Here is a 71059-nt window from a genome sequence, read left to right as displayed (position 1 = left end):
TGAATTGTTGGTAAAGATGGTATTCAGCGAGAGAGATCCTTCTGATGAACTGAAACAGTATCAATTGTGTTTATTGTATTTCTAATTTCTCTGAATTCCTGGTGGTCCTCCTGGTATTTTAAAATAGCTGTTATTGTTATTGTTACTTTATATTTTTTGTGAGCTACTGTAAAGATGGTTCATTGGAAACATTGGCCCTATGTTAAGGGTGCTTTTGGAGAATTGCAATGAGATTTTTCACCAAGTGAGCTGATTGATGACTGGGCCTTGGATGAAGGACTGGGCCTTGGATGGGTTACTGGGCCCTGAATGGCTTACTGGGCTTTGGATGTGGCCTGGTCTCACCTGTGTCTCCCATATGTCCCTGTGCTAGTCTTAAACCCAAAGATCAGTGCAGTGAGGTCCTAGTGTCCAGTCTCCTGTTACACCTACCAGAGCCTCTGGGCTCCTCTGAGGAGCAGCTGTGTTTACCAGCCCCTGGGCGGATCTGTGGGGAAAGAGAAGTAGTTGCCTCCTGCATTGGCCTCCTCCCTCCCTCTCTCCCTCCCTTTCCTCTTTCACTCGCTCTCTCCCGATCGTGGACAGGGATCAGCTTACACACCACTTGCGCCTGCTATCCCTTAGACTACACTCCTGCCGGCCAGCGAATTCTTTAGATACCTTCCTAAACTAAAAAAAGGAACCAGCCCCCCCCCCCCTTCCCACCCAGCAGAGAGCAGACCATGGAGAGAGAGGGGGCTGAACTCTGAGTAGAAGGGGCCCAAGCCATCTGTGTCATGCGTCACTTCAGACTACCGTGTTTGCTGATGTTGTCATAGGCTTAGGCAACTTCTTGCTCTTTGTTTTTGTTTTTGATTTGTTTTGTTTCATTGAATTTGCCTGTGCTGCTATGCTGCGGGACTGAGGGGGCCTCCAAGATGCCCCCTGGAAGGACCTGTGATGTCTAACTGTTACCGCACTCTATCGCAGCACCTCAATGACCTGAAGAAGGAGAACTTCAGCCTCAAGCTCCGCATCTACTTCCTGGAGGAGAGGATCCAGCAGAAGCACGAGCACGCCAGAGATGATGTGTACAAGAGGGTGAGTCACGGAGCATGGAGGAGCCGGCTGTGTCCTGAGGCTCTGCGTGAGTGCAGAGGTGGGAAGCATAGGGGTCAGAAAGTAGAAGTCCTGCCATGTTTATCTTCCTCCCATGCACGTATCAAGATGATTTCACTAATTATTTCCACCTCCTGGCTGAGGATTTTTGCTAATTTGGAACAATATACTGTGGAGGACTTTTACTCTCTTAACATGGATTTTTCACCTGTGTGTGTGTTTGTGTGTGTGTGTGTGTATGCATGAGTGTGCTTGTGTGTATGCGTGTATGCATGTGTGTGTGTTTGTGTGTGTGTGCTGATCCCTGACATGCTGATTGAGAGATGCTTATCATGGACATCTTATCTGACAACCTGACAATATGAAGATTGGGCTGCACTGATTAGTTTTTTTTATTTTATTCCATATCATTTTTAGGAAGCATTTCTTCTGCACAGCTTTTATTTTTTTCTTGTGTGTTGATAGACCACGCTTATGTCACAGTCTGTGCTACAGTAGGTTGGATCAGTTTCTCTTTGTAGGTGATATTAGCTCATGTGGATGGCTGATTTCCGATGTGTCTGCATATTAAACTTAGCTGTCTTTTATAAGAAACTTTGTCCAAAGCGTCCAGTAATGCCGTGAGGTTTTCTGATATTGTTAACTGATTATTTATTTAATGCTACATTTCCTACATTTATCAAATTGGATGTAAACTGTTTTGCACAACACTTTTTTCTATGTGCGAGAATTTTCCTCATTATTCTTTCCGAGTTTGTGCGTATGTTCCTCCTGTAATAAACAGAATCTCATGGACTTACCAATGCACGACACATGAAATCCAGAGGTGTGTTTGCACACAATATTTGTAAAAATCTGCTAAGTGAGCACTGCAGGTTTTCTGAGATGCCTCAAAAGAAATGAGCACTCTGTGAAGTGATTTTTTATTATCAGAAGAGAGTCTGCAGACACGTGGATTGCACACATCTCCTTTTTTTCCAGAGCAACTGAAAACATTTGCATTTCAAGAGAGTCTTTGATTTCGTTTCATCAAAGTACATAGGAGATCACTTTTGCATGTTTTGCCAGTATCGTTGTGGAGCCTGTCAAATGTAAATCCAGCTCCAAATTTATTTGCAAACCACAATGAATTGTGGGGAAACTGTATGTCTATGCTAAAGCGATGAAGGTGGCTTATATGCAGCTGCTGTCCATGGATGCCATCCATTTTTAGCGTTGGAAAATTCCAACTAACACAGTGGATCAGAGACACTTAATTCATACTCGTTTCATATAGTTAGTGCCGTTAAACCCATTAACCGTATTAAGATATTTGATTCAATGACCTTTACGTTCATAACTCAAGGACCTTCTGATAGGACCATGCCCAGACCCCTCCCACATGTCTTCCTTAGGTTGCCTTAGGTTATGCACCTTTTACCTGTTGAAAGAATACAATCATGGACATAGACAGTGAGTTCTTGATATGTCCAACACCTTGGGGAATACACAGAGTGCAGAAAACACAGAGAGCATGCTTCTTTTCCCCTTTCTGTTTAGAGTAGATAAAAATACATGAACAAATGACTGCCTATATTGACACTGTGGGGGAAGGGGGTGAGGGTCAGCATTAATATGCATGTGTGTGCATAACGTAATTACAACCTTTTTTTCTTGTAATTCTCAGTGAGGCTTAAACCTTTTGTTGTCCTGTGATTGGAAATAAAGAAAAATATTTTAAACATGTTAAAGCTAATGTAGATGAAATACAACACGATGCTATGAAATGAGACTCAAAAATTGTAAAGCTTGACATCTCAACACTTTATTATCCAATGATAGAACCTTATAATTGCTAGTTCTCAATTTAACAAGTAATGTTTTTCTGAAATGCATAATGTAGTATTTTTTACTTTTTCACATCTGGCATCATGAAATAGAATTACACAATGCAGACAATGCGGGTTAACTGAATAATGTTAATGAAAATAATACTGCCCCATCTCACTGGCAAGCAAACTATTTTTATGGTTGACCTTGTGAGTATCTTTGTCTGGGCTATAAAAAAATGCCATGCCCGCTAATTTGACTGGAATGGGGGAGAGGAGGGGGTTGCACATTGACCTTAATTTGCGATTATTGTCATTGATCAAACCCCCTCTGGCTGGGTCAGTGTGGATCTCAGTGCCTGTGGGTCTTTGTGTGTATGTGCAGTGTGCAGTACAGTATCACTGACACCTCTCTGTAGTGGAGTGGTTACACCCAGGCATCTGTGAAGATCCAGCCAATCAGGCTTAGTTTCCATCGTGGGCAAGTTAAAAGTGTCTCAGTTGCTGTGGGCGAAGGGGTATATACGACAGGTGGCCAGATCTTGTCCTTTTTTAGGCTCCAGGAATTTAGAGTGGTGCCAAATGTTCTTTTTATTTAAATGTTAGGTGTGTACTTTTAATTTTTTGTAATGTGGTATTTGAAGGTTGGATCTAGATATTTCTGGTCTTTAAATGTCCTGCTCTCTTAATGAAAATAAATATTGGCAGTCATCTCCATAATGTGGCCAAATATCTTGATTTATTACACTATTTTATGTGTTGTTCTCAACTCCCGAACATTCATTTGTTTTGGCATTGGTATTTGGCATGTTTCACAATAAATCTTTTTGGGTCATTTATTTTGCACTAAATGTGAAAATTATATTAAATTTATGTTTATGATATTTCCCAAAAGTTTTTTTTTTATTTCAAATGACATTATTTCTCAGTGTGCAGCTTTGTACAGCTCAGATATGAGAAGTGAGCTATACCTCAATTTATATATATATTTCCCAACTGTGATTCATTTGATTGTACGTGCATGCTGGCACTGCAAGTCAATGTTTCATGTTTATTAAATTTTCCCTGAGTAAATTCGATCAAATAGCTCTATCATGTTAAATGTAGCAACACAGAATATTGCACAGACAGCCGTTTGCATGAAGAGTGCACAAACAGGAATGAATGATATTTATGGAAGGAAGTGTTTGCATTGGGAAAAAGTAACACATTTATTTAAGTCAAAGTTAAGAACAAATGTTGATTGAATTCTGGCTGCAGAACAGTCAGGTTGAAAGAATGTGAATTAGGGTCAGGTAATGTGCTGGACGAAGGGACACTGGAGTGGCCGGGTTTGACGTAAAGAGCAGCTGTTTGCGCGAGTGAGCTGTGTACACGTGTACACAAAACAGCCATGGCAACACAGATTTGGCGGAAAGTTCAGTGGAATCTCAGTGTCACAGGAAAACACAGCTCAGTCTCACCATGTCCTCTGATGTGTTGTACTGGGACATAAATGTTCGCACAGCTCCCTCAGTTGTGGAAGCAGCCCACCGAGGCTGAGCTGTGTTTGGACCACTACGGTCAAAAGATCAATTTGAAATCGGTCACTGACGCAGATGTCTGTTGGCGCAGGTAAACAAGGTGAAATTACAGGCCTCAGCTGCCATGGTCTGCAGCCCTGGGAGCCCTGGCCTACATTCCAGCCGGCTAAATATAAAAGTGATGACACGAGTGAAAGATGTTCCGCTCCGGTGTAGAGTGACACCCTGCAGTGCAGAACCCCCATCCCTTATTAACGAATAAAGCTACAGGCACATGCGTCCTCCCTGCAGGGTGCGGAGAAAGGCTCCGGGGTCTTTAAAAAGGGAGGACAAGGCACCTGAGCAAATTTTATGTACTAATGGTGCACACACTCTGTGGTAGATCAAAAAAAGAATGAGTATTGGTGGCCTTGTGTTAGTATTTGTAATATAAAACATCTGTTTTCCCTATGAAGAAAATGAAATGTTTTTAATGAAATTTAGGTGTATGGTGCAGGTTTCACAGTGATTTATTTCTTAAGTGCCTTTTGAGATTTTTTTTCCCCAATGTTAAAATCTATCTATCTGTAATCAATTCCTGTCTTGAAGCATGTTCTTGGTACATATAATCACAAGCAGTCTCTACAAATTGTTTATGCAGGTATTTGATTTTCTTTCTTTTCTGTATTTTTCCACCAAGAATGACATATTCTCTCCCTCTGTAAATTGTAATATTGAGGGCATAATTCAAAATCTCACAAGTTAAAGAACAGACCAAATAACCTGTAAGAGGACAGAAATGGAAATTGATATTGGGATATCTTGTTATATCAGAAAGGGCAAGGGGTTTATGCATGCTCAGGGTTTGAGGTGTGGACAAAATCCTGTCAACCAAACCCTGAGAAACAGAATACTGTGGGGTTGTTGTTAGTGTATTTTTTAAAACTGTTTGCGCAGTTGCCAGTTCATGCATTCTGCAAGAATTGCTTCAAAGTATGTCCTTAAAATGTTTTTAATGAAATTCATGATGAAATGATTTAATTTCCTCTTTGATTTCAGAACATTGAGTTGAAAGTGGAAGTGGAAAGCTTGAAGCAGGAACTACAGGAGAAACAGCAGTTTCTTGACAAGGCTCTGTAAGTCACTCATATCTATGTGTGTCCATGTGGAATTCATGCTGAGATTTGGGCCTCTAGACGTTCGGAGGGAGGAATTTCTGCTTTAATATTAACAGGTTTCGCTAGCACAACAGCATTCATAACAGTTGGGTAGTGATTAAATCGCACCTTCTCACACCTTTTAATCGCACCTCTGTATTTTAATATCTTTTATGGCCCTGCCGCTGGGTAATGAAGTGGGATGTCCCTGAATCCACATTCAAAGACTAGTAATAATCAGTGTATTGACTCCTACAAAAAAGATCCTGAGATTCCTTGTGCTCACATTCCAAAGAGCAGCTGCAGGGAGACTCACTGGCGGTGTTCATTCCAGTGTTTGGACATGCCAAATACAAAAGGGTAGAGTTAATATCTTTACATGGCTGTCCTGGATTAAATATCATCACCTCTCTCAACCAAATGTAAGCTCCATGGGGTCTGATGCCTGTGTGGTACAGGACAGGGTGAAGGAGGGGGTTCATGTGGTGTGTGTGGTTTACTTGCTGACTGAGGGACTATAGAAGCCTCATCTTTGTCAGAAGTACAGCTGCTCCTTTTTGATATGACATGTTGATCCCCCTGCTTCTCGAGACTGCCTGGTCTCGGAGCCAGAAAGAGCCAGAATGGAAGAATCACCCATTAATTTCCAAAGAGCTATAATGGGGGAACCACCCACTAATTTCCAAAGAATATTGATTAAATCCAGGAAATTACTCATACACCTGCTATGTAAATGAGCAAATTGTTCATAGCAACATTTAGTATGTTTTACTCCGTACTGAAACCTGAAAACCACTTCAAAACGCTACACTTGAATCTGTGTGCCATGGTGATTCCCTATTAAAAAGGTCAAAAGATTACTTTTGGGTCTGCTTAAAAATACCAGCTTCCTTTCTGATCTGCTATCTGATGTCAGTGACCTCACGATGTCATATGTGTCTCCCCCTCATGGGCAGATAGGTGACTGGTTTTATATTTGGATTATGTCCTGTCTGGCTAGCCTCACTCACACACTTACTGGGCTGCTGTGCGTCCATTGAGCCCCTGTGCTGCAGTTCTGCATGTGTGAGCTGGAGTTGTGAGCAACGGCATCAAGATGAGTTTAGTCCCATGCTCTGGTGTCTCTCATCATCCAAAGACATGTCCCTCACCAGGCACTGTTCCCAATCAGCCTCTGTCAGGCCATTTGAAAGGGCTTCCCCATCATGCCTCTGTGCCTTGGCTCTGCAGATGGACACAATGTCGGGGCGTCAGTGGTCCATCTAAGCTCAGCTGTCACTGGTCCAAAATAAACAAGACATCTGAGCCCCAGTCATGGTCGAAACATGGGCCACGTAGAGACGTGGGGGCCCAGGGCAGGTGGACAGAGATTTGGAATCCCCAGGGCCCAGTCTGAACGATTATTGGATGCTGTTGAGTGAACTCACTGACAGACGTGCAGACACTAAAAAGGTTACAGCAACAAAGGACGGAGGTCCATTACATTAACCCACAGGAAATGAGAAGCATGTCCTATTGGCTATTCCCCGGGTAGCCTTATTCCTGTCTCCGTGCAAATAGTGGATAACTTATTCCAGCCATATCCTATTACAGGGAAGAAAGAGAAGTCCTGTAACTTGGCTAGAGTGTGTGATCTATGTGTGATCTGCTGTGTTTATTTGTCTACAATAGAATTTAGTAAAGGTCACTGCTCGATCACTGCTTCGATGAGGTGTCAATAAGATATCTCATCATTTTCGCTCTTACAGCTATGAGCTGGGTAGCTTTACACTTCCCCCTTAGACCTGACCCCAGGATGACCTGAGCCAGTGCTGGACAGACCTCACCTATTATCTCAGAATAAACAGTGCAGGAAAGAATTACGACAGTTAAGCCATGTGGTGTTTAATTGACTTGCCTTGCATTAATTATGTAACTAATTAGTGGAATGAGGACCCGTATCTGTAACAGAGAGCAGTTATTAATTATAGTTGTGGATTATTCAGTTGCTGAAGAGGTCCTCTTATCCAAGGCATCTGTAACATATTTTATTCACTTTCATAAGTTCATTCATTTTCAGTGTTCCTGTTCTTGTGTATGACCATGAACTCAATTCAGCCCAGGGCTTTCATGGCCGAAGTACAGAACCATATGCTTTAAAAAAAACTTGTTTTCATTCACACACAATGGGTGCAGTGTTCACATCTCTGCTATAAGATCTCCCCTGAGTCCCACTGCCCCTTCTGTGCTTTGATAGGACGACGTCAGATAACCTGACCAATCACAATGAGGGGGAGCTACACCGACAAAGCAAGGAGAGGCAGCAGGAGATCGACCACATGCAGGAGATTCTGGAGACCAAGATCCAGCTCCTGCAGGAGGTAAATATAGTGTAGCAGAATTCTGAGAACACCACCAGGTACCCGTTGCTCACTTCAGTTTACTTAGGGAGCACTGATACTTACACACTGCTTATTTACTGAGTTACGCTGAAACTACAGACTCACAGTCTTCAGTAAAAGGAAATTGTCAGCATTGTCCAGAGAAGAACATTGTGAGCGTTGTAAGTTACTGTAGAGCATACTTATCGAGAATGTGCTGGGGACACTGATGTTCGCATGCCTACTGTAATTTACATTTGAAACTCTGACACGACACCAGTGTTCACTGTATTTACACTGAAAAGCTTCACTCGCTGAGATACTGTGAATGCAGACATTAACACGCTGCTCTGTCCCTGTGTATATGCTATGCATACTAACACATTTCACAATGAATTTGCACACTGAGTACTGACATTAGTACACTCTGCTGCCAGCACCATCTTTACTCTCCTCTCAGTCCGCATGGCTCCAGAGATTACATGCATTATTTAACTTAGAAGATGTCAATGGTGTGTGGCGACCTCAATAACGTAAGAGGTCGCGTTATGATACACTCGCACCAGTGGCTGCACTCTACACAACCTCTCAGCGACCCCAGAGGGAGCGTATATCTACGTAGAAGCACTCTGACGCCCGTTTCCGTGCGTCACCAGGAAGCAAAGCTAGCCCGGGACGAGGCAGAGAGGATGGCCTGCTTGGCAGAATCGCAGTCCCAGCGCTGTGCGACTCTGGAGAAGAGGATCCAAGAGACCGCCGAGACGGAACCCTGTGGACCACTCCAGCAGAAGGCCCTGGCTGATAAGGACAGGTAAGGACACCTGGCACAGCGCATGTGCAGGAGAAATGCGTGCTTGCATGAGCTCCTCAGGTGCTAGCAAAGAGCACTACCATTTACTCAGAGTGTCAGAGCAGGACCTCACTCGGTGCTTGGAGACCTCAACACCAGCTGAATGCGTCTGAATGTGGGGTGATGGTATGAAAACAGTGGATCTTGGCTCCAGTCAATCAGAGTCTCCTCTCAGTACTTCTCACTCACTATAATGTCACACAGGGGTGTCTTGAAATGTAGAACTGAATCACGTTTGGCCAGTCACCCCCTCCATACACTGAAAAAGATGTTTAATTGGATAAGCCAAAGATTTTAGCTAAAGGTCGCTGAAACCAAGACCAAAACATTTTTGTTTTTAGATTTTTTCAGTGGAATCATTTTAGGAGAAACATTTTACTGAGAAAACCTAAAAATATAGGTGTAATAAATTGATGTAAAAAAATGTGTCTTATCCAATTGAACATTGTTTGTTTCATCTGTTCCACATCAGAACTGATTGAGGTCTATGAACTATCCCCCCTGGATCAAAATGTGTTTCATTTAATTCTTCAACTGCAGGTCAGGCTTTTAGCATGCCTCCCCAGTAATGGGTTTGGACAGGAACAGGTATGACCGTAAACCAATGTTGAGCATGCTTTCCTCTGTTCTGCAGAGTCATCGAGGAGCTCACCCAGGCTCTGCACTCCAAAGAGGCCCTGATCACCACGCTGACGGGCGAGAAGGCTCACCTCCATGACAGAGTGGGCGAGCTAAAGGACCAGGTGCAGGACCTGTCCGCCTCTCTCCAGCAGAAGCAGAGGGACTCCGAGGTACAGCAGGCCTGAGCCTCCAGTGTTCTTAGTGTGTCACTCAAGTCCTTCATTTCAGAGCTTCCTTCTCTCATGGCAAAGTCACTGCAATACAGCTTACAAGTAGCCATCTCTGTCCCCACAACACAAGCATATGCCTCAGGCACAATGTTCCCCAACTGTAGATTAGTCCACTCTTTTTCACACTTCTCCCTTTTTACTCTTCTCAAGGTGTTTCACATTCAGCGCGATACGTTTCCTAATATCCACAGTGGTTCATTTCCTTCAGAGGCAGAGAATTTATTGCAACCCAATCAATGTGTATGATTTGGTATATACTGTACATACAGTATGAGTGAAAAGGGTGAATGTTAAGTGCTGAGCAAGAGGATGCACACCTTATCCCACTGACCTGAATTCTCATCGGTCCTCACAACAGCACCAGTGAGTGACAGCTATGTGAGAGGCCCTCACGCTGTGTGTGTGTGTGTGTGTCTGTGTGTGTGTGTGTGAGAGAGACCTGCTATATTTGCATCTGGAGTGCAGGGCATACATGGAGTGGCTGACATTAAAGCCCAGACATTCCTTTCGGTGACAGTGGACCTAGATACTCTGGGCGATTCATATTTCTGTTTTTATTTTTAAACTCATATCTAGGCCAGTAGGACCACAGCATATGCAAGCCCACCTATTTTAATTTTCCACAGAATTGCTATGCACGGAACAATAATAATAATGTATTATTTTAAACCACGCTCCGTGCTTTACTTGGTTGTGGCAAGCAGTAGCTGAAACACATCAGATATCTGTATATTAAATGTAACATTTTTCATGTAATTATACTAATTATACTGTAATAACAGTTGGTGCATATTCCTACGTGCTTTCATTATATGAATTGCTTGCTGAGCTATGATATATGAAGTCATTGAAGTGTGAATGTTAACAGCCCCTCTTCATCTGAAGGTGATTGTGAATATGTGAGTGAGCAGGGCACCGGGTCCTCCTCTAACATGGCCGTCTCTCCCTTTGCCTTCCAGGACGAGCTGGCCCGGGAGAGGCTGCGTATTCAGCGGGAGATGCAGGTACGTGGCACAGTTTTGTTTTGTTTTCTGCCCTCGCCCTGCGCTCACTGACAGTAAGAGCACGCCCCCTCCTGGAGCTACTCAAACAGTACACGAGGAGGCAGGGCCTCGCAATGCTCTCCACTCTCTACTGCCCCTCACTTAGGGTTCCATTTTATTTTCTGTACTATAACCGAAATGAGTTGGATGCAGGCGACTCCAGCAAACCCAGGAAAAAATGTAAATGGCCGTGAACTTTTTCTCACCTCTCTCTCAGCACTCTTATCCATCTGCACCCCCATCAACAACCCAAACTCCCACTGGTCCTCTGTCCCCCCCAACCCCGTGCATGTATCAAGCTTGCGTCATGCTTCCTCTAGCTCCAAATGTATGTGCTGGTCAAATTGTGTGATCGATTGTCATGGATAGCTTGTATATGAGATCAATCTAAAGTTTGGGGGGCAAAGCCACATTGCTCATATTTTCTTTGAATAAACTGCCTATCAGAGATGCTAAGCTTGCTACAGAATTCATACATTTACAGTATTGCTTGATTGCATTGCATTTTGTAATTGAGATCTAGCATTGCTTGCTTAAATGATTTCATTCTCCATTTGTGATCAATTATATACATTTTGGAGAGACCTCTGCTTGTCAGTCATCATTAAGCTGTTACCCACTGATGACTCATGCTGTATTCCAGTGTTGTACTTGTTCTTCCAGTTCAGATTTGGTTATTAGGGAGACTTCTGATGAAATCCTGCAGCTTGTTTTCCTCGGAAAAAGCCCCACACGTCTTCTTTAGCCCTTTGTGCATTAATCATTCTTTTTAAACATGCAGAAACATGCAGCTCGGGTTACACCTTCTGCTTTTGGCTGCCTTCTGGGAACCCTTCTGAGTGCTGTGCCTTAAAACATACAAAGCTATAGCAGAAAACATGCATATGACTGCAAGCCAAGTAATTACATTTTTCATGATGGAGAACAAATGGAATTTCGTAAAATATTAATGAAGATATATACGTATAAGAATAAAATATAAAGATATAATGTCACAGGCTTGTTTGCTTGATATTAGAATTAGCTGGGAAATTTCATTCGCATACTTTTTACTCCTGACTGTCAGAATTCTAATTTGACACTATGGCACACTCACTCACAGCACAGTAGTTGTTGTTTTTCTTGTTAATATTTGTAGGGGGAATGTGCTAAAATTCTTGTAGTTTCATTTTCCTTTTCCTTCTTTTACTAGTGTTACCAGTTGAGCAACATATTTTGTTACCCATAGCTACCCTCTTAGAGGTTATTTGTAATTTCCAAACTGGAAAGAAAAAAGCTATTCATCACAGATATAAACTACATATATTTCTATGTGTCTCTAGAGAGAGCCAGCCATGCATTTGCATTTACACAGAGCATGGAAATTAAGTCTGGTGTGATGTCCACTGGTTCTATGAACCACTGAGACTTTGTAAACCTTTACATTTTAACATTCTGATTCTAAATGATGCAAGTCACCCTTCACCTGTCACTGTTTGCAACTTTTTTTAACCCTTTCAACACTAATTTTCCAATGGGAACAGATTGAATCAATAGCCTACTGTAAGGGCACTTGGACACGGGAGACATGTAAGAAAAGAGTGTCTGATGTCATTGTCTGTGGATACTCATTTTTCCTGTTATTAGAAAGTTTTTCAAAATTGGACCAACTCGATAACAATAAATTGGGATACATGCTCTAGAAGAGTTTATGGAAGGTAAGGAAGTTCTTGAAAATTTGAACTCTAGCTGTCCGTCATTTATTTTTATTTTATTTTATTTTTTGGTTAGGGTGTGAATTGACAGGGTTAAACACAGCAGATTAGTTTATAAGGAATATAAATACTGTATTATGGTACGGTCAATTGTTTCTTATTTCATTTGTATGCTTATAAATCTTTCAGTTTTCTGTGGAAATGAACAGTCCTGCAATCACTGTGTAATATTTGGTAAATATCACTGATTAGAATAAATTATTTTTTATTAATGTTCCACATTGTTGTTTAAAACTGAACTAGCACCCTCCTTCTTGTGGCTGACTCTTGGAGCTTTGATGAAAGATTTGGACTAAACACACAAAGGGTTTATAAATCATGAATAACACTGCAAGAGCAATTAAATATCAACATGCTTAATCAACAAAAGGAAATAGCCCTAACATATGAAGCAGAACCACACATAAAATAAGATTTATGTAGGAACACAGGTCTAGGGATAGCCTTGCACGACATTGGTTGCTGTAATAATTATATTTTGCACAATATATCTTGGTATAAGTACCTAAAATGATTTGGTTTTTATTAATCCTTTAAAGGTCACATTCAGAGTCACAAAGCTAGCAGGGGTTTCTAAGTATGTGAGAACATCCTGTGTTCCTGCAGAGCTCTGTTTTACCATTGAACAGCCCTGCTGTGCAAATTCATGACCATCTGTACCAGAGAGTGATTTACACCAGTAGTGATTGTGAAAAAACAAAGAGGGCAAAGTGTAACGGGGGTTTCTTTTTACGTGGACTAGGTTTTTTACCTTTTGTTTCACTTTTTTCCATTACCGGCCTTCCGATGTTGCCACATGGTGTTTTCTCCGGGGCTGGCGTGTCTCTTCTATTCACTTGCCTGTCTTTGTAGTCACAGTAATTAGCCACTGCTGTGCCTAGCCTTTGTGAAAAGGGGCTTTACTTACATCGCTGGGCACACCATGTGACTTTCAGAGATAGACGTCCCACCCCCTCGCACTCACCCATTGGTCTGTATGGTTGAATGCCTGAGAACTGCTGGGAAATACTGGCCACGGGAGAAGTCTCTCACTGTTAATCACTGAACATAGACCAACTAACTTGACATGCATTTCAAAATAGAAATTGTTTACATGTTCGTTATTAGTCACCCAGTCAGTTTGGACCTCTGAACTTCTGTGAAACCATCCACTTTCAGCTATTGAACAAAAATGTTTTCAGTACAATGGGTATATCCTTGTGTTGCAGGCAGAAGGACGTTCACACACAGTGATGTGTGTGACATTCCTTTTTCTCAAGTGTCTCATGCAGTTATAGTTACTGCTCTGTACGGTGTGTTAGTACAGCTATGTCTGTTTGCAAAGAAAGAGGTAGCACTACTGTTGAGATATGTTTTCTTATACCATGCATGGCATGGTCTATGACTTTAATTATATTTGACTCAATGAAATCAGTTATACAATGGTTGCAGTTATGAAGGCTATGAGCTCATTCTGCTCCTCTCTGCTCTACTGCTGCAATACTCTGTCTACCAACAGTGTACTGTAATGTTTTGAGAATGCAAATTCAGTTGAGGGATATTTATGCAAGGATTTTATTTTATCATACTCGATTTTCAACAAGATAATTGATTGATTGATTTCTTTTTTAAGCGATTCATTTGTATTTGTTCAGTTTTTCAGTGTCTGCAATTTGAGACAAAAATTGCAAGATTAAATTAATTTATGGAAGCTACAACACAAAGGCAGCTATATAAGAAAGGGAGCATGAACAGTGTCACCACCAGGCTGTGAAGATTACAGGACTCCACAGACTACAGGTTTCTCTGTTGAGGGTTCAGTGTTTTTAAAAATTATTTTTTTAAGTAATTAATTTATTACAGCCTTAATGTGCGCTGCCCTTGCAAATTAGTTTATTTTTCATAATGTAATGTAAGGTTACAATAACCTTCACAGAGAAATGACAGAATAAGCACCCCTATTCTTGTAATGGTACATTCCGCAGTTGCGACGCTGTAACTGCAGCCTTGCCACATCATTTCTGTCTGCTCGGTGGATTTGCCTGTCCGTGTAGTTGTTTGTCAGCCACTTTCTTTATGTCTGATAAAATGAAATTATTGAGACACGGCTCTTGATAGATTAGGTTATATTTTCAGGAATTCGGCGTTTCAAATGGTGTGGAATCGGGGCTGTTTTAGAGCCGTATTGAAGGATTATCTGTGATGATATTGCTGAGCAGCCGATCTTCACATGACAGCGGCTGGGATGATGAAGACGGCGGCGTAAATTTTGCCTACTGAGAAATACAAGATAATTCGCGACGGGTGAATGAACTGCCGATTTCTCTTTATTTAGAAAATAATGATTATATCAATGACTGAATTTAGACTTCATATTCTTGGATCGGGATTTCCTATTGCAGAATGGCAACGCAAATCAGCATAACCACATGCGGACTCTGCGTAGACAAGGACCCAATTATCATCCCTGCAAACATTTTGCTTCCTGTATGAAAGAAGAGTTGTGCTCCGTTTAATATAGTTTACATAATTGTTTTGCACATGTAGAGCACCTTGTAGTACTACTTGTACGTTACCTCCTGTTACAATGCGCAACGTTATATGAAGGTTTGCTGATCGGAGCTTGCTGTTTGTTAGCCTGTCCCCATCCTCGAGAGTCAGTGATGAGATTTTTTTTTACGGACACGTCGCAACGGAACTACTGACTCAAACTTTTACTGCGCATCATAATTTTTTGCGTATATAGATGCTGTGATATTTTTGTATTTATTTTCCAATTCTGCAGTAACGCTGCTTGCTGGTCTTCTTGCACTGAAAAAAAAAGAAAACAAATAGCACTTTGAATTGTATGTTGTAGACATAGAGCGTATTTATTAATTTATATAAAGTTTTTTATTCATATTTATGGGGACTACCTGAAGTATAGTATTTTTTGAAAAAGTAAACCACAGATACAAGCCACTTTATCTCATTGCCCATTCCATAGCAAACCAGCTTGAATACAAGCCAACACTGATTGTAGTTGAGTGACCGTGAGTCAGATGTTAGTGAAATGAAGGATCTGTGTAGGATCTGCGCTCGCGAGCTATGCGGGAACCAGCGGCGCTGGATTTTCCACCCGGCCTCCAAGCTGAACCTGCAGGTGCTGCTTTCTCATGCCCTGGGCTGGGAGCTCACCCGTGACGGCAAGGGTGAGTTCGCCTGCAGCAAGTGCACCTTCATGCTGGACCGCATGTACCGCTTCGACACGGTCATCGCCCGCGTGGAAGCCCTGTCCATCGAGCGCCTGCAGAAGCTGCTCCTGGAGAAGGACCGGCTCAGGCAGTGCATCGGCGGCCTGTACCGCAAGAACAACGGCGAGGACCCCGCGGCCCGGCCGGCGACGGACGGCAGCAAGGCCGCCGACTGCACGGTGGACATCTCCGGGCTGCACGACGCCCGGTACAACGCCCTGCTCCAGGAGGACCTCACCTACTCGGTGTACGAGTCGTGGGCGGAGCACGAGGAGCAGACCGTGGAGGCGCACCAGCAGCACCACTGCCACCTGTCGGAGGCGTCGGGCCCGCACCGGTCCAGGAGGTGCCGGGGCTGCGCGGCGCTGCGCGTGGCCGACTCGGACTACGAGGCCGTCTGCAGGGTGCCCAGGAAGCTGGCCCGGAGCACTTCCTGCGGGCCCTCCACCCGCTACTCGGCCAGCGTGCAGGGCAGCGTGTGCAGCGAGGAGCCCTCGGGCGCCGCCACGCTGGTACCCGAGTCGCTGCCGGCCACGTCCGAGAGCGACCGCACCCTGATGGACACCGACCAGGAGAGGGCCAGCGCCGGCTCCTCCGTGGAGTCCCTGGAGGTGGACGCGGCCCGGGCGGCCTCCGGAGAGGGGGAGGCGGACGCGGACGGGGACGGGGACGCCAGGGAGGACCAGAAGTCCGAGTCGCTGTCGGAGGAGCACGTGTGCCCGCGGGGCGGTAAACTGGACCTGGCGCTGGTCCTGGCGCGGAGCTGCGAGTACAGGCCCGTGCGGACCCTGCGTGGGAGCAGGCTGCCAGTCCTGGTCAAGCCCGTCTCCCCGGAGAGCGTGTCCTTCTCCGAGCCGGGCCTCCGGACCCCCTACGGCGGGGGCTGCGAGTCCGGCACCTGCTTCCCCGAGCTGGGGCCCCCCCGCATCCAGCCGGACCTGCAGCTGGAGCTGGCCGAGCTGGGGCCCCCCCGCATCCAGCCGGACCTGCAGCTGGAGCTGGCCGAGCTGGCCGAGCTGGAGGAGCTGTGGCAGGACGCCTACGTGGAGTACAGGCCCTTCGGCTTCCGCCAGGTATCGGCATCAGCTTCAGCCATGCGAGCAACGCACCATTTCCGCAAGACTGGAGCATTTGCACCAGCTGAGGTTTCAGAACGCCTCGGTCATTCGCCGTGATGAGGGCCACTGGGGTTTTTTTTGCTCAAGACAGGAAGTTTACATCATTGGTTTTTTATTCTTGCTTATTTGTTTTCTTCTTTTGACTTTTTAGACAATTCCTAAATGGGTTAAAGAGGGAGGTTAAATCATAGATGTAATTATCATAAAAACGATGAATTATCATTCTAATAATTATTGCCATTAATTCTTTTTGTCATTATCTATTTAACTTTATACTGGTGACCATAAATGACTACTATATAAATATATTTGTACACCGGTTACTTGACTAGGAATGGGCAAAACACAGTGACAGGGAGTGTCGCCTCACTATCTCTACACGGCTAAGATTTAAATTCACAGGGGTCTTCACAATCTGCTCGTGTACCCGCTCTGACATCTTAGGATGTTGCCCTTGTAAACATCATGGTAACATTAGTGTTGCCATGGTAGTAGTTGTTATGAATAACACCATAGTTCAGGCCATACCCTCTCACTCTTTTTTCCGCTCGCTCTCTCTCTCTTTGTGTCTTCCCAAGCTTCTATTGTTTTGTATGCAAATACTGGCTGCAATGATACATGAATCCTGATGTGTGTAGAGTAATGACAGGATAAACATTAATTTTTTCTTGTTCACAGATTGTTGTTCATATTTATAAAGACACTCGTCATCACTTTGTCATATAGTTTAAAAAAAAAAAGTTATATAGGAACTCTTTAGAGTTTTTTATTATTTATTTATGTATTAATTTGGCAAATTCAAAATTAGACTCAACACTTAAATCACTCTTTGTAATAAGTGCATGAGGCAACTGTCACAATTGCTGTGATCACAACATGACCCCAGATAGCCACTCTCAAAGATCAACCTGCTATATATGTAAAACCACTTAATTATTAATCAGGTTACTTATTATATTACATTTTAAATTATTAAATTACTGAATCAAATAAAAGCCTTTACAGTTGGGGATTCACAGATGGATGCCTTCAGTTTCCAACATCCTTGTTAGTAAAGTAATTTGTTCTCTCCCTGAAATGTTGGATTGTTCCTCGTTTGAATCTTAAGTTTAGCATTCCTTCTACTTTGCTAAGTCCATGTCCACTAAAATAGGTTAGCGCAGTGCAGGCAGCCATAGAGCAGTAGCTGTCCTGTTTTCACAAAGAGCCAGAGGCGGCATCTCCATTCTGCACAAGACAGGCTTTTTATTCAGGCCTGTTCTGGCCACAGCTGTCTGCACAGACTACAGGCACGCTGGCTAATATAACATTGACAGTAACAAATAAGAATTTGGAGATTATTAAGGGACAGAAGCTCACAGAATGTCTCTGCGATGTTTATGCAGCTTTCATGACTTGTGAAAGCAAACATCAATCTGCAGCATATAGGCTTTTGTAGGATGGAGCTGAAGACTTCGGGGTGTGATGTACCTTTGACGTGTAGTTTTATGCGATAACGATGGCTGTGGACTGTAGCATTGGGACTGTCAGCAAGAGGCACGTGAATGGCACACTGCTCTAGGAAGGAGTGTTTCCTGAGGAAGTCATAGTGCACAGTGCTAACCCAACAACTTTCCTTTCTCGCTCGGTGGTGTTTGAGAAGAAAAGTCTACTCTGTCGCATTGCAGGGTTGGGGTATTGGCCAAACTATGTTTCAACTCATTCATGCAATAGGTGGCCTGCAAGGCTGGATCTTTGTTTGTAGTAGCTCCTGTAGGTTGGATATTTGGCATGGGTCTCTCTTCTGCAACTGATTTTGTGGCCTGAAGGATTAAAAGCAAGTTTGTTGAGTTTGTGATCACAGTGAAACTAGAATGCTGACTGGACTGTATCCTTCCACCCCACTGATCGTGAGAGACCCCACTTTAGCCACTGTATATATAAACTATAAAGGGTTCTTTGACACGCTGGTCTCTCAGTCTTGCCATCTCTCACTTTCACTTCGTTTTTATCTGTCTCAGGGCACTGTTGGCAAAATGCCTGCACCACATGCAAATGTTATGCAATGATTTGCTGAGTATCTTCCTCTTATCCCATATAAAGTAATCCTTAGTGTGGGTAAGGTTACTCATTCTTTGTTGTGCTGAGAGTGTTGTGCTTACAATCACGTGTCCTGGTGCTGTTTTGGTGAGCTCCTGATGAAGTAAAAAGCATGCACATAATTACAGTGCTGTTTTTCAAACTAATGTGGATGCTGTGTGTGTCTGTGTGTGTTTCAGAATCTGATCGAGGAGCAGCAGACTCAGCTCAACCAGTATGAGTGTGCAACCGGTCAGTGTGTCAATGAACTGCAGAAGGCCCAACTCCAGGTGCAGTCCTTGCAGGCCAAGATCCAGGAGAGCGAGACCAACAACAGGGTACAGTATCAAACACAGGCAACAGATATCAACCACACACTCCAGCACATGACCACAAATCTTACAGACATCATTTTTGGTCAGACTTGTCTTATGTGTTACAATGATTAGCCTGTTCTATGTACTAGCCCCTTTATTTGCTGTTTTTGTGGTTGTGTGTGTTTTTGTCTGTTAGTCTGTTTTGTGCGAATTTTTAATCTATGCACTCTGTTAGTCCCTCTACAAACAATGACTGTAACTGTACATGTAGTTGACCCCTGTAGTGTTAGTCTGCATACATAAATGTAACTGTGATTGTGTGCCTGCATGTGTGTGCCTGCATGTGCATATGTGTGACTGTATGTGCGTGTTTGTGCGTGCGTGTGCATGTGTGTAACTGTGTTGTGCCCATCAGAAACTGCAGGAGAAGCTGTATGAGATGGAGGCGGAGCTTTGCTCCGTCAGGCAAGCTGCTCAGCAGCAGGAGCGCACCATCCAGGGCCTGACTGACTCCATCAGCTCCAAGAGCAGCGAGGTGAGCCCCGCCCGCCGTGAGCGTGAGGTCACACCGCGATCCATCTGTTACCTTCACTCAGAGAGGTGACATAATCTGTGGGGGCATAATAATCACACCGCCCATTTCTGTATTCTACACGGTCCGAAAGGTAGGACATGGCACGTTGTGAAGTGAGAAATTGCAGTCTTCTGATCTTCTAAAGGGGCTTTGGGCATATAACTCAAGTAACAGTGGCAGAGTTCTTCAGTCTGTTTGATTTTCTGCAGGCATATTTGAGGGGGGCTCAGTTTTCTCCTGCTATAAACCTTACATTGTTGGTTCCCCAGGCGGAAGAACTGCTCCGTGTCATCGAGGGGCAGAAAGGCATGCTGTGCAAGCTGAAGGAGACGGTCAGTCGCTACCAGCTGGAGACCCTGCAGGTGAGGCCTCCGTCCTGCTGTAAGCGGGGTGTAGGGTCAGGATACAGATATATTAGGGCCAGTGGTGTCCCCAGCGTAGAGCTGCGTGCAGGGCCCTGTCCCTCACACCGTGTCTGCGTCTCCCTGGTGCAGGGGTCCATGGCAGAGCCTCCAGCCCTGCAGGCGGAGCTCCTGGCCCTGCAGAGCTCTCTCTTCTCCACCCAGCTGGAGATGCAGGGCAGCCAGAGGGCCCAGCGGCAGGGCCAGCGGCAGGCCATCGACCTCGCTCGCGCCCGCGACCGCCTCCAGAGCGACCTGCAGGAGGCGCTGCGGCACGGGGAGGCCACCGAGAAGCACAACCAGGTCAGCGCTGCGCTGTTAGCCTCTGACTCTTATGGCTGTCGTGTGTGTGTACAGTGGGTGTGCTTATGTGGGTGTGTGTGTGTGTGTGTGTGTATATGTGACTCGTGTTCCTCTCTTCCTGCAGGAGATGCGCAGTGCTCTGAAGCAGGCAGGGGCTGACCTGCAGGAGAGGGAGGGGCAGCTGAAGGAGCAGGAGAGACAGAGGCAGATGGAGGTGGAGGCACGAGATAAGACCATCCAGCAGCTGAGGGGAGCCCTGCAGGACAAACAGCAGCTACTGCAGGTCTGAGTCTATTTCACGTGCCCTTACCAGCCTTCACATACGTACGCACACGCACGCATACACACATGCATGCACATGCACGCACAACTGGTATGAAATGAAACTGATACAAGCTAAGAAAAGGTGCTGTATATATAAAATACTGGAGTGTGATAAATAGTATGAGACATGGGTGAAAGCAGCTGAGTGAACCAAGAGAACTACAGCACAAAGAGCATGTGTGTTCATGCAAGGGCTCCTCTCACACACGTGCAGTGAGTGCTGCAGGCTGGGGTCATGTGAGAGGGTGATGAGCCTCACCCTCCACTCCCCCTCCTCCCCCCCTACCCCCCACAGGAGTATTCAGAGCTCCTGGAGCAGCAGCAGGATCCCAGTCAGACCCGAGACGCCATGCTGGACAAGCTGAAGAGCCGCATTAAGGACAGAGACCGAGCCTTGGAGGTAAAACTCCACAGTGACCCCTACTGGACGGGAGGGGTTATACACACCTGCACCCTCCACTTATGTGAAACACAGTGTGTTTTTTTTGTTTTTCAAATATTCCAACAGTTAGGTGATGGGGGAGGGGGTGGGAGATGCAGATGTTAAGGATCTTTTGTGAGGCGTTTGAGAGTGTTTGTGGAACACTGAAAAGCTGGTTTTTGGTGGTGGAGCGTGGGAGGTCCTTAGGCAGTGCTGTGACACAGCTGTTCCCCCCTCCCTGTCCCACCAGCGCTCCATCGATGAGAAGTTCCGCTGTCTGGAGGAGAAGGACGGCGACGTGCGGAGGCTGCAGCTGGCCCTCAGGGAGAAGGAGATGGACCAGGAGAAACTGCGCTGCGTCCTGTCCAGCAACGAGGAGACCATCTTGGTACTGAGCAAAGCACAGACACACAGCCTCTCACTTCACACATACTGCACTGTAATGCACTGTAATGACAGCTGCGCAGCTGTGTCTGTGAGTGACTCCCTGTCCGTTTCTCTTCGTGTCTTATTACCTGTCTGTGTGTCTGCCCTCTGTGTTTCAACTGTGTGTGTGTGCTTACACTGCTCTACCTGTGTATGTGTGTGTGTGCATGTGTGTGTCTGCGTGCTTACGTGTTTCTGCGTGTGTGGTTCAGCACCTGGACAGGCTGGTCCAGGGGAAGGAGCTGCAGCTGGAGCAGATGTCCACGGTGAGCAGGAACGTGCAGCAGCTGAAGCTGGATGTGGAGGAGAGACTGGGCCGCAGCCTGAGGGAGAGAGACTCCATCATCAGCCAGCTGCAGGCCTCCCTGCAGACACACAGCAAGGAGGCGCAGGTACGCCCCCAGCAGGGACCGCCCCTCCATAACCCCTGAACTCATTCAGTTCTTTCATCCCCTGCACAAGCTGAAAAATGTCAACAGTATTACAGCATGTCCTTACAGCACACATTCATCATTTCAAAAATGTTTTGCAAAAGAAGATTCAGCCTGATGACAATGACGATAAACAAGTAAATGCCAAAACTGTTAAAGGGAAACTGCAAGTTTATGTGGGAATGAGGAATCAGTCTGACGCTCATAGATAATCAGCTTTGTTGCAAACAGGCTGGGAACATTTTAACACAAACAGTGTCATCAGAAGGTTTGACTAATGAAGACACGGTTTGTGTTAAAACATTAGTCCGTTTGCGAACCGTGAGCTCCAGACTGATTAATTTCTCAGTTTTCCATTATCTCAGTTTACCATTTAATTTCTGATAAGCACCAGATCGGCGTGATATTCGCCAGATGCACAGTGATCTCCTTCCTGACAGTTTGTGTGTGTGTGTGTGTGTGTGCGTGTGTCCATGTGTGTGTGCTTGCGTGCATGTGTGTCTGTGTGTGTGCGCCTGTGTATGTGTATGTGTGTGTGTGTGTATCAGGACCTGCGGGCCGCGCTGCTCAGTAAAACTCCAGGGGGCAGCGCTGGGCTGGTGGAGGGGCTGAGGCTGCAGCTGCAGCTGAAGGAGCGCCTGTTCCAGCAGCTTCTGTCTGACCGCAGCGCTCAGGCCCAGCAGCACCAGGCCGAGGTGCAGGAGCTGCTCCACACTGTCAGCACCAGGGACCAGGGCCTCCAGGTAACAGCCTGCCGGCCTGGGCCATAGTCACTTAACCACCTTCACTGGGGCTCGTATTAATACACTGCAAACCACTTATTAGCTTTGCGGATGTTATTACAAGTCAGATGTAATGATGAAATTCATTCGGACGAACCAACTGCTGTTCAGATGTTGTTTGTTAAACACACTCTGCATACTCTTTGCATTTTAACACAAACTGGACTCTAGAAATGCCCTTTCCTCAAAGTGCCTTCTTTAGTTAAATGACGTTATTCTCCAGATGAGGGCGATACTGGATCAAACTGGTGAAGATTTTGTTTTTTAAACCCTGCCTCTGGCCTTCCTGCGTCTAAGCGAACAGCGTGTCTGTGTGCAGGATTCTGCAGCCCGCCTCAGTCAGGTGATCAGCCAGCAGACGGAGCAGCTGCAGGAGCTGCGCAGGCAGCTGGGCTCTAAGGAGCGGGAGGTGAGGGAGCTGAACAGGGAGAAGGAGCAGCAGGGCTGGGACCCGCACCTGGAGATCAGCCGCCTGCGGAGCCAGCTGCAGGAGAAGGAGGCCTTCATCCAGGCGAGTGGCACCCTGTTACTGAACTGTATCTGCTATACAGAGCTATACCTGCTGCAGCTTTTACACAGAGCTGTATCTGCTTTGCCTTCTATACAGAGCTGTACCTGCTACACCTTCTATACAGAGCTATACCTGCTTTACCTTCTATACAGAGCTATACCTGCTACACCTTTTACACAGAGCTATACCTGCTGCAGCTTTTACACAGAGCTATATCTGCTGCAGCTTTTACACAGAGCTATACCTGCTTTACCTTCTATACAGAGCTATACCTGCTTTACCTTCTATACAGAGCTATACCTGCTTTACCTTCTATACAGAGCTATATCTGCTGCAGCTTTTATACAGAGCTATATCTGCTATACCTTTTACACAGAGCTATACCTGCTACAACTTTTACACAGAGCTATACCTGCTATACCTTTTGCATAGAGCTACACCTTCTACACAGCACTAAGCCTGCTGCTCATTATGTGCGGAGTTACACAGCTCTCCAACCCTGCTAGATCTGCAGTTGTGCTGAGTTGTGAAGGCGCTTGTGGTGCTTGTTCTGTCACAGGAGCTCATGCAGGACGGCCCGCATTGCCAAGAGGAGCCCATGATCACGTCCAGGCCCACAGAGGAGGCAGCAGGAGCAGGGAGCAGGAGGCAGGAGGGTAAGTGTGGAGTCCAGTGGGGCTTATCCAGGGCAGCTCTGAGCCTGGACATGTCTGGGTTATGAAAGCGGTGCAGACTTGCTGAAGCGTGTCTGTGTGTCCCTGTGGACAGGGCTGGGTACACAGAGGGACGTCCAGGCTGTGCAGGACGAGCTCCAGCTGGTGCTGCGGAAGGAGAGGGAGGCCCAGGTGAGTAACGACAGAGCGGAGGTGATGCACAGGGATTTACAGCATCTTCAGAGTGCAGGTGTCATAAACAACTTCATCCGTCTGCCCCCCTGCGTCTGCAGCTGGAACTGTCCACCCTGCGGTCCGCGCTGGCCAAGGACAAGGAGGAGATGCAGACCCAAGCCGCGGAACTGGAGGCCCTCACCAGGAGTGTGCACATCAAGGAACAGCTCATAAAGGTGGGAGTACCGCTGTGACGTCCTGCTGAGATGTACTGAGATTTTTATTTTTATTTATTTATTTTTTGTTGAGATTTTTTAAATGTACTGTTGTGTGGTGTTTTGTAGAATGCAGCTTAATTTTTCTAATCAATTTGTACTTTTGCGTGTGTGCGCATGTGTGTGTGTATGTGTGTGTGTCTACACAGGACCTTCAGACCCAGCTGGTGGAGCCCTCTGGATTGCCTCTGGTGGAGAGGCTGACCCAGGAGCTTCAGGAGCTGAGAGAAACTGTGGCTAAGCAGGACCCCTCCACCCCCGATCCCCAGGTACTGTACTCTCCACGCGGGTGTCTGGGATACTGCCTGTAAACTGTGCTGTAGCCTTTTGTGGTGCCATGTGTCTTGGGTGGTAATGATTAAAGTCACACGTGTAACTGTGGTTGCCTTCGCATTGCTGCGTGAGGGGCAGTGCTCGTTGTCTCCTCCGAGTGGCTCCATCCTGAGTGGAGCTGATGTGGTGTTTTGGCAGAACGTTTTGGGGCAGCTGGTTTCAGACTACAGCAGACTGAATGATGCCCTGAAAACAGAGAAGCAGCTCTACCACAACCTGACACAGGTCCACTCTGGTAAAGACAGGTAAGAGGCCCTTGATAAAAGTGGCAGTAATAATGCCCGTCTAGCAGAAGCTGTGGGACCCACACAGTGCAGCATTGAAGGTGTTTGAATGAAAGTGAATGAAAGTGTTTGTCGAACGCTGCAGCCGTGTCATTGGCCTGCGTGTCCCTCTCTCCCAGCTCTGAGAAGAACCGGATCCTGCAGGTGGAGCTGGGCAAAGTTCAGGCGCTGCGGGGACAGCTCGAGGACGTCCTGCGGAGGGTTCGAGACTCCGCCCTGGCACCGCAAAGAGCGGCAAAGATCCAGGCTGACTTAGGAGGTGGGAAACGGCGGAATTACAGGCGCCGTCAGCAACAGGCCTCCTGCACTGCAGGGGGCGCCAGCACGCACTCTACATAGACACACTGCCATGGGGAGGTGTGGTGGACAACTGCCTTTACTAACACTAACCTGTGGATTGGTTTGGTGGTTTTACTAACTGAATTTGGCAATACACTCAACTCTCTTTATCTTTTTTATTTATTTTTTTTGCCAATTTTCATAATGAGATTCAGTGCGATTCTTTTGCCGCATTCGCCACATTGTCCATATGCTGTATGTGCGCTCTGGCCTTTTTTCCAGAGTGGGCTGCCGATGTTGTGGCTTGTGCATTGTACTCATGGGCATTTATCCTTATTTCATCTCATCCTCCTCGACACATGCTAACGAAGAGAAAAATAGCTGTGCTTGCTTTTAGAGGACAGATGGGTAACTGAAAGAGATGCTGCTTTGCTAGTCAGTGCATTCTGTGCACAAGGCACACTTTTATTTTAAACTTAGATGAGAAATGATTGTTCATTCTTTATCTTGGTCAGCACATTGCAATTTGTATATTTATTTATTTATTTGACCAAATGTCGTTTTTTTGCAATATTATTCAGGATTCTTACTTACAAGGAGTGTATTTGCAGGGAATTCATTGAAATGTTAACAGGAAGATAAGCAGGTTTTTGTGAAGTAGTGACATTTTGACCTCCTACCTACTTTCACATTGACTGCAGAAGGAATCCCTGCACTTTGTAGCTGACTTGATTCACTTTTGTATTGTAGGTATACGTATGTCCAGCAGGTCCGCCTTGTCCTCTGAAATTCCACTATCCCAAAATTGCTTCCTGGTTGCCCTGTAGATTGAGAAAAAGCTCAGTTCAGCCTTTTAGATATATCCTGTTTTGTCGAAGCAAACCCTTTTTGAGAGGGGTCTATATGGCCAGATAGATTTTGGATTTATTTAACAACATTGTGTATGCGGATTAGAAAAATAAATACGAAGTTGAGCCTCTTTTTTGTGGAAAAAAATCTATGAAAAATAAATTTGCTGTCGCTAGTACTGAAATGTTTTGGCATCGATTTCTCACACGCACGGGATTGGGTACGAAAGAGAGACACGAAGACGTGAGTCCAGTGAACTCTCCCTCTGTGAACTCTTCCCTCTTTCCCTCTCACTGCAGTGAGTCTGCTTGCATACTGTATGCTTACAGGCAGTGTGCTAACTGGGAGTGAAGCCAGGCCACTCCCCCATGCTAGAATGTGGGTGGAGCTGAGGGGAGTCACTGTCCCACTCTAGACTGTGCTGCTATCTCTGTCACTGTCTGTCTTCATTCTGCGTTCAGTCTCAACCCTCAGTAACACCAAAGGAATAGATTAAATTCGTATTTGCATTCTTCAAATTCTCATTCATTTTCTCATTCGTGTTTAAATATTTCATATTGGGCCAAGGATATGGAGCAGAAATTTGCTTTGAATTTGTATTCTAATTTATTATTGCATTAAAACTATTTTTTCGATTCGATCCGTATTTTTGTAGTTTTGCTCAGAAAATGTACGGCGAAGTAAATAACTGGGTAAAAGTTTGCGTATTTTATGATAGTGTAAATAGATTATGGATTGCTTGATGTAGTAACCCTCTCTACATGTACTCTGTGACCCTTTCTTCTGTCCTTTGCATGTTGAGTGACGCGGAGATACAGTTTGCATGGCTGTTTTGCTGTGTTGATACTGATTTATAGATTACTGTAATTTTTTCATTACGATTTTCTGGAAAGGTTTCACATATACTGTGTTAAAGCAAACATTTTATATACCACCTAATTTCACCAAATTTTTACATAAATCACCAAATTCTTTGTAATCCCTGCTCTCAAAGGTTAACAAAAACAGTCGCCCAGCGAAGTGATACTGTCACCTACCTCTTATGGCCTTTAGATTGCAAATGACTTGTTTCACAGAATCTCTTGGTAGAGTCAATAGCGGTCAGTGGCTATAGTGTTTTTAAATGCTATGTAAACTCTTCACATGACAAATCAAGACGTGTTTTGAGGTTTATAAGTGCACGGACACCTCACTCCAATATCTTATTGCTGCGTGAGAGTAAGTATTGTATCTTCAGCTCTGAAGTGTCACACAGTTGACACCATCGGCAGGAGGGAAAGCCCAGAGGTATGTAACAACCCCCCCCCCCCCCCACCGCCCCGTCAGGTGATCACACACCTAGCGCAGGTTTACTCAAACTCAATACAGAGATTCACTCCACAATGGTTTCCCCTTGTCAGAATCCCTTTCATTTTAAATGAACTGCATAATAAACTGGTACATCTAGAGGAAACAATAAAATGATTATAGTCAAGGCAAAATGCATCAGGCATGTTGGCAGTTCAGTATGTGTGCTCTGTTTTATTAAATAGCAAATGATTGATGAACTACATTTAATCAGTCATTATGTAGTTATAGGAAATCTAATGATTTTACCATTAAAGTACAGTTCATGTAATATTGGTGGGCCTATATTTTATATTTATGTTTGCTGATTAAAGTGAATTGGAAAAGAATGATTTTTTTAATGCCCAAATGTTCAGTAAACCAAGGCACATGTACATGAACTCCTCATCCCTGGTACTGTGGAAGCTACATTACTGCAGTTTGTCATAAGCTCTGTAACTCTCAGCCATGGTCTCTTCTAGTGATGTGAAACAGCTCAATAAATACACCTGTGATTCTGTGAGTTTGTGTTACAGTTGATTTGATCTATCACTCCATCTCCCCTTTGCCAAGTTTTTCATCCACTCCCTGTGTGATCGCAGTTAGAGGAGTGTTAGTGACCCCCTTCTACACACACACACACACACACACACACCCATGTTACAAAGACACTTTCAGGGACATATTTAAATTATCTAGATTCTAGAACATTCCTTTAATCATATCATGCCTTTTGATATTGATTAAAGCTGGTAAAACCAGCTGTTTAATATCACCCTGGTTTTACAATGCAGTGTAGTTGACATAATGACTTCACAAAGTTCAAATGAAGCACAACCCCCTAATTTAACCCTGGCCCCTGCTCAAATAACACAGACTGGTTGCTTTACCATGTGTGACTGTCTACATGTGCTGTGTATTTGTATGCACAGCAGCAAGGACACAGTTTAGTCAGTCTCCTGTATGTAAGCACAGCTAGTGTGTTCACAAGCAAAATCACTTTCATACACTCCCAAGAGTGCCACAAATCCCAGTAATATGTTAATAGTCACACCCCCTTATTCTGAGATATTTATTACTAACTGCTCTCACAATCCCAGAAGGCTATGTAATGCGAAGCTGCAAAACAAAGGGACACATTCCCATCTGTTATCATTGCCAGCAGTTCAGTGGTTACTGTATACCTAGTGATACAGATATTCATGCGGCTGGTCAGCTTTAATATTGTGTATAAATTATAATTGCCATGTCAGTTCTCAGGTACAAGGTTTCTGTAGCTGTGAAAAAAGAGAAATTGGCCACCATGCGCTGTGTTACTGTTACAAATCAGTGTCCCGTAATTCTCTCACAGTTAGTGGTTATGCTAATTATCTGGTCAAAAGCCTTGAGGGGTTAGGACCAATCAGAAACAAGAACATTTTATGCTGACCAATCAGGATCGGACAGCCTGCTTTACTGGCTGCATTACTCAAGGCCTACTGTCACATATAAAGAATGAAGCACACTTAAAATGACCATAATGTTTTCCACACAAAAATATCCAGCTACAGCACCATTGAGTTAAACAATAGCCTTCTAAGGCAACACTCTGCATGACTGTGTTCATTAAACAAGAGCAATGCAGATAATTGTACAGTCTGGACATTCATCCAGAACTAACGAAAACTCATTTTTCTGAGTCTCAATCTGTGGAGGCTGTCCTCTTGTGTGTAACCGTTATAGCCTATAGTGCTCTGTCTGTGGTCAAGATAATGCGAAACCAGGCAATCTGTTGTAATCTATGAGGGCCCATGTGAGTCCTGTTCACCGCATTCCTCCTCTTTCCTGCCCTGGAGTGTCTGTGCCCTGCACAGTTCCCTACAGGAAATCACTGGGTCTGTGTGTTATGACACTCTCTTCCTGAGTTCTGTGGAGACCATCGCTGAGGGACAGCACCACTGAGGCTGTCAGCCTTTTGCTCAGGGTCGAGTTCTTTCGGTTTTTCCGAACGCTTTGGAAACGTTTTTGAGAGAGAGAGCGGAATGAAAGCCTGCTTTGTGCATGCGTTGCTTGGCACTAACCTGAAGCTGAAGAAGAGCGCTGGGTTCGCATAAGTTAGCCGGAAAAAAAAACAGGCCTGTGAGAGCTTTCTGTTTATCTGTTTCCGTAAAGCAGTGCATTACTCTCTTTAGTGGCTCAACTTTATTTCCAGTTTCCTCCTGAGAGATGTGTAGGATAAGTGTGACTGTGTTGACCAGTTTGTTTTGTCATTTCAGAGCTAAGCGTAGAGGAGGAAGACGACGATGATGATGACAGCAGTGAATACACAGACAGCATCGAGGAAGAAGAGAATGCTAATCTAACAGCTCAAACCTTGGCCTGCTCACAGGTACTACATTCTGCACATCTAAACCGCAGATTTCTCATGATGATGGTGATAAATATATCTATATATTTAGCAGATACCATTATCCAGTCTGACAGCATATGATAATAATACGTTAATATGAATATTCATACATCTGTGTCATTAGCAGCAGTATGTTTTTTCATGAAAATATGTATATGAAATTGTGCAGTATATATAAGAAAATCCAAAAATGAAACATGGTATGTTCACATATAGTTAAATATGGCCTTCTCAAATGATGAACAATGAATCAAAAATGTCTTTATTGGTCTAATAATTGTCAAATATCAGTTCTGGTGTAGTCATATTTAACTTTAAAAGTGACACGTATTTGACTAATGTGAGATTTCATATATTGCACATTTTGATCATGCTCCTTTGAGATGTAACCCAGTCCTTGGTCAGTGACATATGTGCTGAATTCAGAATCCTCCTTTTCATCTGTATAAGAACGTTCGACTCACCAGTGAAAACAGAGCCGGAGGTCTGGAGGGAAGTATGCTATCCCAGCATACAGTGGAGGATGGGAAAGCCCTGGCAAAGGTGCAGCAGCTCCTGGAGCAGAAGAAGATAGTGGAGCGTGAGCTGGGAGAGCTGAAGTTCCAGCTGGAGAAAGCCGGATACACTTCTCTGTCTCAGATGAGGTAACGTTATAGTCCAGGCCTTTAAGATACACAGTTACCTCAGAAGTCAGCTATTTTATTTGGCTAGGCGTTTGGAGACGAAACTCACACATTCAAGTCTCAATCATTGCAAGGGCCTGGTGAGAAGCGTATGAGTATTTAATGCAGTGGTACGCTTCTGTGGAAGTTCCCTGAGCCTGTTTGAGTATTCAAATTAATTTGTATACTTGATTTTGCTGCATCATTAGGTTTTTTGAAAGTATAGTTCCTGACTTTGCCTGAAGGAGGGGCTGATGAGTCTTGTGTCTTGTGTAATGCAGGACAGCGCTGCTAAGCCTGCGCATGCAGACAGACGAGCTGCAGGAACAGAAGCAACGGGTGACGTGGAGGAGTCGGGAGAAGGGAGAGGCAGGCGGGCTCCAGCAGAGCTGCACCCCTGAGAACGGGCTGGAGGAGGAGGAGGAGGAACACTGGTCAATAACAGCAGAAGTGACGGAGGGTGGCCGCGAGCTGGACCTCGCGCAGGCCAAAGGCAGCGCCCCCTGCATGCAGCTGCGAGAAGAACAGGAGAAGAGGAGGTGCTCCCGGCCTCGGTCACTTGACCTGGGGACTCTGCTGCTGCAGCATGCTGAACAACCCTGCACACAGGTACACAGTGGGAACCTCAGCTGCAGTACATCCCACACATCTCTCACATGGAGCTCCAAAACTCTCACACATTCAGTTAAAGTTGCCCCATTGGCTTTGTATCATTGTCCCCCAAGGAAATTCTTCTCCCTCATGGAAATTTGATGTATGTAGATAGAGGATTTGTGTTAGGGGGGAAGTTTGGAGCTATGATTATGGTTTTTATCATTTTAATGTGGGATATCTGTTGCATTAGGTTAAGTTAGAATGCATAAAGTATCTTGCTTTCCCTCCTCTATAATTTCCTTTCTCTGGTGGAGAAGTTTCAATGTTTTGGAATAGCTTCAGTGTAAAGATGGGTCTTTGTTTGCCTAGTCACTGGCATATGTAAGCAGTCACAGTAATGGCAGCTGGGCTCCAGTTTTTGGCCAGAGAGAGGAGAAAAGAGGGACTTAAAAAATATTTTTCCCAGTTTTCACTGGGAGAGTGGACACAGGCAGTTGTCCTTTAAAGCTCTTTTCCAGACCATGTTTAGAGGGTGTCTGTGACAGCCTGTCCTGTGTGAGAGAGTCTGATGGGTACGTTGTTCAGTCGGCAGACCCGGAGGAAGGCGAGGGCGGGTTCTGGCAGCACATGGAGGCGGGGCTACGGGAGAAGACGCTGCAGCTGCACTCAGACCTGGCCCTGAGCCGACAGGAGAGCCGAGATCTGCAGGAGAGACTGATGGTGTCAGAGGCCACAGTGCAGGCTCAGGCAGAGCAACTGAAGGACTACAGAGAGCTGCTCTGTGAGTGCAAACACACACACACAAACACGCGCGTGTACACACACACACACATCTGTATGCCCTGTTGTTGACGTGCGTGCTCTCTCTCTCTCTCTCAGCGGAGTCCTCAGTGCAGCAGGACAGTAAGCAGGTTCAGGTGGACCTGCAGGACCTGGGCTATGAAACCTGCGGCCGCAGTGAAAACGAGGCTGAGAGGGACGGCGCCAGCAGCCCAGGTGGGACAAACACACACACCTGTGACATTACAGAGAGCTGGCGGTGCATGTGGATTCATTTTGCATACTGGTTCCTGACCAGGCAGGTAGAATTGCTATACCTCTAAATTCCCACTAGAGGATGCCAGAAGCATATTAACTTGTTCTGAAGACAGAGGACCAATTCTGCTGTCAGCTAAATCATCACTTCTTTAAGAAATAATCAACAAATATATTTCCTCTGACCTAATTACTCCATGGCATTAGTTTGTACTGAATGAATAGTGGTTTTAGTGGGATATGAAATGCGAGTTCACTGAATGAAGGGCTGTCACCTCTATCCTCTCCTCAGAGTTCGATGACCTTGAAATGTGCACAGCCCTGTCCAGGCTGGACTGCGCGTCAGAGTGGTGGTCAGGGAATTCTGGGAAGTGCGCGGACGCGGCGTCCCTGCGGCAGCACGTGGACGACCTGCGCGCCCAGCTCTCGCGCTCACGGGCGACCATCCGCAGCCTGCAGAGCCGCGTGCGCTCGCTCTCCGTCACCAGCGACTACGCCTCCAGCCTGGAGCGCCCCCGCAAGGTCAACTGGGGCTTCCAGGCCTCGCCCGCCCACAGCGGCCCGGAGGAGGACGAGGGCTGGCAGTCGGACGGCCTGGGCACCCCCTGGGCCCCGCAGAGCCAGGAGCTGCGGGAGCTGGTGACCCGCGTGGCCTCCCTGGAGAACCAGCTGAGAAGCTCCCGGCCGGAGGGCAAGAAGAGCGCCGAGGACGCCAAGTCTGCGACCCAGCCGGGGTGAGAGGCTCTGCACCCAAATTACTGAAGCCGGCTTGGCCATAGCATGGGGCGGGCGTGGGAGCCGTGGTCCAGTTAGGGAGAGTTACGACGGGCATGTCAGTGGGAGATGGACAGTGGAGCAAAAGAGTAGGGAGGAGCTCAGTGTATCAGATGGTGGGTGCCAGGAGCAGAGGCGGTGTAGGGGCAGCCCAGCGATGCGGAGAGCTCGCTGGCACGGACGTGGGGACACGTGGGCGTCCTCTGTGGCTGTGAGCAGGCAGGGACAGGACGGCGGAGCAGGGCTGGTCTCCAGGTGATCTGAGCTCACCATCTGCTCCCCTGGCCCTGAGCCTTCTGCTGAGTGACTGCACCCTCGCTCCATACAACGGTCACTCTGACAAGCAGCAGAGATTTATGTAGCCTCAGCTATTCTTAGTCAAGGGTCATCTTTCTGTATAAGTGATTCTGATTAGCCTGTTGAAGCTTAGAACTGGGCTAAAAGATAGAAGTAACGTTCATTTTGAATTGTTTTAAGTATATCCTTTCCATTATCCAGAACATTTACTGCTTTTTGTCTGTCCAAGTGCTACACAGTTATCTGCCCAGTGTTGACAAAGCATGAGGGCTGTGAACCAGAAACACTCAAGTCCAGAACACTGTTCAGTACTGCTGCCCCCTTTTGTTCTGCTGTAGAAGCTTTCATTTTCAGAGCAGGGTACAAGTCCATGTTTATGAGCTAAACCATAGCCTGCCATCTCGGTGTGTGAGCATACGCCACTGAAGTGAACCTGTCGCTTAATCTACTCCTCCTCCTCCTCCTCTTCGTCCTGCAGGAAGTTTGACTCGCTGATCCAGGCGCAGGCCCGCGAGCTCTCTCTCCTGCGGCAGCGGATGCGCGAGGGCCGGGGGGCGTGCCACGTCCTGACGCAGCACCTGGGCGACACCACCAAAGCCTTCGAGGAGCTGCTGCGCGCCAACGACATCGACTACTACATGGGCCAGAGCTTCCGCGAGCAGCTGGCGCAGAGCAGCGCGCTGGCCGAGCGCATCAGCGCCAAGATCAGCGGCCGTGAGTCCCCCTCCCATCATCCTCTCTGCTCTGCGCCTGCCACGCGGCCCACGCCAAGCTTTAGCGTGAAGGTTCATTAACCTGAAATGATGGTGGGGTTACAGTTAACAAAAATGCTTTGTTGCCTCTTTTGGTTCATGATTGGTTCAAACCGGCAAGTGACTAAAATGATATCCTTTTCCTGCCCAGGACACTTGTTACTGTGGGTTTCCCACACATGTAAATGGGGAAAGACCTAATAATGAAACGAGTAATTATAGCACATTAGAGTCATTAGAGTTTTTCCTCTCTTCTTCGTTGGACAGGGGACCACTCAGAACTCCCAGATGACAAAACGGGTCACGAGTTGCTGGCTTTAAGGTGAGTTTGTCTAAGAATATTCTCAGTCCCGGTTTTCCACACGTCTGAACAAGTTTTCTCATTGGGTCACAATGGTACAGGTTTCATAGTGACCCATGGACAATTACTTTCGAATAGGTTTATGATGTCCATAAATGGGAAGTAGGTACTTGTATGTTCATAAGTCTTTTGAATTATTAGGGGTGATACATTTATTCTGAATGTGAGAATGTGATTCAGTAGCTTTCATAACAGAATTCATATTCGCGGTGTATCATTATTGACTGTTGGTTGGGTTCTTGGTCTCCACCCCTCAGTCGATGATGTGAATACATAGTCCCAGGGTTCACTGAAAAACATTGATCCTGGGGGGCAGCATGCCTTCTGTCAGGGGTGTTATCGGTTTCTGGCTTGATGAGGGACATGCACAGACGATCAATCCAAACAGTTCCCTCTCAATTGGTGTCTGCATACAGAGTAAAATACAAAGCTGGTGGTGTTTCAACAGTGATCTTCATGACTTCATTCAGTAGCTTTGTAGGCATATCTCATGTGGATATTAGAGAGCTTTAGTGTTTTTCCCTTTAATTGAAAACCTGAAGGAGACACAGATGTTTGGTTAAATGCAGCAAGCCTGCACTACTTCCAGTGCTGCACATACACTCTCCTGTTAAAGTCTCACTGAGAATGAAACAGTATGTGAGTCTAGTCTAAAAGGTCCATATCTGACAACATTTTAATCGCATCATTGCATTACATTTCATTTTTGCTTAGCAGGTGTACATTTTTCAGACTTTCAGCACATTATAGCTGTTATCCATTTGTTCAGCTGCATATGTACTGAAGCCGTTCAGAAATTTGCTAAATTTGCTAATTTGCTCAGAAATACAGCAGCAGTAGCTCACATGGGACTCCAGACTCCGGTCGCAGGTGTAGTTCCTTTGAAACGGCACCGCTCGTGTGGCTGTGAGCTCACTAGGGAGCACGCCACCCCGGCCCGGTGAACGTGTGAATCTTAGCGCCGAGTCCTGGTGAGCGCTGGCGTCAGCAGTTGCAGTGCGGGCAGAGCGGCGGTGTCGCACTAACGCGTGGAGTCAGGGACGCGCTGCGTAATGTCCCGGCTGGTCCTAGGGCTCCCTCTGGGAGTCGATGGTGACGAGCGGTTTGATTGGATAATTCCCCCCTTCCATAGGCTGCAGCAGCCTGCCCAGGGGATTTAGCAGCTGATAAGACCCGTTTTTTCCACCTCCGTGCATCTGTTGGGAGCATTAGCCAGTTGAGCAGGCAGCAGTGTGAGCACAGGGGGCTGTGTGTCCACTGAGAGAGCAGTCCCTGCCAACGGCCCGCTCCACTGCTGACTCTCATTGCCGGAGTGCTCTCTTAGCAAAGGGAACAGAATAAACTGCACAGACCTGGTCGCAATCCGGATAAGAATCTGGCTCTTGGTTCCTGCTGTTGTCCGATGCTAACGGACAGATCATCTCTGCCCACCGGCGGTCAGTGCGGCGTTGTGATTGGAGCAGAGTGGAGTTGAGGGGGTCTCCTGTGGGTTTTTTGTGCTCTGAGTGTTTGTGAACGATGCGATAGGATCACAGTGCTTGGTTTTCTGGGAGTTGTTTTTTTTTTTGTTTTTTTTTGAGAAACCTAATCAGGCACTGAAATCGTGACCTAAAGTGCCTCGACAGTTGCTCACCTGCCGGGGGGCGGCGGTGACGGTGAGCCAGCACGCTCCTGCCGGTGTGAACACCTGACAGGTGGGGAGAGAATTACAGCAATCTGATTTAGTGCAGCAAGAGCAGAGTGACCGCTAACCCACTGCCTGAGAGCCGTGGCTGCGCTGGCTGATGCACATGGTATATGTGGATGAAGGAAGAGTAAGCTTACTGTGGGACTTACACTCTGAATTTCGTGGTTGGGATTGAACCTCTCATGCCTTTGGAACCAATTATTTAGGAAGGATTATAAGAATAATCTTATTCAGATCTTATTCTTATAAGGAAGAAATTCTTCACAGTTGACAGAAGAGTGGACCTGCCCAATGAAGATCAACGATCAACAGAGATACCTTTTATCCTTTCGGCAGTTTCATTAGCCGACAAGCTGGCTTATTCTCTGGATAGATCCAAGTGATGACCATGTGCAATATGCTTAGGATGATTTGGTAGGAAGTCAGTTTATTTGAACTTAATCTGTAACTGCTGAAGAACATGGTTTAATTGATTTCACATTCACTATTTCTAGAGAGGTTTGGTTTATGTAAGTAATGCTACTGGAGTTTCCCGTTGTGGTATGGGTGCTAATGTTCTTAGGCTATTAGGTATTCCCCAGGGAGTTAAATAGGTCAGGAGCACCTAAAGCATAGAGTAAGAGAGTAAGCTAGTGTTAGAACCCGAAGCCAGGAGAAAATTACCTTTGTTTGCATAGCCTTCATTAATACGTTTTACAGATAATCTAATTTCGTAATATTTTCATGTATTTTTTTAAATTGGCAATTATCAGATTTGATACCCGATACTAAATGTGTGGGCTTTTGCATTACCGTACAACTGCACTTTAGCCTCATGTCTAAGCTTCATGTGACAAAGTGTACAGATCATTGTGACTGACTGGTGATAGTTATGAGTACGAGATGACAGCAGTGTTGAGTTGGTATATTTTGCTAGCCCATTTTGTGCCCATGGGCTTTGGGGAACAGCAGCCTTTATACTGAAGAGTTCCTCTAATGCAGCCAGGACAAAGCAGCCCACAGGCAAGGGCTCTGCTCTGCGGCTCCGCACTTCTGACAGGAACCGCCGCTGTTGTACTTGGCAGCTCAACAGAAAAACAAATCGCCTTCTAGACACAGCTATATTAGACTTTGCCTCCCCTGAAGGTGGATGTTGGAGGGCGGAAGGCTGGGCTGTTCAGCAGTCTGAATAGAGGGAGTAATAATACGGAAGATCTCCTGGGACATCTGCCGTGCGCTCTGCTGTAAGAGGCTCAGTGCGGCTGAGTCACGCTAATCGGTCCGCGCGGCGGCGCCCGTCCCAGCGCACGCAGGCCGGCTGGGACTCGCCACGTGCCCAGCGGAGAGGTCTAGTATCGGGACATCGGTACTAAATAAGGACACCTCGGAGCAGCCTCTGTCCCCAATGGGCACATCTTCTGACACGGGGGTGTCCTCTGTGGTGGAGCTAATGATTAGCGTCGGGTCGATGTGGAAGTGGAACTGAGGGGAGCGCAGCCCCAGTGCATCGGCGGTTGCTGGGTTTAGCCTGTGCGCTGGACTGGATCCCGGATCGCAGAGGCCCGGATGCGCCCGCGGTAGCCCGGCTGGGCGTGGGGAGGGTCAGGCGCGTTGCGGGGCCATGGCCCCTCTGTGGAAGTCCATGCTGTCGAAAAGCAGCCCGCTGTACCGCGAGTCGCTCTTCTCCTTCTCGCTCTGGGAGAGCCGTGTGCAGGAGCGCGAGCTGGCCTTTCTCAGGAAGCAGCTGGAGAGAGAGAGGAGAGCTCTGCAGAGACAGACGGAAAAGTAAGACGGAGGGACAGAGACATTGCTCTCACCTACAGAGAGATACAGCACACTCACCCACAGAGAGATACAACACTCTCACCCACTGAGAGATACAGCACACTCACCCACAGAGAGATACAGCACTCTCACCCACTGAGAGATACAGCACACTCACACACAGAGAGATACAGCACACTCACTCACTGAGAGATACAGCACACTCACTCACTGAGAGATACAGCACACTCACCCACTGAGAGATACAGCACACTCACACACACAGAGATACAGTACACTCACCCACAGAGATACAGCACATTCACTCACTGAGAGATACAGCACACTCACCCACAGAGAGATGCAGTACACTCACACACAGAGGGATACAGCACACTCACCCACAGAGAGATACATTAGCCTCACCCACAGAGAGATACAGCACTCTCACCCACAGAGATACAGCACTCTCACCCACAGAGAGATACAGCACTCTCACCCACACAGAGATACAGCACACTCACCTACAGAGAGATACAGCACATTCACACACAGATAGATACAGCACACTCACACACAGAGAGATATAGCACACTCACCCACTGGAACAGATAAGAAGGATCTTGTGGAGGTTGGTTTATTGTTTAAGGAAACCTTCATATTAAATATTCAGACATTACTCAGATAAACCTCTTGTTGATGGGTAGTGCATTGTATTTACCTACCAAAGTCCTCTTGAGGAAGATCTTGAGATTTTTTTTACATGCATTATTTGTATAAAACCCTTGTGAATGTGTGTTTTGTACTGAGTATGCACATCAATACCAGTTTTAAAGAGCCACTAATGTCTATCTGGGATTATTGTTCAGAAAAGGTTGTGTACATTGTAAATGTGTCCTGCAATGAGTAGTGGTGCATAGCAGTGTGTTCCATTAATGCACAATGGGTATTTGTGTGTGTGTTATGTTCTGTATGTGAGTGTTCCTCCGAGTGTTGTCGTGAAATGTCATGATCAACTCCCCATGGCTCAGGGACCTGCGCTGCCAGCAGATTAGCTAAGTGACCTTCAGACCGCAGCCTGAGCACAGTTAGTGCCAGTTAATTCAGCTCAGAGAAGACATGGCCAGGTAAAGCCATAGCTTTACAGCATCTCCAGGAATCCTGCAGAGAAAAGAGGTTTGCTGGTTTTTAGTTTCAGATCACAGTTGTTTTCATACAGTTTTCTCATTTGTCAGTAATGACATATCCTGGTGTGGATGTGTCTCCACTGTCACTGGTGTTTGTCTCTTTCACAGTCTTTGTGTGCACCCTGGGTTGGTTGGAATACTCTACCGTGTTCTCTCTTGGATTCTCCCTAGGCTGAGCAAAGAGCTCCAACAGAAAGACAAGATCATCGAGTCGCTTCGCTCCAAGCTTAAGCAGGAGCGCCCAGACACCCCCTCCAGCAGCCACGCCTTGTCCGAGACCACCGACCAATCCGACCGGACCTCCTTTGTGTCAGACGAGCAGGGCTCCATCCATGAGGACCTGGACCTGTGTTCGGACGTGGATGCGACCAGCGAGTACTCCCAGGAGGGACAGCCCAGTCCCAAGCGACAGACCCAAACAGGTACACCAGAGGCAATGAATACTGTCAACATGCATTTAAATACACACAGTACTGCTCATACACGTCTGTGTATACATACCGCTGCTGTTATACATGTATACACACAATCCTCAGCAAATATATGCTGTTTAAGATTGAGTGTCATATATCTTGTTTTATTTTTCACTTTTAAATCTGTCGCTTGAGATGGAGGCAGTAGTGTGTAGATAGTTGAATAAACTGCACTGTGTGTTTGTAGTGATGAAATGGAAAGGAACCTGAGTGTCTGTTAGTGACAGTCCCCAATCAAACCCATCTGAGAGCCCTGTGCTTTTTCATGCGCCGCCATTTTCTTTCAGATTCTCACTGTCACGGCGGCACCACCCCAAAGCACTCATCTATCCCATCATCCAGCACTGCCTCGCATGGGGCTCAGTCCACCATCAACTGTCCCAGCAAGCCATGTACACAGCACAAGCCCATGGACAGTCCAGGACAGAAAGGTAGGCAGAGAATAAGAGGTTGCTGGAGCAACATGCCAGCAGTATTGACAACTGGCTCTTATGAGTAGTGGATGTAAACAAATGTCTCATATTGCTTTGTTTACTACATTTGCTATTCCCCATAAAATGTCACAGGATTCTAGAATTTTACTAATTTATTTAGAGCAAATCTGCTGTTTGTATGGTTCATCTTCAGACCTCAGTAGTGTAGTCTTCGGTGGTGTTTTGACTCTCTGTAATGTATGCTTTCCTTTTTAAATATTATGCACTTGCCTAGACAGGTGTTTTGGTGAAGGCATCCACTATCCATTATCATTGTGAGGGTGTCACTTGATTGGTTCTCAGGCTTGTCATTGTGAGAGAGTGTGCTTCTTTGCCAACAGAGTAGAGTGAAATCTAAAATTCGGTGATGGTGCTTGCTGTTTGGTTTAGAAGCTCTTTGGAAGATGTGGGTCCATTTATGGTAACGGTGTAAAGGGGCTGAATGGCTTGGTGTGTCCTTCTCTCTGCTCTCCTCGTCTCCAGGCCTCCCCCCTGGACCCGTGTCCAGCTCTCTCCCTCCCCCCCAGACCCTCTACTGCCCTGACCTCTCAGGTCAGAGGGCGCCCTTGCTCCTTGACCCTCACTCTGCCCTCCTGCGTCCGGGTTACCATGGCGCCGGGGCCTTCTCCCTGGCGGAGGTTCACCAGGAGCTGCAGATGCTTCAGAGACAGCTGGGGGAGAGTGAACGTGCGTGCGCGCGCACGTGTGTGTGTGTGTGTGGATCACATCCTGACTCATCCTCTCACTGCTTGGGCTTTTCACAGATCACTGATCTCTGTAATCTAGGAGCACAACGCATCACGCATGACCTTAACCTCATCGCTTTGGCTCGTGTTTTGCATAGTTGTAGTTCAGTTTCAAACTGACCGTGGGATATGCTTGATCGAAAATTTGACATTGGGAATATAAAAATAAACATGAATATCCATTAATGACCATTAACACACCAAGGCTTTGAATTGAGGTGCTGTGCTGTGATGCGGTTTCCAAACCATGAATTACTTCTGCCAATGAGTTTTCTACTGTCTGGCTAATCAGCTGAGATGCTGTATTGGATCAGCTGCCCGTGGAGGCTGTGTGATTTTACTGCGCGTGAACAGGATGTGGCAATGTGCTTACCGCAGGCCCCAGGAAGAAGCCTAGTCGAAGCCACAACCGCGCAGCCGAGCGAGAGGAGTTTGCTCAGCACTGCCCGCTCAGGCCCCCGAGTATTACTCTGCTCAGCCACGCATGACTTTCCCATGCATGCCCCCCTCCCCCCCCCACCCCCCACCCCTTTCTGATGTGAGCGCTTCCAACGCTGAATTCACCCTCGCGCGTGAGCCACAGGGGCCGAGCTTTAACGCTCCTCAGTGAGGATTAGCGTTTAGTTAAAATGAGGAGGGATGTGTGCAGCAATCAAGCTTTAGCGCTTGATGACGGCCGTTCTCTCGTAGCCCAGTGAGCGCTTCACGTGCTGGGGCTGTTAATAATCCTGCTTCACGCGGTGTTAGTATTTACTCTGAGATTATTGTGTAATTTGCTTTTACCGTTATCCCCGTGGCACACGCAGGATGGTGAATTTGGCTGGTGATAAATGCAGTGTTGCACATGATGGACAGTGTTTTTTGGTGTATTTTTGAATGCAGGCTTTGCTGTTCCACACCCCCACGTCAAGCCCCTGTCCGGTTTCCCGCTGGCCGGCCACGCCCATCCGAATCCTGGCGGTTACGTGCCCCTGTCCCACCACGCATTCCCTCAGCCTCAGTTTAGCACTCCCGGTGCAAGCTCCACACTGAAGGCAGATGCGAGTCTGCTGGAGAGCAGTGCATTGTGGGATATGGCACACATTTCACGGCCGATCAGAACCAGCGCTTACGGTGATGTCTCTTCGGGATCTTCGGGATATCAGTCTGGCACCAGCCACACAGGTACAGCTTTCCAGTCCAGTTACACATGTAGCTCTGCATGTCTGCAGTGAGGATGCTGTGGGCCTCTGTAGAAATCTCCATGACATTCCATGTATAGTTCAGATAGATCTGTATGTATGTGAGGTCCCCGAGTAGTCTATGTAGATCTCTCTATGAGAATCCTGAATGGTCTGTGTCAGGTACATGTTTGGCCTGTATAAATGTGTGTCTGAGATACTTGCATAGTCTCTATGTCTTTGTGAGGTTTCTATTTCTCATGTTTCAGGAACTGACCTCATTGAGGAACACCTGAAAGAGATCCGCAGTTTGCGCCAGCGCCTGGAGGACTCCATCCAAACCAACGACCGGCTAAGGCAGCAGCTGGAGAGCAGGCTGGGGACCACAGGTCGGGAAGGCGGTAAGTAGCCTTTCGATAGCCTGCTGATGCTAACCTTGAACGGATTATTCTGGCTAATGCTAATGGTGGGTCGCAGTAAAACTCCTTCACCCAGTCTGCTGTCCTCCACAGGTGCGCCCACTAACATCTACATCCAGGGACTGGACTCTGTCAGCCAGCTGTCCAATGAGAACAGAGCCCTGAAGGAGGAGAATCTGGGCCTTCACGCTCGACTCCAGCAGAACAACAGAGGTAGCCTCCAGCTTCAAGGTCAACTCCCATTGAAACTCTAATAGCACATTTTACCGAACTGCAATGAACGTTCTACAGTTATAATATTCTTGCTGGCAATGCGTTCATTGGAACAGAATCAGATTGTATCAAAATCAGTTGCGAGAAAGTGAGGTTGAATTCCAAGGAAGGGGTTTTGGGTTTTGCTCAAGAGTGCATTCGTGTGCGTCTCAGACAAATGTAAGGAGGCGGAGCAGCTGCGGGAGGTGGTGCTGGCGGCGCGGGTGCGTCTGAAGCAGGCGGAGCTGGAGGCGGAGCAGTGGAGGGAGGAGAGCAGGCGTCTGCAGGCGCGCGGCTGTGAGCAGGCCCAGGAGATCCAGCAGCTGCGGCAGGACCGGCACGGCGCCCAGGAGTGCACCAACAGGTACTGCCGCCTCACAGGAGGGACACGCCCTGGTGTGGAACGAGTTAGACACTCACCACTCACTTCAGAGTAGTATACACTGTCATTTCATAGATATAGTACAATGGGCTCTTAGGTAATGCTCTAGTGAACATCATTTTTAAATGAATCTATGAATGAATCTTAATCAGCAAATAGTCACAGAAGAGCAGGTATATCTTAAGACCTGACTGAATTTAGTTTACCCATTTATTCCTTGCTTAACACATGTATGATGCTCACTGTATGCAGCTTATTAGTGCTGATGATAGCGTTAGCACTGCACTGTATACGGTATGTATATCTGTGCTGGGTGGGTTGCCATGTTTGACTGAATGTTGGGCGCCGTGCGTCTCCAGGCTCCAGCACCAGGTGAACCTGCTCCAGCAGCAACTGTCTGAGAGCCGGCAGCTCCTGCATTCGCTGCAGTGCGAGCTGCAGGTGTACGAGCGAGTGCGTGGAGCCGCCACGAACCCTCACGCAGGTGAGCGCTGCGAGCCGATGTGCTGCTCTCTGCACCAGGGAGACACGCAGAGAAGAGCTAACGGTTCGGGTCTGGACAGAGAGCCACGTAGCATGCTAACTCACTAAGGTCACATGCTGTCAATGAGCTCACACTTCCCGTATGCAGATAGTTGTTTGTAAATGGGATATGAGGGGTGTGGGATTTTTAATTCAGTTTCTGAAGGTCAGGAAGAGGAGAACCGTGCTCCCCCTACAGCAGGCCCTTGTGTGTTTTTCAGTGGGGTGCGAAGTGGAGGAGAACCTCTCCTCCCGGGAGCTCAGGGATCTGTTATCAGAGGTGCGCAGTCTGCGTGCGCAGCTGGAACACAGCGTGAAGGAGAACAGCTCCCTGCGCGCGCAGCTGGAGAAGCAGCTGGGTAGAGGCGTGGCCCAAGGCGAGGCCCACCCCTCCAGCACCCAGCATGACAACAGTTGCCGGAAGCAGCTCTTCCATGGTGAGTGCCCGTCACTGTGCTGTGATAGGGCTGTTATCTAGAACTCCTCATTGTTTTGTGATAGGGCCCTGTTGTAATATCCTCATTGTGCTACAATAGGATCCTACCCCACTCAGTATGTTACTGTAGGACCGTATTCTATAAACCCCTCTTACTTGCACTTACTGTACGATGTGGATGGTGGTAGATGTGTACACCTCTGAATGTCTTCTGTGACTTGTCTCTCTCAGATCCCGCCCCTTCTCCACCTGTCCGAGACACTGGCCTCTTCACCCCTGGATCCACTTACTCTGGGTTCTCCAAGGTCACAGAGCTGGATGATCCAGAAGCCGCGGCTAATGGTGTGTATTTAATCCCATTCCCTCCCATCCCTGCTACTTGTACGAGCTTATGTGAAGGACGGTGACACCGTGCACGTTTTCTGAGGCACGCTTTCTTCTGCAGGCGTCTCGAAGGCCCACCCGGCGCTGGAAGGAGGGGCGCCAGACGGCTCGTTTGCCAGCAGGAAGGGGCGGCACACCATCGGGCACGTGGACGACTTCAGAGCCCTGCAGCAGCAGATCCTGGAGGGGAAGGTGCTGGTTCACAAGATGGAGACGGTGCTGCAGGCCACGCTCAGCGCCGCCCTGCTGGAGTACGGCTCGGCGAAGGTGCGGACGGCACGGGTAAACCATGGCCTGGCAGAGCCCAAGGCCCCACCCCCTGTCCTCACTCCTGTCCTTCTGTCCTTACCCCATCCCCTGTCCTCACCCCTATCCCCCTGTCATCATCCCTGCCCCCCTGTCCTCACCCCTGTCCCTCTGTCCTTACCCCTATTCCGCTGTCCTCACCCATGTCCTCCTGTCCTCAACACTGTCTCATTGTCCTCACCCCTGTCTCTCTGTCCCTATGTGGGTCTGCAGGCCCTGGACTACAGCAACATGGACACCCTCCTGTCCAACTCCAAGACCCTGGGCCAGATCCTGGACGAGGCCGCCTCCCTCCTCAAGATGTTCTGGAGGGCTGCTCTTCCCAGCAGTGAGCTCTCCGCTCAGCGCACCAAGAAGGTCCGAGCTCCACCACGCCCTGTCCCCGCCACAGAGCGGTGCCTCTGCGGCTTTGCTTTGCGCTCGTCACTAGTGGTGCGCTTGTCTGAGGTCCCCGCTGGGTTTCTGTGGGTTCCAGGAGCAGTCCATGAAGGAGGAGATCAAGCGGCTGAGGCTGAGGGTCACGGAGCAGGAGGAACTGCTGCAGGAAACCGTGGAGAAGCTGCGGAGCTCTAACCGCACCAAGCAGGGCATGGAGCACTTCATCGTCAGCCAGCGTGAGCTTCGCCCCCTCTGCAGTACTCTGATACAGCAAGCCAGTGATAGTACTGGGATTTAGTTTACTCTCCTCCATGCTAACCTATCTTACAGTAAGCTTGTTATAGCACTAGGGTTTAGTTTACTCTTCTCCGTGCTAACCTATCTCACAGCAAGCCTGTGATAGTACTGGGATTTAGTTTACTCTTCTCCATGCTAACCTATCTCACAGTAAGCTTGTTATAGCACCTATCTCAGAGTAATCCTAGTGTGTGTCAGTGGGATTCTGCCTCAGTGCCGGTCTTTCTTCACTCAGTTGTGTGTCTTTGAATGTCTGATCCTTGTTCCTTTCTGTTTGGGTTACAGTGTCAAGAACACGTGATGTCCTGAAAAAAGCTAGAGCAAATTTGGAGGTAATGATCTGAAAGTTCAAATCATTTTCAAATGCTTTCTTTTGTTTCATTTTTAGTTCAAAAGCTAACAAATGTGTATGTCCTACAAAACTGTTTTATAACCACATTTAATTTATTTTATTTTATTTGACTGGGGCAGATAAAATTTTCATATTGTATGGGGCAGTAATGGAATAAAAGCTATTTCAAGGGTTGCCACCTAGGACACTTCTTATTGATTACTGTAGAATTAATTTTCTCTTTTCACTTTGAAAAGAAATATTTAACATTCTCAAATTACCTTTCTGTTGCTTAGTTGCATTTTTGTAACCAAAGTAAAAAGAACCTTAGGAAAGCATAGTAACTAGCAGACTGTTGTCGGAGGTCCAGAACAGACAGGTCCTCCTGATGCTTGATTAGGTTGATCTATGCTCTTCTAGAAGTTTCTCTCTGTCTGCTTTCTTCTCTTTTTCCTCACCCGGCCTTGTTTTTGCTGCTCTCTTCCCCCATACCTGAGTATATCCAGAAGAATGAGCACAGGATTTCCTCCCTAAGCTCCTCCTCTTCCTCCCCCTGTTCTGGTAAAGATACTCCAGTGCTACAAACTGGTTTGCTCTGCCAGTGTTTGGAACCATTGCTTGCTGTTATCTGTCACCAGAACAAGTAGCATCACAGGAGCACACTGCCACCTACTGGCTCAAAATGGCAGACAACCTCTTAGAATTTTCATTTGTAGTATTGCCAATGAGCTGGAATTTTGCAGGCCTTGCTAGTACATTATATGACCATTGACCCCCTTGTTGATAAATGGTTGGCAGGATTTATTTGACCATTCTAACCATCTAAACTAAACTTTCTTTTGAAATCTGTGACAGTAAACAACTATACTCCGTTCAGGCCAGGGTATGTTCGTGCCAAACTGTCAGTATTTTAACACAGTGTTGTGTGATGTGTTAATGGTGTGTGTGACATATACCCTCTCATGTGCTTGTATGCCACATTTTCCTCTTGGAAATTTTTTCTTTTTTCAAATACACAATCATAACTAAAAGGCCAGCCAACACTACTGCATCATCCATTCATTGGGGAGAGCACAAACTGATTTGTGCATCTGACCTCTGCCTCTAATCTATGCAGCCAATCTGCTGGAGGGCTGTACTACTTTCACAGCTGTATCTTATAGATTCTAATGAGCACAAAGCCTGTACATTCATAAAGACAGTACAGTTTACAGACCTTTGGGGATGTTAAACAAATGACCTCTATGGTAAGCCAGGCAATAAAAGAAAAGACATGATCAAGTACCAACCATCATAAATAAGTGACATCATAATTAATTGTTTCCTTTTTAATAGGTGAATGCGAATATATCTGGGGAGTTAAATAAATGGGGACCAGATTTGTTCGTTAATTGTGAAATGCAGTCCGGTGTTGAAAAGAGCTTGTCTTTATGAGGTCATTTTTGGCATAGGAGTTAACTAATACTGGTTTGGCCATGTGTTCCTCTTTCCAGTAACGAGAACGTATTCTTGCCAATTTCTCTTTTAAATTCAGCCTCACTAATCACACAGTAATTATTCTGAAAACATGTTTACACCTGTATGTGTTTATGGGATTCTGAGTCAGCGACTTGGCACACCACACAAGGAGACACCCAGTGTTTTTCCACAGGTTACTGCCAAGTAGAGGACATAATGGAATTTACTCCAAGGAAAGGAATTAACGAGTGGCAACTGTGTTGGGGGGATGGGTATCACAAAAATAACAAATCAGTAACTGCTTGCATATTTTGTGATTACCGTTCACTCAAACCGTTTCTGACTTGATTCTAACTTCTGCTTGCCCAAGGCAATATGTTGCTGCTTTTTTGTCACAGAGCAAAGACAAAATTACAGAATCTATATGTTGTCCTAAGCAGTACGGAGATGGTACTGGGTATGGGCATTTCAGCGATCAGGCTACACAGATGCCAGAGTTCAACCCCAGAGCTTCCGCAGATATTGCTGTGTGGTTTTGAGAGATTATTGTCATGGCAACACTACTCAGCCTATCAGGAAAAAATGATAGCTCAACTCTGGTAAAATGCTGCACTTTTGCAGTTAGTAAATATAAAAACATGCGGTATAGTATGCAGAGATGCTGAAAACTACACCTTTTTCCCTTCCCTAGGTGAAATCCCAAGACGCTCCTGTGAACCCCCTCCTGACTGGGGTTTCGTGAGCCCACGACCCCCCAAGCCCACCAGAGGAGGACCCAGCCAGCGGAGCGCTGACAAGCACAGCACACAGCACCAGCTTCAGGTCGCCACGAGTTAGCCAGCAGGTTCAGAAATCACCATCTCAGTTCAACACTGGCATTATCCTTAATTCAAAGGGAAACAACATGTCTTTTTAAAATGGTCTGAACCCCCTCAGAAATTATTGTTGGCTATCACGGAGACGTTCACAGAGTAAAAGGTTTTGACTAGCGAGCATTAGACAGGCTTTAGAGATCACCTCTCCAGGCCTGTTTCTGATTGTTTCTGTCACCAGACAGGATATGGACTGGTAGCATGCTGTGTAGCTTAATGTTGCTATGCACCTTATGAAACAAGCCATACTGTAATGATAACTAACCGACCTGTTCCTTTTGTCCACCCATCCTGCTGCCTTTGAAGAGCATTCTTCACACTCATAACTATTGGTGAAGATGTTTTAAGGTTTTAATATTTAAGTTCTCTTATTGCTGAGAGAGTGTCTTCTGAAATACCAGGGACAAAGTATTTGGGCACAGAAGATTAATATATACACTTATTTATTATTTTAGCTCCTCTCTGAATGACTGAGTGGTTTTCCAGCCATTTCAAAGCATTCTGAATTGAGGAAAGAACAATGTGTGTTCAACACTAGAATGAACTATTCTTGATGAATAAGTGCAATAAGAGCTGTGCACTACAGCAGCTTCACCTAACAGTGAAACTACACTTTTACTGCACAAGGCTAAAGACCATCAGTGCAATACTAGTGCAATACTACTGACTGGACATCCGTCACAAATCAGATGTTCAGTTCTAGCAGCGTCACATGGGGAGGTAATGAAAGGACAATACAATCAATTCATCAACAGGGATCATCAACCCTGCCAAAGTTTAACCCCTTGTGTGGCAGTGTAAAAATATTAAAATGTGTCCAAAGAGATCCGTCTTATTATAAAGAATAGCAAAAATCTCCTGCAACTTATTTCAGACGATGGCTGAAAACTTCTGAGAGAAAAATTGGATTATTTAAATCTAAAAAGCAACCAAAGTAGTAAAGTGGCTAAAGTGGTGCTTTCTAACCACAGATGCTTTGGTTCCTTTTGGTTGGTTGCTGTTTAATGACTAATTTCTTTAAAAACTACGTAATATGCTTTGCAATTGAATTTAAGGGAGATAGTTGAAATAAACAGGGAAACAAATTATATTTTTAAATTTTGTTTTTACACAGGTTTGATTTAACACAGACATGTAATGTCTATTGAGGGTTACCTGTTAGTTTTGGTGGCATCTTTTCAAGTTGTTCACATTGGACGAATGGCCTAAGCTAACCTTGCCTGAAGGCTTTTTTCCAGGTAGTGAACTACCTAAATACCATCTCTGTATGTACCTTGCGATGAGGCCAGTCACAAAGCTTTTGCAATCAATAATGTTGTACTACCATTCAGTGGCAATGGTGTTTTGGGGGGAAAATAGCCCCCAAACCAAAACATTTATGAAAATAATGCAAGGTTTCTGATGTCTGTTTAATGTATTAAATATTTTTTATTCTGATTTGCATAACATTCCTGTTATCACAGAAAATGTTATATATTCCCCAACAAACTTTGGCAGGGTAGTGGTAAATACCTCTATTTTACACTTAGGTTATACTTATACTAGACATGCAGAGGGGGGTTGTTTCTTTGTTTTTGCATATAACTGTAAATAACCTACTTTGCGATCAGTAGGTATGCCATGTTATATACATACAGTATGAAGTGTTTGGATAGACATGCAGTAGCCTATAACTTTGCTTTTTTCTGATGTTTTATTATACATAGTAGCCTATATTTTAGCTTTCCAAGTGCCATGTTTTCTGCCTGGTGTTTTGTCTGGAGTTTTATTTGCGAAGGCCAAGGCTTTTCTAGGTTTAATGCTAATTTGAAGCATTGAAGTCCACATGCAGGCTAGGCAAGGGATAGAGGCGTTTGATTCCCTTGAATTTGAGATCAGAGTTTCAAGGGTAAAAGCTTCTAGGCATGCTGGGCATAGCGCCATCTGGCTTAGCTGTTAGGATCTGCCAATATGGCCTTCGTTTGTCTCCCATTCTTTTAGAGCCCTTGAGCATAGCCTGGTTCTAGAACACAGCAGTTTTAGATTCAATAATGGAACAGTATGGAGAAACCAAAGAGAATTAATAATAATGCTGACATATTAAATACATTCAGCTCCATTGTGAAGGGAACAGCAATCAACAGCAGCAGAACTATGCAATGGGTATGGGCCTTGTATCATATGTATATAGTGCTTTGATACTGAAGATGATTTTTGTTGGGGAAAAAGGAGTAACTGTTTCTAGGTACTGTATGCTGTCACAGACCCAATGGGCTCTTGTCTATGAACCTGACCATGTGTGATGTGCAGATTAAAGGGTGTTCTGAAAGCTTTTGCTTTAAAAAAGGAATCAAATCTCCTTGTGGTATCTTTTTTCACTTCCTAAGTGTGGGAACAAAGTATTTCAACAATTTATATACCAAAGAAACGGTATATGCCATTCAATAACCAGTAATATTTGAATATAATTTTCAATAACAATAAAATAAATAAATAATCAATTAAATTTTTTCAATAAATAACTAAATGTAGGTTTGTGCCACCACAGCATAAGGCAAGGGTGTTGAAAACACTGACAGCAATGTCTCTAAAAGTAAAGTGGTATTCAAGTTGCACTACACATACCCATACTTCTTTTATGTATTACATCAGACCTGAAAATTAAGTGAGAGTTGGAAGCAGACTAATGAATGACAGCACAAAGGATCAAGCAGTATATATGAACACATTTAACTTAATTTCATAATGTGCTTCGGTAATGGTGTATTTTAACCCAGGCTTCACTTACTGCATCAAAGACTGGTTACCATAAAACTCATTGTTGACCATGTCCCAGTAGTAAAAACATTTTGTAATTTTTTCAACAAGAATTATTGAGGAAAGGGAACTAATGAATGTAATCCACTATAATCATCAAAATTATATCAAGAAATGTTCAATAGGGATTTTTAAAACACCACTACATTATTATTTCACAATATTTCACAAACACAACATTTGCCCAGAACAGATTTTGGATCAGTAGTTTGTAGTAATAGGCTAGTTTGTAGATAGTATGTAGATAAAACATCTCTGTACCACTTTCAGCAGCTCACGAGCAGATGCTAATTCTCATGGAGTAATACAGTAACAATATTATTGGACATTTCTTCTCATATTATGGTAACAAGTCTCAAAATGGCGTGAACATTCCATTTACTTGCTAGAAAGAAAGAAATTAATTTTGATCTCATTAAAATAGCAGGACTGTCTGTCACTTTTCCAGAGCATTGATGATGGAATCCCTGTTTGCCGTGACCCATTGGGAGAATTTTTTTGTGCCTGAAAGTAGCTCAAACATTTCTGCAGCATTTCTCCTCTGAGGGTCTTTTCTCCAGAATTCAAACATGTTGCCAATATCCTGCCCAGCTTCTCCCTTGAAGCTCTCCACAAACATTTTCTGTGAAATCTGGTGGGGAAAAATGTGGACTTATCTTTGGTAAACAACTTTACAGTTCCCATGCGACAGATCATAAATTGTGTGAGTGTGTGGGAGAGAGAGTGAGAGAGAGGTAGAGAATGAGTTTGTGAGTGTAATAAAAGTTGTATACAGACTTTACATGCTCAAACAATATGCCATATATCTCATGAAAATACTGAACAACATTTTTTCACGCTATACAATTGAATAAATGTGATCCCAACACAGTGGAGAAGCAAAGTAACAATATTACTTATCTTCATTTCATCCAGGTTTGTCTGTGTTGTATGCTTTGCTTGAACGCTTGCACTATCACACAGTGATATCGTTTCCACTGTGAAGAATCTAATCCAGCACCGACACAAACAGATGTAGAGATGAAGATGAAAGCATATGCCCAAAAGGATGGAAGAGGAGGAGGAAAGTATGTGTGGCAGTGCTGAGCACTGACCCCACGTATGGTGTGTGTGCACTCACCCTGGAGTCCTGAAAGACCCTGGGGGCCAGGTGCTTAGTGAGCGTCTCTGCGTACTCCTGGACTGGCAGTCGGTCCGCAGACAGGAGGCAGCTTTTGCCCGCCCACCTGTGTGAGTTCTTCAGTATAGCCGTGACCACGGGGCCTACATCACTGAGGCTGATGCTGTCCATGGGTGTTTCTCCCATTGGGATGTCTGTGCAGAACAAGAGGAGCAGGCTAAATGCACCCATATTTCTGCAGCTTCTAATCCTGGCAGCAACTTCAACTGGAAGTTCCAGTACCCTTTTGTAAGTATCACATTTACTTACACATAAATAATAGAACCAGTTTGAGGGACAAGTATTGGACTATTTGAGATAGTTGTATTTGTCACTTTATATTCAATAGAAATGATTTACTGCCTGTCTAGGACAAAGATAGTCATATATGTCCCTCAATCCAGGAATAATGAAGTTTTTTTCCTACCTGATAGCTGATTGATTGCCAGTGATTCCACTCACCTGGTGTCCCATGTTTAAATTACTCCATGATTAGAGGGTATGAATGAAACCTAGCATTACTGCTGGACTTGAGGATCAGAATTGGGTATCTAGGCACTCGGTGGTTTAATATGACTCACCAATTTTATAAAGGTTTGGTCCAGCAGGTTTGGGAGAGAATGTTGTGAGGAAGCTCTCATACAGGAAGGGTATGAGAACCTGGGTTTTTCGCAGGCCGATTTCAGCCATGTAGTCTCCAATGCAAGCCTTGGCATCCATCGACCGCATGGGGAACCCAAAACGTCTCTGCACGTGCTGACCCCCCTCAAACACCACATGACTGATGCCATGCTGCTTACAAGCATCTGCTATCAAATATCCCTGTGAGATCTCACTCTGCAGAATGACAAAAGCAGCATACATTCAGTCCAATGTTTGTATTTTTGCTGTCATTATATAGTCATCGTTGCCATCTTAGGTCACATTGGTCATTTCCTTCTCAAATAACCACACTGCCTGCTGGTCCTGAATATGAGCATATATACCTGGAGTGGGTCCACCTTGGTGAAATCGGTTTTGGTCGCGAAAAAGCACTTTTGAGCCCCGGAAAGCGCCCCCTGAAGGCCTGTTGTGCTGTTTAAGTGGAAAGGCAGGACTTGTGCTCCAGCGCACCCCAGCTTCTGTGCTTGCGGGGAGCCAGGGTCTGATACAGCTACGCACACGTGGAAACCGCCATCCCGAAGCAGCGCGAGGGCCACATCACACCCAGGCTCCTCCTCAGCCCCCAGCACCACCACACGCTCCATCCCGAATGCCCACTTCTCACAGTTGCTGGAGAGCTGGCTGCCTTTTCCAACAGGACTTTCTAGTATTTACAGAGATTGTAAAGAAGTAAGCTGACTATATGTTTTACCTGTATCACAACAAGACACAAAACAGTCGTGGTGTTCTCTGCTCTACATCTTGCTGCTGTCCTAGCCAGACTGTTCACTGCACAGAATTGTTTTCCTGTGTCTCTCAGGCAACTTGAAAGGAGGGGGAAATTACCCCATAGCAACAGAAAATACTGTTGCCACTTCTATAACAATAGCACCATGCACTCTTTTGCAACACCCAAGAAAGAGTGCATTGTTTTTGTTTCCAGCATTACCTTTATATATTAATATGACTGTTTGAAAAATGGGATAGAATGCTAAATCGATTTATACGAAATGGTAAAAAGCCAAGAGGTACTTCAATTGAGATCAGGGAGCTTGCTCACCCTAACCTTAAAAATTATTATTTTGCAGCTCAAATTCAAGGCATAAGAACCTGGTTGAGTGACAGCTCTCAAGCTACAGGTAAGTGAAGGTTAGTTGAATTATGGACAGATAAAGCTTTATAAAAACGTTTCCTTTTTGCTCAAAGACTTATTCATTGGAAAAACGATTTGATAACATCTGGGTTAAAAATACAATGAAAGTCTGGGATAAAATAAGGCACCCTTTACAACTAGAAAAGGAGTTCGTAATATTAAGAGAAATAAATAAAGATCCTGATTTTACCGCTAACAAGAATGATTATGCCAATGTACAATATTTCAAATGTAGGCTGAGAAAGGGTTGAATATATTTGGGAAACTGTCCCATAATAAAGGCATTGTGTCATACAAAGAGTTGAAACAAAAATATAATTTCCCACACTCCCATTTTTATAGATATTTATATGAGATATTTAAGTGAGAAGTTATATTTATCATGGGGATATACAAATAAAAACAACCCTTCACCCTCTTCTCCACCCTCTTGTAAAGTTCATTCTCACAATATATATATATTATATATATATATAATTATCACTTTTGCAAGAAATGGAAAATAATGTTAAATCATAACATAAAGTATTGAAAAAGACTGAATACATTAATTCATTACCATCATTTTTTTCAACAAACTTTGACTTTGAATATGGAATATGTACATATGCTGAGACGATTATAAATATGCCCTATTAGAAATAGTTATTTTAATGCCTCTTAATAATAATTGGCTAAACAAACTGACATTCATTTAAATGAAAATGTAATTTTATTTGGTTTAAATTGAATTCCATTTCTTTCAAGACTTTCCTGAATACGAAACAACTCACTCCACTAGGTGACAGTACAGCGCAGGTTTAATCAAAGGCAGGAAATGTTTCATGTGCATAGAGGAAGTTCCAGGTTCCAATGAAGGGAGGTGCCTGTTTAAACAATCCGATATTGAAACGAGTCCCAGGCCTATAATTAGGGCTAGGGTTAAATTTGGGGTTAGGGTTATGCAAATGGTATGTGTTATGGTTGAGACAAGATTAGGGTTGTAATTCAGGAGCTTGAAAAATGGTTAGGACAAACAGGTGCAGCATGGAATTATGGGCCCACTGCAAATGCACACTCTGTGGGCTTCCAAAGTAAACTAGTTAGTCCAGGCCCTTTTAAAAATCATTCCTAGGTTTATAACAAAAAAAGGTGTACAACCTGAGCAAAAGAAATTAAAATCAATAAAAAACTTTTAGAAAATAAAATATTTTTTTTAAATGTATTTAAAAAATAATTTCATTTATTTATTCATTTATTTTACAAACTCTAACCCATGAAAACCTGAACAAAAAAAAAATCAAAAATAAACAACAATAAAAATGTAAAAGAAAATTATGATAAATTTAAAATAATCAAAAATTTTGAAAATGCAATTTTGAAAGTGAGCATGTCCACCTGGAAGAATTATTTTTAAAAAACAGCTGTGAAATAATTATTTCTGGTGAATTTTAAGGGGAAAATACAACATTACTGATCAGTAAGGCTGGGTGTTTTTCACGTAAAATATTGGCTGAAGTCCCAGAGCAGTCATGGCAAAGTTGTTGAAAATCAAGGAAAACAAAAGTTTTTTAAAAGTCAATTTATTAAAATAATGTATTTATCTCATGTGCAGCAGTGCGAAATTATAACAACAGGCAGTTGCCTGCTTTAGGAACAGCCTACAAATTAAATACATAGATAGGCTGGTGCATTTACTCACTTAATACAGTCCATTACGGAAAGAAAGTGAATGCTTTTTTGCCTATAATTTAACAGAACGTTGTTAGAAAGAGCATGTTGAAATTGTATTACCGAAATAAAGCATGGTTACCTGTGTCTCCGTTTTTATTTCTTTAAAGTTTGTTTTGTTACAATATGTTATACATTATAAGGTTCGCTCATCATAGAACATTGTGAGTCTACATTATCTAGGCTCCGGCACCAATGCACTTCTATGCAAAACAGTCTCCGCCCAAAGCACACTTTCAAGAGCCTGATCAAATCCAAATTGTTCAAGTCTAACAGGAATTGCAGAATACATATTTTGAAGCAGCCACAAAAACCATCCTCAATGCATTAAAACCAAGGGGATATTCTAGATTGTTTGGTCGAAAAGACCTTCCCAGCTACAAGACTACATTAGAAAATCACCCCACGTATCACCACTAACTTCGCATTCAGCCAAGCAGGAAACAGGAAGATTAAACACAGCCTGGCCAGCATCCTAAAAACACAGATCTACTCCATGACTACAAGATCATCTCTGCCTACAAAACAAATACCACAAGGACTACCTGGTGAGCAGCAAACTACCAAAAACATTGGTACACACATGACCTGGTATTTTGCAAACAAGCCAGTATAGTCAAGATCAGCACTACAAACACAACATAATTAATTAAACACTCATAGCCAACACAAAAAGCTGCATATTTTATGTCATAAAGTGTCATCACTGTGACATAAAATATGTAGGAGAGACAGATAATATGGTTAGAACTAGATTAGCACAGCACATACAGTATTTAACATTAAAAACCATAGAGATGCAGTCACACCCAGTGGCTCATATTATTCACCATGCACTTGAGGCACTAGAAATATCGAGCCTTCAAATAAATACAGACATCAACTTGTTGATCACTGCAACACACGTTTCTTGAACATATGTTTTTTGGACCACTATGTGGTCATTACCAACCAAATGTAAATAACAAAAAAGAAGAAGCATGTCACCAGTTCCCCACTCGATTGTGAATTAATGAATGACACTTTGCATTTATACAGCACTTTTCCAGATGCTCAAACTACTTTACAGTGATCAGGCGGAAACTCACCTCAGCCACCATCAATGTGTAGCACCCACCTGATTTTGCTCCAGAACGCTCACCACACAGGGAGAGAACAATTTTTTTGCCTATTAAACCAGGGGATGATTAGATGACAGGTTAAGATAGCCGGGTTGGGAACTTAACTAAGACACCAGGGACCCCCAACTCTTTGCAAGGAGTGTCACAGGACCTTTAATGACCATAGTGAGACAGAACATCTCATTTGAAAGATGGCATCTCCTACAGCACAATGTCCCCATCACTGGAGCATTGTGGATTTTTTATAAAGGGGAAGATACAGAGGGAAGATAGCCCCCTGCTGGCCCACCAACACCACTTCCAGCAGCAACAAAGTTTTCCCAGGAGGTCTCCCATCCAAGTACAAACCAAGCATTTAAGCTGTAGGGTTTAGAGGCCGCACACAGTAAGCACAGTACTTACTCCATTCTTAACCTCACTTTGCTTCTGTTGGGGTTTGTGCACAGGTCCATTATTCCAAAAAAGTCCTTAAATGTCGAGCATCCATTAGGGAGCTTTTATGTTTGAAATTTTGCAATAGGAAGCTCAGACGCTCTGAAAAGACAAATTGACATCTCAAGAGGGAGGTCCTCAGATTCATGCTAAGACATTAAGTTCCATTGTGTGGACCTTAGCCTTGACACACAATTTCTGGACAGGGGTCTAGGATTTAGTATTTAAGTATGCTATCTATTTAAGAGATTTTCAAATTAAACAACATTCTGTAGGTTTTTTCAGCACCGTTTTCATTAGTCACTTTTATTAATGTTGGAAAGGTATCCATGTGTTAGTAGACCTGTGGCTTACTTTTACCGGTTACGCGCAGATGTATTTTGTTAACAATCACTATAGATGAAAATGCCTGACCCAGACAATTTATGCAGAAAACAAATAGACCAGTATACAAAAGAATTATTGCTACGAAGGCTTATTGACGTTTGAAAAATCAATAGACAAATTGAGTTAAATGTTATCACTCCATAACAAAAATGTACGTATCCATATTTCATCAACTACCTTTCAAAAACATTTACAGTTTTGCTCATGATTGATCATCTACCCACAATGAAATATAATTACTATGTTACACTGTGGAAAGCTACTGTACAGTACTGTATAACCTACAGCGGTGTCAAATGGTGTAGTCATATCCTGCATAAACTGCACTGGCCTGCATACACCTAGGAATGCAATAGACAATTTATCCAGTATACTGAGAGATTGATAGAGTGAGTTCAATCTGTAGGTTTAGCATGGCATGATTGCCAGAAGAGGCAGTTAATTCAACGAGGTGTGTTCCGTCGTAGATTTTATACTTTGTGTCACTGACTGGTTATTCCCATATTTCCCAGATGAGTCATTTATTTCCAGCTGCCACGGCCAGCCAAAATAGTTTGGAGGCGTGTTCGGAGGGGGGCATGGAAGGACAGAAAGGTCCCAGAGGAAGCAGAGTGATGGCACTAAAGGATGCAGAGGCCATAAAGCAGAGCTGCCCATCCCTGTCCCTGGAGATTTTCATAGGTTTTAATTTCAACCGTAATTTGGTACACCCGTTTCCATTAATTACAGTAGCAGCTCAACAAGATCTCTAGCTGTTGAATGAAGCGTGCCTTGCTAGGACTGGAATGAAAACTGACAGGACTGTCGAGCTCCAGAAACAGGTTTTGGCACCACTGCCTTAGAGTAATGTTAATTTTCATGTGATCCTTTTGCAAAATTGTAATGTTAGAAAGCAAAGCAAATTTTCAGAACATTTAGTGTATTGTGTGTATGTGTGGTGGGGGCCCAGTGCCTATGAAATGCTTGAGATCTTTGGCTCAATATCTTCCATGTAAACAATGAAGTAACAGTTCCATATTACAAAACCACCTCCATATCCATATACAACAGTAAGAGTGATAATATTGAGTATTCACCATTTACCTCAACATCAGAGGTAGGCAATGAGGGCCGTATCCGTTTAGGGTTTTCACACCAACTTCTGGTCTCAACTACTAAAATACCCCTAACATCTAAGCCATCTGACATTTTAGCTACATTTCTTGAATGGTTTTTATTTCCATATACAGTATGAAACCCTTTTCTGTAAGCTAGTGAATCAGTGTTGGTGCATATCGCCAATTAGCTCGTTTAGTCTGGGTAATTGGTGGAAACAAAAACCTGCCTGCACACCAGCCCTCCAGGGCCAGAATTGCCCTCCCCTGCTCTACATAAATGCAGAAGAATGTTTTGATTATATAACTACATCATACACTCATAAGGGAAGATGCAAAGCTCATAACTGAAATCAATGCATTATATTTCTAAACCACAGGATAGCACATCCATAGCTCAATCAGCACATCATTCATCAGATGTAATTGAGTAGTACATTGGTTGATGTCCACTCAATTTTGGTGTAGTAGCAAGTGGCACTGGTAAACACCAGGTACAAATGATAATAGAATATAATCTTTTTTGAAAGGTTGCCATGTGCAAATGTGCTGTACATTATTGTGCTCTTGGTTCCTATTGTTGAAAATACGTTTTTATATTCAGGAAAGACAAAACAGTCAAATGCTAATATCCAAACAATATTGTATTCAAATACACCTGTAAACAAGACATTATGCAAATAACAAAACTTTGGAGAAGGCAATTTAGTTCACCCATCAAATAAATGAAACTGGCATCAAAGCCCACAGACCAAACCTGCATGAATCATAAGGCACATTCTCCATCCAATCATCAATTGCGGGCTACATAACATGTACAAGTTAAAACTGCCTTTTGAATCCAACCTTACACAGCAGTGGGCTCTTTCTCATAGTGTAAATGATAGGCACTCCAGCCAAATACAAGATTAAGTGCCTCATTTTTAAGGTGCCATTTAACTAAACATATGCATGCAACATATTATAACCAACATGTTTTGAGTAGTATAATAATACCCTTCTATTGCAGATTGACATGAAACTGCACATATAACAACTCTCCTATAGCAAGTAAAATTTGCTAGAGATCTTTGGTAAATCCAATATTTTCATGCCATTGCCCACCGAACATCATCTGAAACATAACGAATGGAAAACTGAATTGAAAGAAAGCCACTGCTGGCTGGGCCCTTTACTTGGAGATACCCAGTGCTGTCCTCATGTACTCATACACCACATAGCTGATGCTGACTGCTGGGATCACTTTCATGAAATTGGGGAGAATTCCTCTGTAGAGTCCAAAAACCCCATCCTTTTTCACAATATTCTTGAATACTTGGCTCATGGACATCGGCTCAGACCCTTCCAAAGAGGCTGAAAAATAAGACCATTCCCTTCATTAATAATCATAGTCCTTCATATACAAGTATTATACTTTGAACTGATACCTTCTTGCAATTCTGTAAATGTATTTTTGAGTCCTTTAAAACCAATTTAATGGGCACCGCTCCTTCATACTATAGTGAATTACCTTGCGCCTGCATCCTAGTTCGCACCAGAGCCAGAGGATAGCTTGCCAGCTGTCCACAAGTGCTAGAGATGGTCCCACAGCCCAGCAGAACAAGCACTCCAGGGTTGGCAGTGTCTTTGGCATAACGTGCTAACCAGGCATTTTTCAGACTCTGTGACAGAGAGTAAACAAGGGTTAGAAAGGATGACCACTCCCATGTCCGTAGACAACGTGTATGGCTTAAATATTTCTTTTCAATGACATTTCAGCTACAACATCTTACAGTAAATATGCAAATCCCTACATTGGAATATGCATCTGACACACTATAAGCAGTCTCACTGACCTCATACACAGCCAGGTCAATTCCAGCATATGGAATGATCCCCAGAATGTTGGGGATATAGCCTTTGTAAAAGGCCTTTACTCCCTCCTTCTTCAGAATCTTCTTGGCACAGTCAAACATTCCCGAATACTGGCCCGTCTTCCGCAGGGTCAGTCTTGTTTTCATCACCTGCCAGTGAAAGAACATACCCCCTCCACATTTCTCCCCTTCGACATACACAAGCAATACTGCATCAAGAACTCTTGCTCACAAATACAGAAGAAAATCCAATGTTCTTTTCAGTTAGAGGAGCCCGTGTTGTCAGTGGCACAAGCACAATCTAGCTGAAATGTGCTGGTATGCTGCTGCCAGAGGAAGAGCATGCTGGGATCTCTGCTCTCACCTCCATGGGGTAGATGACTGTCTGTGCTGTCGCCCCTGCGAGGGAACCCGCCACAAACCTCTCGTGAGTCCGCACCTTCCCACTGTCTGATGACAGCAGCTTCTTATACTGTCAGGAGAAAAAGACACCCAGTCATCACATGCATATACATGCGCACGAAACAAACAACAGCAAGGCATGCGGTTCTCAACAACACTTTCGCAGCCATCTACTACACAAGACATGTAATGTTACACTCACCGTCAGTATTTGTATTTCAAAATGTGTAAACATTACTTGTATTTGAATGTTTATTTATGGTAAGTGTTATGGTACAAATGGAATAAACCGCCCAGCCATGCGGTCTCATGATATATATGCACTTTTGGGGTTCAGCCCCAGGTGCGCGTATATATCATGAGAACTGCACTTCACATGTACAGTGCAGACCGTAAGTAACACAATTTTTGTTGTTTTGGCACTGTACTCCAGGCTCCAGCACATTAGATTTGAAATAAAAAAATGAATATGAGGATAAAGCACTGTCAGCTTTCATTTAAGTGTATTTACATCCACATCCAGTGATCCATGTAGGAATTACAGCCCTTTTTATTCATAGCCACCAAGAAAACTAAACTAAACAATGGATCTAATGCAATTGTCCAACTGTGTTTCGGTATAACTATACCAATGATTGATGAAGACACTTCACTCACTTAAAGCCACCCACTTCAAGTAGCTTACATCATCATGATAGCTTACGGTACTTTAGGTTGTCTGCTTGATGGTGCATAGGAATCACACATGGCAGAAACTGAGCAGTCTAGAAACTGAACAGAAATAGAAACTGAATAATGTACCCAAAGTGTAAGAACATCCATTTAATTCATGTTACCTGTTCATATGCCATGAACTTTATGGCAGTCTCAGGGGCGATTTTCAGAACGTTAACCCCATTTCCTCTCCACAGCGAGGTTACTCCTCCTTCATCCAGCATCAGCTTGAAGCCCCCAACTATACTGATCTTATTGGATTTGGAAGAGTGTACCTGTAATACAATTAGCATGTCACTGCAGTTCTTGCAACAAATCATATTTATTTATTAACATTTATTTGGGTAAACTGAGGACACATTTCATATTTCATATTTAACAGCACGGGGAAGTGAGATAAGTGTAGAATGGCTGGGATCATGTAGCCCAGGGTTTCTAGTCCTGGGGCCTGTTGGTTCTTTTGTATTCGCTTTAAAATAAACAACCAATTTTGAGCCAAGAAACAAAGTAAATTGAATTAACTGTAATGAATATCAGCATGCCCAGGGCCTCTCCAGGACCAAGCCAACAAACACAGAAATATTAGGTGGCTGCATTTATCTAGCAGTCATAAAACCATGTATGCTGCTCCTGTCGAATGGGCAAAGCTAAGCAAAGGTGGACATTGTACTTGGATGAGAGACCTCCTGGGAGAGCTAAGTTGCTACGGGAAGTGATGTTGGTAGGCCAGCAGGGGGCAATCTTCCCTCTGGTTGAATAAACCCCAATGTCCCAGTGCAGGGACAGGGACACCATAGCAGTAGGAGATGCCGTCTTTTGGATGAGATATTAAATTGAGGTCCTGACTCACTGTAGTTGTTAAAGACACCATGATACTCGTCGCAAAGAGTAGGGGGTTCCCCGATATCCTTTTTGTTACAATCTCACCCACATTATGCATTCCAAGGCAACTGTAATTGGTAAAGACAAACTGCAGTGCTTCCAGCCGCGGGGGGCACGTACCTGCATGAACACTTTCATCCTGTCCAGTGGGGCAGTGCCCGTGCGAGAAACCGCACCTGCCATGGCTCCAGACAACAGCTGCTTCCACCACATGCCTGTGACCTTCTCTTCCTCTGTGAACTCATCGGGAATGCTAAGGCTGTCACCAATGTCCAGCACCTGCCATGGACAAGTGGAAAAATACGTAAATATGGACGACCTCAATTATAATTACCTATACCTACCACCTATAACCGCTTAGAGTCCAAGTCAAGGGGAGTTCATGAAACCGAATTTTGCATATCGGTGGCTATGCAGATAACATAACTGGAAAAAATTATTAAAATTATGAAAAAGGTACAATAGCCTAGCACTACATGCTGTACAGGTCTTTGCCTCCCCAGTTATATTATATTAAAAACTATTTAAATATACCATTTCAATTTTAGTGTGTTTCAATTCCATTTATGTGAGACAAATGATATTGAAATTCTATATACTTTCAGAAGTTTAGGAAGGCTGGGGGCTGATGATGATAGGATGCTTATGTAAAGAATACCTAAATTCATTACATCAACCGCTCCTCATGCATCCAACAAATTACAGCAAAAATAACACCAAAATGGTTGATAAGTGTGGACACATGTACAAGCATGTACAAACCTAACAGCCATACAGTTCACCTCCCCACCAGTCACTATTTCAGTGATACCAGTTATGACTGTTAATAGTCTGCATCACAGTTTCTGATTACATGTGATTACAAATATGTTAATTACATATACATTTTGGGATTCATGCATGTGACTGTACATACATGAATGAATACATACTGTGTATAAAAATGAATGAATGGGAGAAGTGAAAAAAACACTGCACTGATCAATAGAACAGATTATTCCTGCACACTGTATGCCAAACAAGAGATGACACAAGCAGCTTATTTCCAGGATTCAGTTCCCTGTTTAGCTGGCAACACAATTTGACAAGAGAGGAAATGGTCAGGATATGGTCAACAATAATGAACTTGAACTGAATATAACCTCACACAAAATATTATGTTGCAAATATCATGCAAGAACAAATTTAACTCTAACTTAAATAATACATTTCATTATTATTTAATTGGGCTATAATTCAATTTTTAATCAAGATAAACACCAACATCTCTTAATAAAATCCTAGACATCAATGGAAAGACATGGAAGACTCAAGGAGATAGCATTTCCCACAGGCTGCATAAATGCAGGTCATCCCTGCCCTGCATCGCCTCTACATCACAAACAATTTACCAGCTAATCCTAGCATAGGACAACTGAAAATAGCCGAAGGCAAAACTGTGATCAGTCACTTAGAGAGCCAACACAAAAAAGTGCTGGAACATAAGCATTCCATTCCTTAACCTCTGGATTGTGCTTCTGGGCTTTAAAAACAAAAAAGAATTGTGAAATTTCACTTCACAGCAAACCTGTTGTTTGGATTTTGACTAAACGAGTACAGAAGAGGATGGTCATTCTCCAAAGCAACAGGATCAGTCAGTTTTAAATGCCCATTTTAACTCAACACATTTTGTCTGCAACATGACTGGGAACATTCACATAAATCAGTCTTTACATTCCAGTAGTAACGGGGTAATGTTTATGAAATCTACGCAATACATTTTTAAAATTTCAATTTTTTTTTACTTCCATATAAACAAAGAAAATAAAAAACCTCAAATGTAATTATTATGATATAAAATTGTCTTAACAAAACCTTAACCATAACGTTAACATCCACGATCGATTCTAATATTCCTGGCCGACGTGGACGTACGTCGGCAATTACCCTACTGTTAATAGCCGAAGCCTAGTATCGACAAAACGTGCCGAATAAGAGTAGCCTATATAGGCCCCTTATAGATTTTATATTGAGAAATTAAGTGAAAGACCATCCAACGTTAGTAGGATGTCATGCCAGGCTGTCCGTCATGCTTGAATAAACGCGGGTGAAGGCATGCAGGTGTGCACAAACTTGTTTTAAAGCCTTAAACATTAGACTACTTTACCAATCACGATTCATTATAATATTTCCGGCGTTCTGATGTGCGTGTATGTAGCAAAACATTTTTAAAATAACTGAAGGTCGAGAAACTGTACCGGTCTAGTACTGTATATGGATACAAAGATTTTATTTTGAGAATTTAAAGTGAAAGGCCATTACCTTGTCTTGGGGACGATGGTAGGTTGTAACGCAAGGTTTTATCACCATGCTTAATTAAACGCAGCTTGCAATGTTATAAGGAAGTTTGCATGCTAGCGCCGTTTTAGAAATAGTAGCTTTATTAAACTACGTGATTCATGCGAATAATTCCTCAAGTAACATCTCTGATCGATTTTCAGAAAAAACGAAAACCTGTACATCTTTCAGCTCTCTTAATGTGTGGTTCATTTGACTAGTCATAGGGCTACTCTTTTCTACTTGTAATTTTATTTATCATCATCACAAGCCTAATTGTAAAATACATTGAATTATATGCTGTGGTATTTCATATTTTTCAATCTTTCACAACTTTTTAATTGCATGGTACTGAACCTCAAATCTGACATCTAATTGTTTTATGCCCAATAATCTTATCTATCGATGTAGGCCTACATGTAACATAACCATGCTTTAAGTAAATATTTATTTTTAAAAAGAGAATATGTTAGTCATTAAAAAAACATTTCTGCTCTAGAAAAAAAATTATCTGTAAATTTAACAGGAGAAATAGCGTTGTCAAATAAAAGCTTTCTGTTACCAAATGTATCAATTTAACCTAAAACTGATGTAATGTGGATGGCACAGAGCCTTTCATAATCTCTTAGGCCATTACACTTAAGTAACTTATTTAAGAAGAAAGTGCTTATCCTTTTACAAATGTTTGGTCTATTGTTGCTGTGCTTAATTGACTCAACAGGTGCCATGTGGCCAAAGTGGCAGATATTTTCTAGCTAACATGCCTTCTTTATCAGGGTGGTCATACCAGTATATGCACATTAGCCTATGTCTGTTCAGCAGTTTTGTCACTCAGCCAATCATCTGTTGTCCGTTTCTATGACAGATATAAACACAAGCCAAGCGGATTAGTAGCCTGCCTGGGTTTCCGTGCTCTCTAATGTTGCAACAGAATATGGTTACGCAAGTCATATCAGTGCTCATTTTTGCCCCTGCCATTATTTTATGCCACCGTAAAGATCAGGACACTGAATAGTAAATGGTTCATTAATCTTTTTTGTGTTCCACTGGCTGATAGTTTGAACATGTAGTACACAGTCCTGGATTTGACCTTTTTTGTTTGGAAGTTATTACAAGTAAGTCTACAGGGAAGTCTGCAGACAGCACAGGCCATCATAGGCACTAGCAGCAGGAAAGAGCCGAGTGTATCAGACTCACATAACTGACCACGTAGCAAAAATGGTCTCTTAAGAGACCACGCACACACACACACATGCACACACACACACACCGTGGAGTGTTTCCAGTAGCGGATGATCTCCTGCAAGTTGGTGGCAGGATTGAAGAGAAAGTGATCCCTCCACTCGTTCCAGTCCAACGTCATGGTGCCGTCAGCGTCAATACTGAGAACAGAGATAAGAAATGACTTCAGCACCTCATTCATGCATGTAAGGAACACACTGTACTACAGACATAGATCGGGGACTACAGGTTACATGGCTGCTCTCTATATACTTCACAAATGGGCCCAAACCAAATATATTTATTAAACTGCTCAGATATTTTATGGGTGACTGACATCAAAAGAGTCAGGTGTTTTGAGACTTTCAAATGCAGCATATTATAAAACAGGTATTGCAGTAATACCATTTAAACATGAATGTACAAAGGAATATTATATCATGATTTTTTGGATCCAAATAAAAGAAAATGGCCAGACAGCATTCTCGTTGAGCTTTTAGTTTTCAGCTCAATTATTTTTTATTTATTTTGACAGAAGCCAAACATTCTGATAAGAACATATAACAGCAGACGGCGTTGCTTCTATGTTTTTTCTACTCCCATTTCATATGCCAGCCCACTTTACATTTTCCTTTCTGCCTCCATACTTCCAGCTGCACCTCCACAGGTGCAGAGACAGGAGTCCAGGGATAACTGAGATGACCAACCCCACTCTGCTCTGCAGGGCACCCCTTCTCCATCCTCTTCTAGCCATTTACAGTTTGAGGGCTACTCTACTGCTGGGGACTGGCCAAAATTTTCCTCATCACCCGGACAGACAAGATTGCTACTTCACAAACTCTGAAGGGTTCTTAAAAATATAAGAATTCATTTTAATAATAGTAATGGCGTTTAAATTTAAATTACTTTATAAAAAATGTACTTAAAGCAAGGTCCTACCTCCATCGTGCAGCTCATAACTTGTGTAATTTCTTATCTTTTTGCATTTGGGAAAATGAAATGATATTATTGAGTAAAAATACAGAGTAACAGTTTTTCCTTTCCCTCGATTGGGGAGGGACTCTGTCAAGGTCTTTATCAGTGGTGCTGCAGGAGAGCTGTGCTGAGCCACCATGTGACCCGAGAATGGTCTCCGCCCAAGTCTCCAGAAAACGTGTTAAAATTTAAAGCCCAACTCCTGGCACTGCTCAGAAATGAGGAGTTAAAGGCTTTCTGACACACTGGTGTGTTGGCTGTGGTCTACAACACACCAGTGTGTCAGAAAGCATCTATTATTTTACACTTTACAACAATGAATGAATAATTTAACCATGGGAATAGCTCTGCATATAGAAACTGCACCATTTTATAATGGTAAAGAGGGTTTTATACACTGAGCACACAGGTACTGTATCAAAGGAGACAGTTGCTGACAGGAGGTGAAGAAAAATAATATTCTGATAATCAACACAATGTAATCAGACTAACATGACAGAAAAGGGTAGACCTGCTAAGAATCTTCTCAGCCTCCTCCTTGGATATGTCCACCCCAATGTCCGCAAGAGACTGCTTGATCTCCATGGAATCAATCCGCCCTGGAGGAAGAGAGTCAAAACGGCATATACCACAGAGATAGCATTCTGTATCTTGCTTTTAAATGTAAAGACATGAGTGGCAACTGTACAATTACCCATTCTGCCAAGTAGGAGACCTTCAATAATTATGATTGCTCCTATTTTAGATCTTCGCTCACAGAATACAGTTTTAAATCCAGTCAATTCAAACCCAAACTTTATATCAGAATTAGCTGAAAACATCACTTAATTCTTGAACGGATTACTTTTCTAGAAGTATAGTTTGTATCATTCACTGATGTCAGTATGTGACAGAAAGTTGCAGACGTGTGTTGGAAGTGGCAGAGAACAGTACAGGTTTTGTGTTCCACGGCTTGTGACGTACCGTCATTGTTCTTGTCCAGGCTCTTGAATGTCAGCATCAGTTTCTTCTCATGTTCTTTCAGATATCTGGAGAATTCATTGAAGTCGAGCCCTGCATCTTTATCACTGTCTCCAGAGGATACTATTTTCTAGTGAGAAGAACATAAAGGAATGGAGTGTTAGGTTCAGAGATGCGACATTACCCAGCAAGAACTGAATAAGGTAAACATGTTGCATATTCACTATCACTACCACAACAAAGAAATATGTATACTGCAATATTAATTACCGTGTTACAGTTTATTGGGAATGCATATTTCATAGATAAAATACCTGATGCAATGAATTATGTCACACTTCTTCCATCTCCCTCTACCTAAGTTATCAATCTGCTGCTGTTGTTGATAGGCACGGTCTGAATAATGAGACAGTACTTGCAAATGAGACCCTCAATGGTGCTGGACAATGTTAAACTCTTTTTTCTTTAACCAAGAATGTCAGAAATACTGTTCCACACCTTAATTTCATTTCCATACCCTGCCACCTAGTGTTTTTTCAGATTTTTGTTTTATATTGTGGCTACTCAATAGATTTGATGAACAAATTGCTTTCTAACTTAATTTACAACGGCAGTTAAATTATTGTTAAAGCCTAGCAGTCATTTAAACAACATGCACATTTAATTTATTTCAACAAGTGAGAATTTTCCATCTTTCTTTTCTCCCCCAAGTTGGGATGCAAAATTGTAACCATTGAACTGCATCTTCACTGCAGTATCTTCCTTTAATTTCATCTGGCCCCCATTAGCTGCTACTTTGTCAGCTTTGGGATTAAATGCTCTGCAATGGCACTGGGGAACTGTGGGGCCCAATCAACGAGGCACAGTTACTGAGCACTGGGACATGCAATGCCCCATCAACAAACCCCATTACGATTGCATCAATGCTGAATAAATTAATGTAATCGACAAATGTAAACAGACTAAATGAAGCATTTAATCTGTATGGTACCAAATAATGTAGCAAGTGCAGTATCTGTAATTGGTAAGTGTAAAATGATTGGTTTTCTTATCAAAACACACTCATCCAAATGCCCACATCTGCCTTACATGTCACCTTACCCTGGTCATTTATATAGCTGAGTTTTTACTATAGTACAGCAACACATAAATGTAATTCAATGTGTATTTACCATATGCACAAGCACTGCTACAGTGTCAAAAAGAGATAGCTCAATTAAATAACTGTTCACCATGATGTCATGTACAATAGCATCTTCTCTATACATGTCTGTGCAGTATGATGAGATCTGGGTAGTCAAAACATTTCTTCATTAAAATGAATTTTGGGATAGATGTAACCATATGTGAGTTCATCTACTTTTACACCCCATATACCCTGAACCCATGTAACTCTAGATGTGTGTATATTATTTACATTTATTCAAAACAGAGACTGTCCTTTCAGGACCATTTAAATGTACTGAGACCATCCTGTGACACTGTCCAACTGTGAACACAGATACTACACTTAAATATAGCCCACTAAATAACCTACTTTATGTCATTGTATTATATGCATTTTAAGTCCCAGTGACACAGCAGCATAATCTGCCTAAGAGGAACTTTTTATACACCACATTATAACTTTATTGAGAACAGTAGAGTCAAGAGACAGATGAGCATGTATCTGATACTGGCTGCTGCTACTATACAGAAGGGAAGTCACTCCTGATTAAGAGTGCAAAGTATATGTAAATATATATTTATCTGTTATCTATAAGGCAACCATTGTGAGTGAACGCCAAGGAATGCAAATTCTGTCTGAGGAATAAAGGAGTGCCTTAACCTGAGTCTCACCCAGCCGTAAAACCTCACCTTGCCTGTTTTAACCCTTCAAGTCAATGTTGCCCTAGCCTACAAATGTATGTGTTCAAAATTCTCCTAGTGTAGAGAACTGGCAATATCTCTGTAAGGACATCTATTCATTTGTATAAAACTTAGGAAAGCAAAGAAAATACACATTACGAGAACCAAATGGGAATTTGCTTATTAAGCACAGGTAGACAGATAACTCTTATATGTATTTTTCATTGTGAAAGCTGCAGTTTACGAAACGTTAGCTAATTTCAAAAGTTTCAAATTAGCCGAAGGATCCAGTCATTTGAGGATATCACTATACCAAATCACGTGTCACACTTCCTACAAAAAACGCTATATTTACTTTTACTGTATTTTTAATTGTTGGAAATAGTTTTCTTGGAAAAGTGCATGTTGTAGGACAAACTACAATTTACGGATGAACATTTTAAGGTTTGCGTAAAAAGAGGCCAATTTCAAGTGCTTGCAACTTCCTTTGTCATATTTAGCTATAGCCTAATCTTGGAACACCGAATTGTGCTCCCACCGCAGCTGAGTCTATTGAAAGAAGTTGCGAACCACTTCCGCAAAATGAAAGATGTTGCTATTCTGATAAGTACATTGTTTCTACCTCTGAATCAGTAGGAAAAAAAATAAGTTTAAGGTATTTTAGTATGCATCAGATTAGCAACCATTTTACAAACATGACTCATATATGTAGCCATCACCAAACGAATGCCATCGAAGAGACGCAAACTGTCAGATTTACCTGCGCTGCACCTTTATCAAATGCTATCCCCATCGCTTTCAGGCCCTCTTTCAACTCAGAAACGTCCACTTTCCCATCTTTATTAGTATCCAACTTCTCAAACAGATCTTCGTAAGTCTTCATACCATCTTCACCCAAGCAGTGTGAATCGGTAAAAACAAATTTTCTCAATGCCTGATACATTTTGCTAGTATTAAAGTATTAAACTAACTCAAATACTTAAGTTCCAACAAAACGCTATTTAAGACGGGGAATTAACAACTGAAGGAAAACAGCGGCTAGACTTCAGTGAAGCGAAATGGAATTCACTGCCCAGTGTCCGCACGAAAGATAAGGTAGGCTACTCGGTACTCGCTAAAACGTCCCAAAAGTAGTCCGGTGCTTGTCATCCGCAAACAAGATTCGATTAGAATCCGCAAAGAAGATATACTATTGCAAATGCCAGCTTTAGGCCTAAGAAAATATGATCGAAACGAGTAGATCTTTGGAGGAAGAGGTGGGACTTGTGATGCAGTGCGCTGCTTGGAGTTCTCCTCTTTTCAGTGACACGCCCTGTTGCGGGTGCTTCCAACAGTATTTCCTTATATTTTTGTAATTCTATGGTACTGACTTTTGTGAGTGTTTATATCGTTTTTCGCGACGGATATGAATTTTTATTATGACTCGGCTCAACTTCCCTTCTCAGTGGGCGTTAGCAGTTTGCTCCTTTACTATTACCTTACGTGTGCACTAAAGGGACAAAATGGGGCGTCAAACCCCCCATACTACGTGGTCACGCTAGAGGCAATTT

General features: G+C 44.0%; 3 protein-coding genes across 5 annotated transcripts; 1 reads left to right on the top strand and 2 right to left on the bottom strand.

Annotated features, from left to right (window-relative positions):
• The first annotated feature begins 14397 nt into the window (after positions 1 to 14397).
• On the top strand, positions 14398 to 50178 carry pde4dip (phosphodiesterase 4D interacting protein). Its single transcript, XM_064332104.1, has 41 exons — positions 14398 to 16708; positions 19012 to 19149; positions 19544 to 19663; positions 19972 to 20064; positions 20197 to 20406; positions 20531 to 20689; positions 21026 to 21130; positions 21402 to 21539; positions 21790 to 21969; positions 22557 to 22751; positions 23110 to 23301; positions 23861 to 23957; positions 24070 to 24146; positions 24248 to 24364; positions 24553 to 24672; positions 24875 to 24981; positions 25140 to 25279; positions 29730 to 29842; positions 30314 to 30507; positions 30807 to 31134; positions 31705 to 31900; positions 31999 to 32115; positions 32447 to 32888; positions 33704 to 33939; positions 34245 to 34299; positions 39127 to 39377; positions 39716 to 39859; positions 40385 to 40588; positions 41530 to 41811; positions 42077 to 42208; positions 42320 to 42439; positions 42653 to 42842; positions 43220 to 43344; positions 43604 to 43819; positions 44050 to 44160; positions 44264 to 44469; positions 44722 to 44865; positions 44984 to 45122; positions 45469 to 45515; positions 46021 to 46075; positions 47664 to 50178. The coding sequence occupies exons 1-41, from the start codon at positions 15455 to 15457 to the stop codon at positions 47807 to 47809; spliced, it is 7635 nt and encodes a 2544-aa protein (XP_064188174.1). The 5' UTR covers positions 14398 to 15454; the 3' UTR covers positions 47810 to 50178.
• A 353-nt stretch (positions 50179 to 50531) lies between these two features.
• On the bottom strand, positions 50532 to 53958 carry LOC135253158 (nmrA-like family domain-containing protein 1). 2 transcript variants are annotated; one of them, XM_064332098.1, is made up of 4 exons: positions 52786 to 53949; positions 52381 to 52636; positions 51761 to 51954; positions 50532 to 51271 (listed from the first exon to the last, which is right to left on the bottom strand). In XM_064332098.1, the coding sequence occupies exons 1-4, from the start codon at positions 53044 to 53046 to the stop codon at positions 51077 to 51079; spliced, it is 906 nt and encodes a 301-aa protein (XP_064188168.1). In that variant the 5' UTR covers positions 53047 to 53949; the 3' UTR covers positions 50532 to 51076. The 2 variants fall into 2 exon arrangements, with proteins under 2 accessions (XP_064188168.1, XP_064188169.1); XM_064332099.1 differs by lacking the exon at positions 50532 to 51271 and adding an exon at positions 51311 to 51628 and having other exon boundaries at positions 52786 to 53958.
• A 5006-nt stretch (positions 53959 to 58964) lies between these two features.
• slc25a24 (solute carrier family 25 member 24) lies at positions 58965 to 70856 on the bottom strand. Of its 2 annotated transcripts, XM_064332093.1 has the most exons (10): positions 70270 to 70856; positions 67665 to 67791; positions 67213 to 67300; positions 65776 to 65887; positions 62310 to 62468; positions 61430 to 61582; positions 60556 to 60663; positions 60174 to 60341; positions 59849 to 59999; positions 58965 to 59691 (listed from the first exon to the last, which is right to left on the bottom strand). In XM_064332093.1, exons 1-10 carry the CDS (start codon positions 70450 to 70452, stop codon positions 59510 to 59512), a joined length of 1431 nt encoding a protein of 476 aa, XP_064188163.1. In that variant the 5' UTR covers positions 70453 to 70856; the 3' UTR covers positions 58965 to 59509. The 2 variants fall into 2 exon arrangements, with proteins under 2 accessions (XP_064188163.1, XP_064188164.1); XM_064332094.1 differs by lacking the exon at positions 70270 to 70856 and having other exon boundaries at positions 67194 to 67300.
• Positions 70857 to 71059: the final 203 nt, after the last annotated feature.

The sequence above is a fragment of the Anguilla rostrata genome, chromosome 4 (assembly GCF_018555375.3).
Source record: "Anguilla rostrata isolate EN2019 chromosome 4, ASM1855537v3, whole genome shotgun sequence".
Lineage (NCBI taxonomy): Eukaryota > Metazoa > Chordata > Actinopteri > Anguilliformes > Anguillidae > Anguilla > Anguilla rostrata.
Note: the sequence above shows the minus strand (reverse complement) of the source record. Positions and strands in the feature narration are given on the sequence as shown.

Excerpts from the sequence above, each read along its gene's own strand:
- pde4dip (XM_064332104.1), top strand. The coding sequence starts at position 15,455 with ATGAAGGATCTGTGTAGGATCTGCGCTCGCGAGCTATGCGGGAACCAG. Across the intron at positions 22,752-23,109 it reads CCAGGGACCAGGGCCTCCAG|GATTCTGCAGCCCGCCTCAG; the intron begins GTAACAGCCTGC and ends GTCTGTGTGCAG. Across the intron at positions 25,280-29,729 it reads GATCCAGGCTGACTTAGGAG|AGCTAAGCGTAGAGGAGGAA; the intron begins GTGGGAAACGGC and ends TTGTCATTTCAG.
- LOC135253158 (XM_064332098.1), bottom strand. The coding sequence starts at position 53,046 with ATGGAGCGTGTGGTGGTGCTGGGGGCTGAGGAGGAGCCTGGGTGTGAT. Across the intron at positions 51,955-52,380 it reads ACCAAACCTTTATAAAATTG|ACATCCCAATGGGAGAAACA; the intron begins GTGAGTCATATT and ends TGTTCTGCACAG. Across the intron at positions 51,272-51,760 it reads GGGTCTTTCAGGACTCCAGG|ATTTCACAGAAAATGTTTGT; the intron begins GTGAGTGCACAC and ends TTTCCCCACCAG.
- slc25a24 (XM_064332093.1), bottom strand. The coding sequence starts at position 70,452 with ATGTATCAGGCATTGAGAAAATTTGTTTTTACCGATTCACACTGCTTG. Across the intron at positions 61,583-62,309 it reads GGATGAAAGTGTTCATGCAG|GTACACTCTTCCAAATCCAA; the intron begins GTACGTGCCCCC and ends ATTGTATTACAG. Across the intron at positions 60,342-60,555 it reads CAGTCATCTACCCCATGGAG|GTGATGAAAACAAGACTGAC; the intron begins GTGAGAGCAGAG and ends TTTCACTGGCAG.